Source organism: Paroedura picta, chromosome 15 (genome assembly GCF_049243985.1).
Source record: "Paroedura picta isolate Pp20150507F chromosome 15, Ppicta_v3.0, whole genome shotgun sequence".
NCBI classification, from domain to species: Eukaryota; Metazoa; Chordata; class Lepidosauria; order Squamata; family Gekkonidae; genus Paroedura; species Paroedura picta.
In genome coordinates, this window is record NC_135383.1 from 24,951,233 (window position 1) to 25,021,833 (window position 70,601).

Sequence of the window (70,601 nt, forward strand, 5' to 3'; positions counted from 1 at the left end):
CTTGCTGAAAAGCGACCCTGAGCAGAACACCACGGACCTGGTCCCCCTGGTCATGCAAGCCATGGCCAGAGATTCTTCATCAGACACCCTTCAGAGGAGCTGCTTTGGAAGACTAAGAATATTCTTCCTGCGATAGTGGAAGAAATATTTGAATTGTATATAGTTTTAAATTATTATTATTCATAGTTTTAGATTAGATATATTAGATATATTAGATATATATTAGGTATATAGATATTTTAATTAGTTGACTGGCAGGTGGCGACTAACCCAGTAACGACGCAGACCCCATCTTGGCAACAAATTGGCCGCAGCCGTTTATTAACCTGGGTCCCTCCAACTGGAGGGTTGGCCCGCATGCAGGTAAGGGAGCCCATGCCTTGTCAGCTGGCCGGCTGACCACCACGACCGTGGCGCTCCACCTCCACACCTCACTCCCAACCGGGAGGATGGGATGCCTTCCGCCGCGGGATCCCTGGGAAGCGACCTTCGAGGGCCCCACGGGCGTCCGCCTCCATAGGGCCCCCTCCCCTCGCTTGGCTCCGGGCCCATGGCCTCCCAGCCGGGTAGGCCGCACCCGGTTATGGCCGGTCTCCTTAACGAGACCCCCTACTCCGGGGAGTCCCGTATGCAAACGGGCTCCCCGCCAACAGGCTCCCTACCTTGCATGACCCGCCACTGAACAGGAACCACAGGTCCCTGTTCCCGCCAACCCTCTGCTAAATATTTAACCAAAACATCCCGCACGTCGGACAGCCAGAGGTCGCAATCTCTGTCGGAGAGGTGAACCCCGTCAGTCTGAAAAAGCAGCGGGGAAGGAAAAGTTATGTTGGGGTGCGGGACCTGCACACCCCCCAATGAAAGCACAGCCTTCAGCGCAGCCTTATTCACCTTCTGTTTGGCCCAGTTCACCCGGGCAGGCCGCCTGGCGGACCGCCAAACGAGTTGATCCAACATCTCGGACCATACCAACAAGGTACGCGGCATGCGCTGTCGCAGTATGGTCAGGTCTTCCGTTATGGCAGCGCTCAACTGGCGTCCGGTCATGGCAGGCAAATCATTCTCTCCCAGATGGATCACCAAAACATCCGGAACACCAGACCGAATAACGTCGTCAGCCACGACCCGCAGCAAGGACAACCACTGCAGCCCCCTCCTTCCGGACCAGGTAATCCTGCAGACATCCTCCAGGCCGAGATGCTCTCCCCATCCGGTAGAAGACGCATGCCTGCCAGCCCAGTACAGAATACTGTGCCCCACCACCGTGACCACTGCTGCAGTTGATGGGACACCTGGGAAGAAACCAATAATTAAACAGTAAAACTTATAAGCCTGAGAACGCCACCGTCCCTTCCGCTTAATGACCCTGGGCGGCTCGCCAGCCAAATATGCCTCGGTGGCGGCTCCGATGCGAAAGGAATGGGTCCCGTACATGGAGGGTTGGAGCTCCGCCCTCTGAAGGCAGGTCCGCAGAACGGCTACCAGCTGGTACCGCGACAAGCAAGTCCCGTTCTGATGCACGAATAGGGCTCCCGGTAACGAGGGCCTGATCTTGAGGTATGCGGCCATAGCCCGTCGCAGGCAATCGGCCACCCCCGGAAAAGCTGGAAGGTACACATGGCTCCCCCTGCCCCCTTGGTCGCACTTGGACCAGCGGACCAGGCACTGTACTCCCGAGTCCACCAATTCAATGTCCGCAACAATCAGGCCCGCAGAAGACCGTGCGGAACGGGACTGAGCCACCAACTCCCTGCCCCGCAAGGCTCCATGGAATGCCACAGTAAAAGCCGCCCTGAACAGGGCACGTTCAAAGTCAGAACTGGCCACGGCATGCAAAGGTTCCAGCAGCTGGCACAGGATGGCCCGGGCAATGGGGCGTCTGGGATCAGGCCGAAACCTGGTCTGCCGCCCCCAACCCTTCACCGCCTACCGGGCCAGGAACGCTTTCCCCAGGTCCCAGGAGCCCATGGCCTTCGAGCAAAAGGAAAGTCCGGCTAGCGTGACCCGCATCGTTCGGCTGGAAAGGCCCCGCTCCTTGAGGTGGGCCAGGAATCATAGCAGCAGGCCCTCTCCCATGGGCCAAACGGAGGAACGCCCGGCCAGATGAGCGAAATCCACAAAATTGTAGGCCGCCCACCGGTAGGCCCGCCGTGTGGACTTTGCCAGCGATGACAGAACCCCATCCATGATCAGGCGGTGCCAAGCTGCCACAGGTCTGGCGGGCACGTGAGCCTGGTCGTGAGACCTTCAGTCTTGTACGCGGCCAAGGGCATGCCCAACTCGGCCATGGACGCTTGAAACGCCTGCAGCCTGACCGCACAATCGTCCGTGCCCCCCAAGCCAGCCATCAAAAAGTCATCTAGTTAATGAGCCAGCTCGGCGAACCCTCCCCGGGCCCTGGCCGCCCACTCAAGGAAGGAACTGAACGCCTCGAAGGCTGCGCAGGCAATGGAGTACCCCATTGGCATGGCCTTGTCTACGTACCAGCCCTTGAGGAACCGGAAGCCCAAGAGGCAGAAATCATCCGGGTGGACGGGCAGGAGCCGGAAGGCCGACTGCACGTCACATTTCGCAAGCAGTGCCCCCCTCCCGCACCGGCGAACCCTGGTCACCGCCGCATCAAACGGCGTATACTTTACTGCACACAGCTCAGGCGGAATGAAGTCATTTACTGACCCGCCCCTGGGGTACGACAGGTGCTGGTTGAGGCAGAATTCCCCGGGGGCTTTCTTCGGCACAACACCCAGTGGGGAAATCCTCAAGTTGGGAAGCGGCGGTCCGTCAAAAGGTCCGGCGATGCGGCCGGCAGCCCATTCTTTCGCCAACTTGGCTGCCACCATGTCCGGCAGCTCCCGGGCTGACTGCAGGTTCCCACTTGTGGATGCCACCCGTTCGCTGGTGAACGGGATCCAGAAACCTTCTGAAAATCTGGCTGCCAAATAGGCGGCTGCTGGCCTGTCGTGGTAATGTTCCAGCCATGCCAGAAGCACAGGGAGTTTGACCGGCGTTGGAGCCAGGGTGCGAAGCTGGGCCGCAGCTTCAGCCGTCCTTTCTTCTGGAGGATCGGGTCCCTCGAAAGGGCTGCGAAGTCGAAGGCTGTGCACAAGAAGCCATGGTATGGCCGCCCACGCAGTCCTCGCAGCGATGCTTGAAGCGGCACCTGCGGCGCTTGCAGCCGCCTCTGTTGTAGTCCCAACATACCAGTCCCGACAGCTTACGGACTGGATCAGCGGAACCGCCCTTTCCGCGCTCCTTCTTCTGCCGAGCACTGGGCCCAACCTGCATGAACCAGGCGTCATGCAACCTGAGATCCCAGCACGTGGATGCGTTGTGGGAGGCAAGTTCCCTGAACTCCCTGTCGTAGTCCATAGCGGCCTCCTCGCCACCCACCTCCCAAGCTTCCAGTACGGTGTAAAGGTATTGGGCGAGGTGCCAACCCCTCTCCGGATACACCCCACAAATCAAGGCCTGGAACTCGGCAAACCCCTTAAGCCAGTTGAGCATCGTCCGCTCGCATGGCTGGGATTGCGCCTTGTCCCTGTCCCCCTTTTTGCCGGTATCGGCGCCCTTGCGGCGCCACTTGGCCAACTCAAAAAAATAAACAAAGTAACCGTTGAGGGTCCGCTCCCGCAATTTAACGGGTAGATGGACCCCTGGCGGCGCCTCAACGTCCCTGAACCGCCCTGGGGGCTCCCTCCGCCACCGGCTGATACCAGCCTCGTCCAGCATCCGGACCATATCCCGCCGTCTGCTTTTCAACCAGGGTGGGATTCCCGGGACGTAAGCCCCCTGTATCCAGTACCATCCATCATGGATGGTATTGTCTCCTTCCTCCCACAAGAAGGACTCACCAGAAGGTGGACCGTGCCGCGATGTGCGCCTCCTCTTGTGGGCCCTCCGCTGCGTCTTCTGCCGCCGTTTTCCGGCGAGCCCCGCCCTTGGCGAAGGCTCCCGCAAATCGGCACTCCCCAGCGGGCTCCCGGAAAGTGATGCTTCAGTCCGGACCGGGCTGCGGTGGCGGGACCGCCCAGCCCCATACAGCGCCTTGGCCTCGGTGAATCCCGCCCAGTATCCGGAAGACCGCCTCGAATGGGCCCGGCCGGACGACGAGGAACGGGATGACCGGTCGTGCCGCTCCCCTCGGCGACCAGAACGATGCCGCCGGCGCCGGGGGCCCCCCAGACGCCCCCTGGACGACCCACGAGAGGGGCGTGCAGAGGATCCGCTAGACCCATCCACGTCCCGCTGAAGGAGCTGACCGGAACGACACAGGGGGGACGGGGAACTATAGGTGTCCCTGGCCCGGTCCCGCTGGGCCCCAAGCTGACGCCGGGTACCCCCACTGGAGCTGGACGTGGACGAGTGAGGTGCCCTAGCTCCCCCCGGGCGACGGGGACCACGAACTCCGAGGGCCCCGGGAGGACCGGCCAGGCGACCTCGACCTCCCCCGGGCCCCCTTTCCCCCCCTGGTGGTGGAACCACGGCGCTCATCTGAGGCCGCCCACGAGGCCCCGGACCCCACCCCGCTAGCACCGGGCGAGGCCGGGGCGGAGCGGGCCGGCCTTCTCCCTCCCCGGTTCCGAACGGGCACGCCGGCACCACGGGGTGAAGAAGGGGGTGGGCCGGGCTGCGGCAGCTGCGACGCGGCCGCGCCGCCGGCGAAGCCCCGTAGGCCGCCCCCCTGCGGTCCGCTCCTCAGGCCCTGAAGGGCAGGGCCGGCCCTCGGGCCTAGAAGCCGCAGCCGAGGCCCCGCCCTTCTCAGCGCCCCCGTCCCCAAGGCCCGAACTGACGGACGCCTCACGACCCCCGCGGCCGGCAGCAGCCGATCTTGAGCAGCGAGGCATTCGCCCACCGCCGACTGACTCCTCCGCGGCCCGGCAGCCCGACCCCGGCCACGCGTCCCCCGTAGGTTTTTTTGTTGTTGTTGTTGTTGTTTTTGCCGACCCAGAGTGGCGTGAGGGCTCCGAAGTCCTATCCCCCCCCTCGGCTAATCACCCCAGGGCAGGCAAGCGCCCGAAGCGCCGTGCACCCGCCCGGCCCTACGTTGCCTGTTCATGGCCCGAACAGCAAGCTGTCCGGGCACGTGATCCGAGGGGAAAGAGGGCGGGCTGCTTGCTCACGGCCTTTTAAAGGCCTGCAGCCCCGCCCTTCCCCCAGCGCGCCGCAGCGCGGCCCACTGACGCAGCTGGGTCCGCGCCGCTCCTGGGCACCCCTGCTGCGTCAACGGCGGCCGCGCTCAATCATGGCCACTATATATTAGAATTGTATATAGATATTTTATATTGTAATTAGATATTAGATATTAGATATATTAGATATTAGAATTGTATATAGTTTTAAATAATTATTATTCATAGTTTTAGAAAAATTGTCCCTAGTTTAAAAAATTATTGTTCATAGTTATATAATATTTCTGTTCATAGTTTTAGAAAATTATTGTTAATAGTTTTAGATAATAAAGTTATATGTTTATTATAGTCTCCGGATAATTAATGCAAAGGATGCTTGAAATGATTTCGGATGAGCAGATCTTGGACATAAGTGGTGTGATGTTTGTACAGATACAGGAAAAGAGCCAGAGTCCAGGGTGTAGTCTGCAGGGGGCTTTTTACCTGCTCCCGGTTAACCCATGGGGCTTATGTCGCTGGAAAGGCACAAAAAAGTGCAAATGCCATCCTCAGATTCCTTAGGCTGAAAGGAGGTCATTATATCCCCGCAGCTCTAAAATTGTTTGAAGCTAAGTCAATGGCACAACTGCTATATGGTGCGCAGCTAGGTCCTTATTCCAACTTTGCATTATTGGAATCTGTACAATCCAAATTCCTAAGATCAGCCATCCAAGTCCCGAGATGTGTCTCCAGTGCCGCCTTGCGACTTGAGACTGACCTTATGAAGGTGGAGGCAAGAGTATGGTTAAACATTCTCAATTACTGGCTTAAAATCTCTTTTTTCCCCTGTGGATTAGCTTCCTTGATAATGAAGGATGATTTCCAGTCTTCATGGAAACAATCAGTGAGGGGGAAAATCGCAGCTTTGGGATTTTTTCCAAAATTTCTGGTTCGGATGGCCTATGACCAGGCTAAAGAGGTTATCAAACAGCGAGTAGTGGATATAGAACGCCAACATGATCTAGCGAATACCTCTGCCTTCATTGTTAGTGAAGGCTACAGGTATGTCACAGCTCCCTTGGCTTATTTAAAGAATCTTGAGGTGCCTAGCCACCGGAGGGCCTTCACTTTAGCTCGTTGCAATGCCCTTCCCTCAGCTGTACTTGAAGGGAGATACAAGAAAATCCCCTATGGTGAAAGGAAGTGCCCCTGTGGCTCTGGTCAGATAGAAACATTGGAACATATCCTTTTGTATTGTCAGTTTTATGATGACATACGTTCCATATTTATCACACCATGGCTACATAGAGTCCCAGGGTGCTCAGGACAATTTTATATCTCCCTGCTGCTCACAGACACAAATTGTTCCATCACATATAGTGTCGCCAGGTTTTGTGCTGCAGCCATGAAAAGGCGGTGGAAGTTGACTAAAACTTAACAGACCCTGAGAGCATTTAGAACAAATTCCTATATTTCCATTTAATTCTAATTTATATTTTAGCAGACTCATAGTCTAAGTGTTTAACATAATGCTATTTTAGGAGTAAAACTGTGTTTTAGCCATATTATTTATGTAATTGTGAAATTGTTTTGATTTTGCTGGTCTATGACCGTAATAAAGAATACTACTACTATACTACTACTACCTGCTCCCAGTTCGTATGAATCCCTCCTGTCTTTTTACTTGCTCCCAGTTCGTATGAATCCCTCCTGTCTACACTGAATTGTATTTGCATTTTGATATTGGGCACTTTAACTTTTCCCTCTGCAACATATATGATTGATCAGGAGTGACCCTACCTTTCCCCCGCAACATCCAGAAGTGGATATAAGCCTCGATATTTCAAAAATCGCCATCAGGAAGTGTGCAGGTTTCTGCTTTTTGCAAATTAACTTCCTGCCTCGTGCCTCCAATGCTGTAGCAAATCAGATCTCCCTTATTGGCCAGGGTGTCAGTTCAAAGACTTCCTGGTCCCCGGTTACAAGGCTTCTTTTAAAGTGACTGTGCTCCAGAACAGTGGTCCCCAACCTTTTTATCACCGGGGACCACTCAACGCTTGACAATTTTACTGAGGCCCACTGCCCTAACGTTCTCTGACTCTGGTCGCTATGGTAATGTTTAAACATCCCTTCAAAATAAGATAAAGACACGCCACAACAATGAACATAAGGAACATTTTTTTTCATGGAAATTTTAACTCATGACAATGACAAATCAATGGGAACCCTGAGCTTGTTTCTCTGCAACGATATAGACCCATGTGCACCTGCCGGATCGTGGATGAAGTAAAGGGCTGGTGCTGGGGGGAGAAGGCGTCCTTCGCAGCCCACCTCCAGTTAGTCGACGGACCACATGTTGACGGACCACATATATATATTCTTGTTGTTGTTTTGAAGCAAAATCAGTGGACAGGCCATGAGGTTCCAAATTGGTTGCTGAAAAACAGGTGCTAGCATGGAAGCCAGTATTATAGGCAAAGTATAATACCTAGATGACTAGCCTAGATGACTAAACGCAAAAGACTTCAAGCAAGATACTGGATGCCCGAGCAATGCTCTCAGCTTTATGGCTGGCCAGGATGAGGTGGGATCCATAAGGCAAAGAATCCGGGTTCCTGGAATAAAATGGGGCTCCAAATCAAGGTTAATAGACAGGCCCTAAGACGTGGCCAAGCAGTCTACAGTCCTTTTATGCAGAGCTGGAAATAACCAAGCTGTTAAATAAAATGAAAATGTCAGTTGAGAACAATTTTCGTCCCAATTTTCGCTCGGCTCCAGCCCCTGCCCCTTCTGCTGCCCTCGGCCTCCTGCTGGTCTCCCCTGCCTCTGGAAGCCTCACCCGGCCGGGCGCGGGAACGCCGCCCAGCCATCGCTGATCCCACGGAGACTGGTCCTCCGACGCAATCACTGCCATCCCACGGACCGAATCCCAAACTCCGATCGGGCCGGACGGGCAAGCCGCATCCCGTTCCCTCCCACCGTCACGAGGCGAGGCCTCGAGGAGAGCTCCGGACAGCACACTGTCCTCCGGCTCCTCCAGAGGCAAAGGGGCGAGGTCCTCCTTTGTGGCGCTTAAATACGGCGCCAAGGCCCGCCCCCTGCGTCATCATCAGGATGAGCCAGCTGGCGCATCCCGGCTTCAGCCGGACAGACGCATTTGCGTCTCTTGCCCGCCCCCTCGCTGCAGCAACCACGGCTGCCGCTGACTCGCGGCCGTTCTTAGTTTTAGAAAAATCATCCCTAGTTTAAAAAATTATTGTTCATCGTTATATAATATTACTGTTATTATTGTCAATATTATTGTTAAGAATTATTGTTAATAGTTTTAGAAAAAAATATTCATAGTTTTAGAAAATTATTGTTGATAGTTTTAGATAATAAAGTTATATGTTTATTATTAATTAATGCAAAGTATGCTTGAAATGATTTGGGATGATCAGATCTTGGAAATAAGTGGTGTGATGTTTGTACAAGATACAGGAAAAGAGCCAGAGTCCAGGGTGTAGTCTGCAGGGGGCTTTTTACCTGCTCCCTGTTTGTATGAATCCCTCCTGTCTACACTGAATTGTCTTTGCATTTTGATATTGGGCACTTTAAATATTCCCTCTGCAACATATATAATTGATCAGGAGTGACCCTACCTTTCCCCCGCAATATCCTGAAGTGGATAATCTTCTTCTTCAGTAATATCAGGGCTCTCTCAGCCTTACCCACCTCACAGGGTGTCTGTGGTGGGGAGAGGAAAGGGAAGGAGATTGTAAGCCACTTTGAGCCTCCTTCGGGTAGAGAAAAGCGGCATATAAGAACCAACTCTTCTTCTTCTCCTTCCCCTTCTCCTTCTTGTCTTCAGTGGGGCGAAGTCATCCACATATGGTTAGGTCATGCCTCTGCTCTCCCAGGTAAAAAAAGGTAAAGGTATTCCCTGTACAAGCACCAGGTCGTATCTGACCCTTGGGGTGATGCCCTCTAGCGTTTTCATGGCAGACACAATACGGGGTGGTTTGCCACTGCCTTCCCCAGTCATTAATGTTTACCCCACAGCAAGCTGGGTACTCATTTTACCGACCTCGGAAAGCTGAGTCAACCTTGAGCCGGCTGCTGGGATCGAACTCCCAGCCTCATGGGCAGAGCTTGAGGCTGCATGTCTGCTGCCTTACCACTCTGCGCCACAAGAGGCTCTTGCTCTCTCAGGTAGGGCTATTTTTATTCAAATTATTTTGAGTGGCCTTAATGGGTGGCCAGGGGCTGGCCTTCCAGTTTTTACAATCTCTTCCATACAGATCTTAATTCGTATTTTGCCTTGCAGACCAATGTATTTTTCTTGTTGTTTCTGGGAGGGAAGTAGATGACTTCCCCCACTAAAGAGAAGAAACTTCCAGGTAAGACCAAAGTTTCATTCTACTTCAGTGGGGGAAGTCATCCACAGATGGTTAGCTATGCCCAAGCCATGGTCCCTAGGGTGGGAAAACAAACAGCGCATGGGCAGCATGGGATATTCCGCCACCTGTTGGGGCATTCTGCCAACAGCTGCTTTCTCCAAGGTGGTTCGGTCTATCTTGGAGCGTCTGGCACGGGTCAAAAGGGCCACCAGGTTGCAACTCATATGCCATGTAGATGCATTGTTTCAGCCAGAACAAGATGGGGGATAGACACTGGCCTCCCCAAGTTCTGTGTATTATGGGAAGGAATAGGGCAACGGACCCCCTATGGGATGATGTCCTGTTCAGTTATCCGTGTAGATCCCAGCACACGTCTAATGTATGCCATTCCATCTCCTCCCGGTCCTTCAGTCTGAGACAGAAGGAGGGCCCATACCAGACTCTGGGTGCTGCGGAACACAGTTCCCTTTGGGGATGAAAGAAGAATCCATGAATAGTGTCACAAAATCTTTTCGGAATATGCACAGCTCCCTTCCTGAGGACAGTGCTGCAATTTCTGACACGCCTCGCCAAGGTCACTGCCACTAGGAAGGTCACCTTCCAAAAACAGACACTTTAGTCCATCTGCTCTCAGAGGTTCAAGCGGTGAACGTGGCAGTGCCACACGGAGATTGCGGAGAGTTTCCAGGAGGGGAAATGGTGCTTCACCGGGGAAGCCAACGGCATCAAACTCTAAGGACTCTCTGGATGCATCTGCTTGAGCCCAGAGCCTCATTCAGCACAGCGACCTTTCCCTCCAAGAGGTCCAGTCTCAGAACTCTCTCACATCCATTGAACAAAATGTTTGAAATATTTTACCACTAAAACCCCCCCTCTTCCTCATAAACTGGGGCTTGGCAAGAAGTGTGGGGGTCTTTTTAAGCCTGTCGGACGGGTCCTCAGGCAGGGCGGCTAGCAGCTCAGGAGGTCCTTTTTCCTCCCCCCACCCCACCGGCAAAGTCTTCTGCGAGCCACCCTGCACCATCCCCTGGCCCGCAGAATCCCGCAAAATCCCGCAAAAACGGGGGATTTTACATTTCCTTGGGACTTGTGGTGAAGTCAGGCTTCAAACTTCACCTAGTGGGCCCATCAGGCCCCGATCCGCTTGGACACATGTGGCTCCTGCCAGGTGGAAACCATCCCTGGGTGGGCATGGGGCTGTGGCTTCTGCCTGCAGCGTCCCCAGACTGAGGCCCCCTAATTCTGGAGGGGGAGAGGAGTCCAGGGCCAGCGTCCCTGTCCTTGGAGCTCTCCTGCCAGGCTGGGGACAGGATGGGTGGGATCCTCCTGGGGAAACACGAACAAAGACGTGGACCTGTTGGGAAGGAGGGAACCGGGTGGGCCGCTCCCTTGCTGGGGTGATGGAGCAGCAGGCGTCTGCCACCCACCAAGTTCCACCATCGAGGGTTTTCTGCAGCGGTGTGGAAAGATCTTGATGTACAAGCACAGATTGGGGTTCAAAGCAGAAATTCCTTGGCAACTCAGTGTATTTAATTGGGACTGAGATGGGGGCTGCTTCCCCCTGGCTTTTGGCGGTTGAGGGTCAAGCGGAGCTGGAAGAACCACAGCTGCAATCTCAACCTGCTTAGAGGAGACTTGAATTTTTAAAAAAATTCTGGACCCATTTTGGTGATCCAGAAGTCGCGGATGCAGCAAATTTTCTGGGCTGGGCTGAAGCTGTGTGGTGAATCTCAGTCTGCAGGGATTCTTGGAAGAAATGCCCATTTGAGCACAGTGGAAGCGCATTAGGCCTAAATAAATTCTTTCCTCATGCTGGGGGTTAAAAATACATTTCCCCCTTTTCTTGCTTTGATAATGGTGGGGGCAGGGAAAGAATATCAGAAGAACATTAATAATAAAATTCTTTATTTAATTCATGTCAGTAAGGGTAAAGGGATCCCCTGTGCAAGCACCGAGTCATGTCTGACCCTTGGGGTGACGCCCTCTAGCGTTTTCATGGCAGACTCAATACGGGGTGGTTTGCCAGTGCCTTCCCCAGTCATGACCGTTTACCCCCCAGCAAGCTGGGTACTCATTTTACCGACCTCGGAAGGATGGAAGGCTGAGTCAACCTTGAGCCGGCTGCTGGGATTGAACTCCCAGCCTTATGGGCAAAGCTTTCAGACGGCTGCCTTACCACTCTGCGCCACAAGAGGCTCTTCATGTCAGTAGATTGGGTGAATTACAGCGCGTGTGACGGGGCCAGACCTGCACGTAAGGGGTCCATGCCCCCCTCTGGACTGCAGGTCATTCCTCTTCCAGTGGAGATGGGATCCAGCCTTTGTGTTTGGGGGATTTCAAGGCTGGTTTCGCCCCAGGAAGAAGACTTGCTTCAAGTCAAACAAGGGCGGAAGAAGGGCGGGGGGGGGGTGGCGGGGGGTGCCGTGTTCCTCCATTGGGGTGACTTGTCAGGGGAGCAGCTCTTCCCCTCCTCCCTGGAGAAATGGGGCTTTGTCCTGAGCTCCAGAGCAGCCGTTCTCCACCTTCATGATTGAAGGGTACCCCCAGGGTCATCAAGTCCTACCCCTGCCTCGGGAAGGGGTCTAGGTTGGAAGAAGCAGATAATTGAAGTGCACCCCAAGGTCATCTAGTCCAACCTTGGCTTCAGGAAGGAGCTATCGTACACCCTTGACTGAAGAATGGTACATTCCTTCCATCTGGCATGGTCGTCCTCTTCCACTGAGCATGCAGCTTCGGGAGGGACGCACATGGAGTGGTGAGGGAGGTAGGGGACACCCGCCTAGCCACCAGATCAGCCAAATCAACCCTGGCGATCAATGGGGTGACAGATGTTGCAGCCAGATGGCCCTCAATTCTAATCCAACGCCGGCTTCTGGAAGTGGTCTAGGTTGTAAGCAGCAAAGAGTTGGAGGGGGTCCCCCAGGGTCATATAGGCAAAACCCGGCATCAGAAAGCAGTCTAGATTGGAAGTGGCCAAGAGTTGAAGGGATCCCCCCAGGGTCATCTAATCCAACCCCGGCTACAGGAAGCCATCTGGGATGCAAATAGCAAAGTTGGCTAATTATTTCTCCGAAGCAGGCCTGTGATCTTCGCAGAACCCATGTGGGACTGCACAGAACCCACAAAGAGGAACAACAGTTACAGCTAAGTGCAACCCTGTTTTCTTCTTCCATCTTCTTAGGTCCCACTGAGGTCCCTCCCCCTTCACAAAGCTGGCATCCCCAGGCTCTAGCCCCACATCTTCAGGAATTTCCCAACTCAACATTAGCAACCCTACCCCTGCTCCTAAAAGCCCCCAGAGATTGCCAGCACAGAGGTGGTGATCATAGATGGGGAGGGGCTGAGCCCTTCCAGTCGGCCTTCCTGGGGGCACCTGGTTGTCCCCTGTGTGAAACAGGAGGCTGGAAGGGATGGACCTTTGGACTGACCCAGCATAAAGGCTCTCCTGTTCTCCAAGCCACAAAGGTCAATTCCCCTGGAGAAAGCAGCAGCTTTACACGGTGGCCCTCTATGGCCCTGTGCCCCACTGGGGGTTGCCCGTTCCTGGCCACAGGCAGGGGCTAAGAGGGTACGGTTGCTAGATTTAGGCTGAGAAACTGCTGGAGATTTGGGGATGAAGGCTGGGGAGGACAGGGGCCTCATTGGGGTGCAATTCCATCAAGCCCATCCTCCACAGTTTCCCTTTTCTCCAGGGGGACAGACCAGTATCGACTGGAGATGCGCTGTCGTTCCAGGAGATGCCTAGGTCCCACCTGTAGTCTGGTAACCCCTGGTCCTTCCCCCAATCCCGCCCTCCCCAGACTCCACCCAGACATCTTCAGGAAATCCCCACCCCAGAGAGGGCAAACATGACTTTTGGGAGGGTTGTCACGCCCCACACTTCTTGGTCGTGCAGATAGCTAAGCTGGAGCCTGCCGTGCCAGACATCTTGAAAAGGCTGAAGGAGTCCAACCGAGCCATCAATGTGAAGGCCCTCAAGGTCTTGCGGTACCTTTTGAAGAACCTGGAGGGTCAAGCCATCAGCCACCTCGCCATCCAAGTGGCCAACCAGATAGTCCCGCTTGTTGATGACGTGAGTTTGGCCAGTCGTGCGCGGAAATCATCTCTGCATGTTGGGGGGCGGAATGAGGATTGGAAACTCGCTTTTCTTTGCCTCTGACTCTTCTCTCCCTTTTCTTTTCACTAAGAGAGATTGGAGGGGGGTGTTTCGTCGTGTCAGTCCAAAGTTCAATCCCTGGCATCTCCAGTTAAAAAGGCCCGGGCAGGAGGTGAAAGACCCCTGGAGAGTCACTGCCAGTCTCAGTAGACAATACAAACCTTGCTGGATTAAGGGAAGGGCTGGTGGCTCCACAGATCATCCTCTGCTTGGCATGCAGAACGTCCAAAGTTCAATCCCCGTCATCTCCAGTTCTAGCAATAGGAGGTGTGAAAGACCTTGGACTGAGACCCTGGAGAGCTACTGCCAGGAGATAATTTGGACCTCAATGGACCAAATGTCCAGTTCAGTGGAAGGCACTTTCATTGGCCATCCAATCCCTGCCACGGGACATTGGCCACTGTATGAGATCACTCTACGGTGATTTGGTGGCAGGCCCCTTCCTTAACTGGATGTCTCTCCACCTTTTATCCGGCTGAGCCCAGGCATCGCACAAAGTGAGACTGGAGGCCATCTCCACCTTCAGTTCCCTCATCGACAACATCAGGAATGAGGACAAGGAGAGCATGAAAGAGCTGGCCGTGCAGACCCTGGTGCCACTCCTGGTGCACCTGCATGACGTTAGCCCTCAGGTAGCCCAGGTGAGTTGATCTGCCCCTCGGCAGCCTCTGAAGGTCCCAGGCCATCCCCCTCTGTGGCTTCGAAGTCCTCCCCGCTGCTTTCAACACGGTGTCATCATGTCCTGCCTCGGGCAACCGCCAGGACCCAGGATATATGCCGACCCCCACCCTGCGCCTCCCTTGTCCCCACGCATAATCCCAGGTGCTCCTACGGCTGCAAGAGATCTGGAGTCCTTGGGGGTGGAGCCCGAAGAAGGCGGGGCTTGGGAGGGGAGGGACCTCAGTGGGGTCCAAGTCCTCCTTGTAAGCGGCCCTTTTCTCCAGGGGGACTGATCTCTGTGGCCTGGAGATGAGCTGTAATTCCGGGCTGGGGATCCCCCGGTCCCCTCTGGAGGCTGGCATCCCTAGCTGCTCAGGTTCATTCCCGGAAGGTTTGTGAAGGGGCAGAATCTAGCAGGACCCTCCAGGACCTTGGCTCGTTCCGGAGCAGTTCGGCCAGGGAATAGCAACATGAAGGTGCCAGCCTCCCTCCTCCTCCGATGGAATTAATTAATCTCCACTTTTTAAGTTAATTAAACTAAAACAGCAGACACACCAAACATTTAAGTTTTAAAAGTATTGAAATATGTTGAATCTGCCTATTTTGTTCGGTGAATTTCCTCCAGGCCAGGTTGGATTCTGGAGATGTTTGGTGTAGGGATCACTCGGGCCAGAAATTGGGGTCACTGTGGATGAGCAGGTAGCTGTGAGTTCCTGCATTTGGGGGGGGGGGGTTGGACTAGATGCCCCTGGAGGTCCCTTCCAATTCATGATTCTATGATATCCTCAGGGATAAACAGGTTGAAAGGGGGATTCATAGAGGATATGTCTACCAATGACTGTTAGCCATGTTGGCTGAGGGGAACCTTCACCTTCAGAGGCACTACATCTCTGAATCCCAGAGCCAGGAGTCAACATCAGAGGAAGGCCTCAGCCTCTTTGTCCTGTTGCTGGCCCTCCGGAGGAGCTGGTTGGCCACCATATGAGATGGGAGGGTGGACTAGATGAACCCTCCCTGGTCTGATCCAGCAGGGCTCTTGTCATGTTCCTATTTAGGCCTCCCGAGATGCTCTCAAGAAAGTGGACCGATTTCTCAAATCCATCTTCCAGATGACAATCGGCAAAAAGGATAGCTGGAAATACTCCATCAGTTTGGTGAGTAAGGAGGCCGGACTACATATGGGGCTACAGAGGGGGCCTTGAGGTGGGCGCTTTCTCCCTGCTCAGTCCTACCTTACAGGGCTGTTGTTGTATTCGATGGTTAAAAAGTCAAATGGGATTTTGGTCTCCATCAAACGGAGTATCGTGTCCATGGGAGGTGATGGTACCGCTTTACTCTGCTCTGGTTCGGCCTCACTTGGAGTCCTGTGTTCAGTTTTGGGCACCCCAGTTGAAGAGGGATGTAGACAAACTGGAGCGTGTCCAGAGGAGGGCAACAAAGATGGTGAGGGGTTTGGAGACCAAGACAAATGAAGAAATGTTGGGGGAGCTTGGTCTGTTTAGCCTGGAGAGGAGACGACTGAGAGGGGATTTGATAACCATCTTCGAGCATTTAAAAGGCTGCCATGTAGAGGATGGAGCAGAGTTGTTCTCTCTTGCCCCGGAGGGAAGGACCGGAACCAATGGGATGAAATTAATTCAAAAGAAATTCCGTCTCAACATCCGGAAGAAGTTCCTGACAGTCAGAGCAGTTTGTGGAACTGGAGATTTTTAAACAGAGGCTGGATAGCCATCTGACGGAGAGGCTGATTCTGTGAAGGCTCAAGGGGGTGGAGGTGACAGTGGATGAGCGATAGGGATGTGAGTGTCCTGCATAGTGCAGGGGGTTGGACTAGATGACCCATGAGGTCCCTTCCAACTCTTTGATTGTATGATTCTATTCTGTTTATTTTATTCATTTATTCCTTCAATTTGCATATGGCCCTTCTTGAAACATTTGATGAGACCTTAAAAATGAGCAATTTGTGATTTTTCGCTCCAGGGAAGGAAAAGAGAGCTTCACACGTGTACGCACTCATGCACCCGTTCGTAAGAATGGAATTTGAATGAATTTCAATTCCCCCCCCCCTCTTCTATTCTAGTTGAGGCGCTACAGAAAGCTTGGTGAACACCTTTTCGTAGAACAGGCATTCTTCTACCTTGACAACTCACAACACTGTCTTAGAGAGGCATCGCTCAAGCTGTTAGGCAAGGCATATGGGGTTTATCTTTATTGTTGTTGTCGTTCTTACCATTACTATTATGTCCCACCTCACGGACCCTTCCAGTCCAACACTCTGTGACACACAGTGGCCCAAACCCACCAGGAGGTCCACCAGTAGAGCCAGAGCTCCAGAAGCCCTCCCACTCTTGCCCCCCCCCCCCAAGCATCAAGAGCATGGAGGATCACTTCTATTCAAGTAGAGCCAGTCCACATTCAGGATGCAGTCAAAAGGGGAGAGAGGGGCCAATCCAAAGAGTCCTTCCTTATCACAAATGGCCAGCTTTTCCTGGGAAGAAGAGGGCATGGTCCCTATATGGGAGGCTTGCAGAGACCTGTGTCTCGATGGAAGGCTATGTGGAGAAAGGGAGGGAAGGCCAAGTGAGGAGATGGAAAGGACAAAGGGAGGAAGGAGTGGGGCAGCTCCCAGGTGAAGACAAAGAGAGGCATCCCGTTCAAGAAGATAGCACCTATACGCCCAAAGAGTGATGTGATCCCCCAAAGTCCAGGTTTGCTGACTCATTCCAACCCCCCCCCCCCGAATTCTTGCACAGTAAAGGAGCATTTCTTGGCCCCATCTTTGAGGTTACCGAGCAACCAGGTCTGTTCAGAAGGCAGTATAGGAAGCTCATTGGGTCATCTTGGGCCTGTCAGATGTTCTCAGCCTTGCATACCTCGCAAGGTTGTTGTAAGGATAATATTGAGGGAAAGACATGGTGTGGTGGAACAGGCCCGCTTTTATTTTGTCAGCCCTATTCTGCCTTGCCCACCCCCTTTTCTGGCTGGTTGCCAACTCCAGTTGTGCTGCAAAAGGGTCTTTTTGGGTAACCACCTCCACCTGGTTTTAGCACAGGGCCATGTGTAGGGAGGATCAGGTCTTTCAGCTTCCCTTTCCCTCTGTGTCTCCCACAGCCTAGCACGTGAGCACCGTGGGGATAATTTACTGCAACCTATACACCCCCCCCTCCCAGAGGAGTAGCTGCTTGTCAAGGTCCCTCCCCTGAATCTGAGACTTCCCCTTGCACTGGACTGGTGTTTCCAAGACTGGGAGCTGCACATAGATCAGAGAGCCACTGCCAGCTTCAAATTTATTCAGGATTTATTTAAAGGTTTATAAGCATCTGTAAACCGCTCCTGCGGAACGGTAGGAATAAAAGGGTAAGGGCAATGTGGGAGGAGGAAGGGTGGGCCCTGTCCGGGATAAAAACTCGGAGGGCCCAATCAGGAGCCACGAAGCGGCTCCTGATTGGGCCCTCTGAGTGTCAATCCAGGGCCAAGAGGCTAATGGCCCATTGGCCGCTTGGCCTGGCCTGGCCTGGGCCGGCCGGGGAGTCACCACTCAGAGGAAGAAGCCTTCCCCAACGGTAAGTCCGCCGGCCGGCTTCCCCGCGGACTTGGGAAAGGAGCAGAGATGCCGCTCCTTTCCCGCCCCAGGTCCCTTTATGCTGCGGGGGGGGGGGGGCTGCGGTAGGCGGGGGCCTTCTACTGGGCCCAAGAACAGCCCCGCCGCGTCGCATAAGCAGCAAGGCTACTCCCGGGGTCGGGAGAAGGCCTCGAGTCACGGCCGGGTGTGGCCCCCCCAATCGTCCTCAGCCTCCGCCTCCGCTTCCCGGCCCCCCAAACACACAGCCTCCCACCACTCTCTTCCCCAGCAACCCCCCCTCGCCCCCCCTCTCTGCCTCTTTCTCTCCCTCTCGCATGCTCTGTTTCTGTCTTTCTCCTTTGCTTTCTTTCTCCCTTTCTTCCTGCCTTCTCTCCATCCATTAACCCACCCCTTAGTCTCCTTTCTCCCTCCTATAAGCCCATTTCTCTTCTGCCTTTCTTTCTCCCATTCTTGCTCCCATCGTTTACTCTCCTTTCTCCCTCCCAGGCCTCCCCCAACCACCCACTGCCCGCTAGTGCCTGCTGTATTTTCTCTACAGCGGGCTTAAAATTTAGTATCTTATTAGCACAGTTAAGCAACAAGTCAAAAGAAATTGTGTAAATCACAACCCTTTTGTCCCTCTCCTAAAACATACCCTATCTGGTGTTAAAAACAGAGTCAGCACCTTCCTTCAGAGGTTCCAAGTTTTGCTTGTTTATTCCTCAGCTCACCTGGCAGCCATGTGGTCCAAGATGGCTGCCCATTTCCTCTCAAACCAGTGCAACCCCAGGCCAGTTCCATCACAGTAGGATATAAGCCACTCTGGTCCCCATTAATGGGCTGTAAGTGAATAAGGGTTGTTTTTTATACCCCACATTTGACTACTACAAGGAGTCACAAAGTGGCTGACAATTGCCTTCCCTTCTTCTCCTCCCAACAGACAACCTGTGAGGTAGATGGGCTGAGAGAGCTCTGACAGCTCTGTGAGAACAGCTTCTAACAGGACTGTGATGAGCTCAAGGACCTTAGTGGGTATAATGCTATAGGGTCCACCCTCCAAAGCTTCCGCTTTCTCCGCTGAGTTTATCTCTGTCCCCTGGAGTTCAGTTGTGATTCTGGGAGATCTCCCTGCCCAATCTATAGGCTGGCAACCTTCTCTGGTCCTCTCTGATCGCGGTTGGTATTTGTGTCCCTAGAAATCATCGCTATCGGATCAAGGAGTGAAGACACCCTGAGTGCAATTTCGACTGGTGAGTTGCAGTTCTGTTGCCATGCCCCCTGGACTTCCCACACGGACTAGAGGACCTCTTGGTGGGGGGCACGGCTGAAGCATGGCATCAGGGAGGCCTGCTCTGTGTTGGGAGATTCGTGCAGATTTGTCAGTGGACCTTGGGAATGGGAGGGCTGTTGTAGGCCAAGAACCTCAGCAGGGTGTGTGGTCTCAGCTCCTGGTGGGGAATTCCAGCAGATTTGTGGGTGGACCCTGGGGACGGGAGGGGAGGGATCTCCGTGGGTCATGAGGCCCTAGAGTCCACCGTCCCAAGCAGCCATTGTCTCCTGAAGAACAGATCTTGATTCTGCTTTGGTTCGGGCTCACTTGGAGCCCTGTGTTCATTTTGGGGTATCACAGTTGAAAAGGGATGTAGACAAACTGGAGCGTGTCCAGAGGAGGGCAACAAAGATAGTGAGGGGTTTGGAGACCAAGATGAATGAAGAAAGGCTGGGGGAGCTTGGCCTGTTTAGCCTGGAGAGGAGACGACTGAGAGGGGATCTGTTAACCATCTTGAAGCATTTAAAAGGCTGCCATTTAGAGGATGGAACAGAGTTGTTCTCTCTTGCCCCGGAGGGACGGACCAGAACCAATGGGATGAAATTAATGCAAAAGAAATTCTGTGTAAACATCAGGAAGTTCTTGAAAGTTAGAGCGATTTCTCAGTGAAACAGGCTTCCTCAGGAGGTGATAGGTTCTCCATCTTTGGAGATTTTTAAAGAGAAGCTGGATAGGAATCTGATGGAGAGGCTGATTCTGCGAAGTTCCAAGGGGGTGGCAGGTGACAGTGGATGAGCGATAGGGTTGTGAAAGTCCTGCAGAATGCAGGGGGTTGGACTAGACGACCCAGGAGGTCCCTGCCAACTCTAGTATTCTATGATCTCTGTAGTCTGGATAGAGGCTGTAATACCGGCATATCTCCAGACTTGGCCTGGAGGTTGTTAGCCTTACACAACATGAGAGCCAGTTGTAGGGCTAGAGCTCATGACTGCTTGGGAGGGCAGACTCCTTAGCATTAGCCTCCACTGAGGTCGCTCCCTGCCCCAAACCCCGCCCACTCTCGACTCCACCCCCAAAGTCCCCAGGTATTTCCCAACCTGGGGTTGGCAACCCTTACCATCTGCCTCCCCATCTTCTCTGGCTCACCTGTCCTGTTCCCTCCCCGTCCCCACCCTATCTCCTGTGCCCTTCGCCCTCTCAAAGCCCGGCTTCCCTCTGACTTTTCTCTCCTCTCCTTCTAGTCGTCAACTTGGTGAAAAGCGACCCTGAGCAGAACACCACGGACCTGGTCCCCCTGGTCATGCAAGCCATGGCCAGAGATGCATCATCTGCCACCCTTCAGAGGAGCTGCTTTGGGAGACTCAGACATTTCTTCCGGCGATAGTGGAATTATCGTGTATATTTGTAGAATTATATATAGATATTAGATATTGTAATTAGATATTAGATATATTAGATATATAGATATTGTAATTAGATATTAGATATTAGATATATTAGATATACTAGGTATATTAGGTGTATTAGGTATATAGATATTGTAGTTAGACATTAGAATTGTATATAGTTTTAAATTAGTATTATTCATTGCCTGGCAGTGTGGTAAGCTGCCAATGAAGACGCAACACCTGTACTTGGCGTAACAACGGCCACAACTTTATTAACTGCCCCCTGACTTGGGGGTTGGCTTGGCACGAGGCGAGGAGTGATCCCCGTGCAGCCGTCCGGCTGCTAACCTGGGCACAAGGGGCGCCCTGGGTCCTCCTTCCTCCCAGCCGGAAGGAAGGCTCCCTTGCCCCTTGGATGCCCTCCTGGGGGGAGGCGGTTGATGGTTGTCGGGCGTCCATCGCATACAACCATCCCTACCTCCTGGCCCCGAGCCCCTGACCTTCCCAGCCGGGTAAGGCCGCACTCGGAGTTGGCCGATCTCTTATTGAGACCCCCAACCCCAAACTGCTCCCTGGCCAAACTACTCCACCTCGTGCCCCTATTCCGCCACTGAACGGGGGGAGTTTCCCCCCATTCCCGCCAACCCCCCAGAAACCGACCCGCAAAGTAACAAGGCTGCCTTCAAACCATGCAGCCATAACTCGGTTCCCTAATCGGAGAGGTGAACTCCGTCCCTCCGAAACACGTTAGACGCTGCGTGCGTGATCTCGGCGTGCCGAATCACAGCCCCGCCCAACTCGGCCATCAACTTCCGCGGTTCACGATTAATTTTCTCCTTGGCCCGGTGCACTTTCTCCGGCCGGTGAGCATGTCTCCATGCTCTCCTATCCAGCTATTCCGACCATATCAAGTATGTCTGAGGCCAACGCTGCCGTAGCAGTCTCATGTCATCAAACACCTTGCGGCGAAGCTGCAGGCCGGTCGTTTCAGGCAGGTCATTCTCCCCCAGCTGAATCACCAGTATTGCCGGGGGCCCCGATCCATGCACCTCGCGGGACACTACATCCAGTAGGGCTGGCCACTCCATGCCACGGTGACCAGACCACTTGACTCCAAGTTTCTCCTCCAGTCCCAGCTGGGACCCCCATCTGGACGCTCCGGCATACCGACTCGCCCAAAAGACGATGCTGTGACCCACGATCACGGCCACAGGCTTCAATGGGCTCAGTCCTGCAAACAAGTGACACGTCATGAGACGATCTCACCTTACATAAGTGGCATAGGCCCCTGATTTCCACCGCCCAATGCTCATTATCTCCCCGGGCTCAGCCCCGTCCCTGAACACCTGTGTGACGGCGCCTATCCTAAAAGAGTGCGTGCCATACCACTCTGGGCATAGGCCCGCTTCCCGCAAGCAGAGTTTCAACACTGCTGCGAACTGAAACCTGGACAGGAAAGAGCCATCCCTGTGGATAAGCAGAAGGCCTGTGCAGCCCGGTTGGGTGGACAAGTACCAGCACAGATTCCGCACGGGACATGCTGCCCTGTGATCCGAACTGCGGAGGAAGACCGCGGTGCCTTTGCCCCCTTGGTCCGTTTTTGACCTCCTGAACCACAACTCCACTCCACCTGCTGTGAACCGGACATCTTCAAACCGGAGAGCAGGGGACCCACCTGCCCTCCGCGTTCAAGCTACGATTTCGGAGCATCTAAACGCCCCGTAAAAGGCTAGCGTGAAAGCCGCCCGGAACAATTTCTCCTAAAACACCGAGGAACAGACGGTCCGGAGCTGGGCTAAAATCCGCAGCAGAATGTCCCTCGTTATTGGACGCCTGGCTTCAGATGCTGCCCCCGCGGACCTCCCCCAACCCTTTATGGCCTTTCTGGCTAGAAAGGAAGAGTCAGGGTCCCAAGACCTGGCCCCTCTGTTTTGTTGTGAGCTAGGGGAACCCCCCACTCCTCCGCTAACTCTCAAAAAACCCTCAGGCGTTCGGCGCAGCCACCCGTTCCCCCAAGCAAACAGGAAGTCATCCATTCCAAAAAGGTGCTGAACCGTTCGAAGGCCGCACAAGCCACCAAACATGGGCATGGTTCTGTCAACGTACCACTGGTCGCCGAACTGGATTCCCAGGAGGTCGAAATCATCAGGGTGAATAGGAAGCAGCCGAAACGGCAATTGAATGTCGCTCTTGGCCAGCAGCGCACCAGGCCCGCATCCCCGGATCATGGCCACCGCATTGTCAAAGGATGCGTAGCGTACCCTGCACTCCTCGTCCGGTATGGCGTCGTTGACGGACCCTCCGTACGGATAGGACAAGTGGTGGATAAGCCTGATTTGTCCAGCGGCCTTCTTCGGCACTACCCCCAGTGGTGACACCCGCAGGTTAGGTAGGGGCGGCCTGTCATAGGGGCCTGCCATGCGCCCCGCTAGACATTCCTTCCTCAACTTATGCGCCACAATCTCCGGAAGGTCTTGTGCAGAACAGAGATTCTTGCACGCGGTGGGCATCCGGTCCCCCGTGAAAGGAATCCGGAACCCTTCCGTGAAACCTTTGGCCAAAAACAACGTGTAATGTATTGAGTTAATTAGGCCAACTGCCCCTTTAAGGATTTGCAGACATCTCCCTTGTATTGAGTCTACTTAAGTTGCATGTGTGTTTTATTAGCTGCTGGTTGTTAGGTGCCCCTGTGCATAATAAACGGTTTTTGTAGAACGTGTGTCTCTCTCACTATTTAATAGTGGCGACGAAGGTGGGATTTTGGCCCACAGAGAGAGAGTGAGAGAGAAGGAATGGCAACACAAGGGCACATTGAAGAGTTCGACGTGTCTGACCCAGGGAAGTGGGAAAGCTATGTTGAGCGGTTTTAATTTTATGCCATTGCAAACGGCATCACGGACGCCGACAGGAGGAGGGCCCTTTTCTTCAGTGTGTGCGGGGCTCGGACTGATGAACTGGCGAAGGCTCTGGTGGCCCCAGCCCTATTGACGGCGACCTCAATAGAGAATGTTCTGGCCACGCTGACCGCCCACTTCACCCCCCGGCCCTCGGAAATGGCACGGAGGCACGCTTTCTTCCTGAGGGGGCAGAAGCCGGGCGAAAGCCTTGCCTCGTACGTGGCTGAATTGAGGCAACTGGCCCAGCATTGCAACTTCCGAGACCTCGAAGAGGCCCTGCGAGACAGACTAGTCTGTGGTCTTCGGGATGAGGCGACACAGAGGAAGCTGTTTGCCCGACAGTCACTTACGTTCCAGGCCGCCGTGGACGAGGGACTGGCAGCGGAGGCGGCGGAGGCCAGCACGCGAGCGGTCAGGCAGGCACGATGCCCCAGGGGCCCGACGGGCGAGCCGGAGGAGCCGCCAGGGGAGGAGACTCATCGCCTGCGGCCAGGAGCTGTGCTGGCCCGTAAAGCACCCACAGAAGAGCACAGTGAGAGGGCAGAGAGCCCCCAATGGTGTGGGAGCTGTGGAGGGCCCCATGCCAGGAGCTCATGCAGGTTTGGGGAGGTGCGGTGCCGGGCCTGTAAGAAGTGGGGCATATTGAACGGGTTTGCGGGGCAAAGAGCGGCTCCAACACAACGCAAGCGAAAGGCAAGGCGTGGTCGCAGTCAAGCTCCAGAGCCTGTGAGGTGGCCGTGGACGAAGAGGGAGAGCCCGAATACCTGGTCCAGAATTTGCGGCAGGAGTTGGCTCGGAAAATCACTGTCCAAGTGAAGCTCAACGGCTTGCCCTGTAACATGGAGGTGGACTCCGGTTCCGCTTTTTCAATCATCCCGGAGTCCTTGTTTGAGCGCATCCGACTCAATGGGAGTTTGCAGTTAGAGAAATTTGATCTGCCTCTGAGTGATTTCCAGAGGAATCGGTGCCATACTTTCGGTGGCGGAAAGGAATTATGCCCAGATAGATAGGGAGGCCCTAGCCATGGTCGTGGGGGTGCGGAAATTTCATGATTTTTGTTATGGCCGCCCATTTACCATTTTAACTGACCACAAGCCCCTTCTGGGTTTATTCGCTCCTCATAGGCAAACTCCTCAAATTCTGTCCCCCCGGGTACTCCGTTGGGCTATTTTTTTGAGTGCTTATAATTATGAGTTAGAATATAGACCTGGGGCCAGCATGAGCCATGCCGATGCCTTAAGTAGGCTCCCATTACCAACACCGGCTGAGGACCCTTCCCCGGCACATGGGGTCATGTTGCTGGAGACCTTGCCAGCCCCACCGCTTCATGCGGGAGATATTGCGTCTGCGTCTGCAAAAACCCAGTAGTGGCCAGGGTTTTGAACTGGGCATGGCGGGGGTGGCCAGCACAGGTGCCAGGGGACCAGTTCGGGGCATTTGCATCAAGGCGGGCAGAACTGTCTGTTCACAAAGGGTGTCTTTTGTGGGGGGCAAGAGTGATTATTCCAGAGCAGCTGCGGTCACGAGTGCTGTCAGCACTTCACATCGGACATCCTGGCATGGTGCGGATGAAGGCACTGGCCCGTAGTTATGTCTGGTGGCCAAAAATGGACGCGGACATTGAGGGGTGGGTGCAGAAGTGTGCTGCCTGCCAGGAGTCCCGGCAGCTGGCAGCTCATGCCCCGGTGCATCCATGGGAGACAGCCAGGGGGCCCTGGTCTAGGCTTCATATAGATTTTGCGGGCCCGTATAAGGGGCAAATCTTCTTAATTGTTGTGGATGCCTATTCCAAGTGGCTAGAAGTGTTGCCAGTCCCATCAATGACAGCGCAAGCAGTTATCAAAGAACTGCGCCGCCTGTTTGCATCACATGGCATCCCGGATGTAATAGTTTCGGACAATGCTGCACAATTTAGGGGTGCCGAGTTCGAGACATTTCTGGCAAACGGACTTGTGCGCCATGTGACATCAGCGCCCTGTTTCCTGCTAGCCCAACATGTGACACCCTGCGTGTCCACTGGTCGTAGCCCGGTGGAATTATTGATGCACCACCGCCTGACAACATTGCTGGACAGACTGCACCCAGATTTGGGGGAGCCCAAGGTGCCTGGAGAGAAGTTGGGAGGTCGGAAACCAAGGGTGTTTTTTCCATCTGACAGGGTGTATATCCGGAATTATGCAAATGGGCCTGTGTGGTTGACAGCGGAAGTCCAGGAGGCTACGGGTCCAGTGTCATATAGGGCAGTAACTCCAGATGGGAAGGTCTATAGGCGTCATGTTGATCAAATGAGACGGAGGGTCCCCACAGATAGCCCTGTTCGTATGGAAGAGGCCAATGGGCAGGGAGGTCTGGCATGTGACCAGGGAACCAATCAGGAGCAGATATAGCACTGAGTGTGGGCAGCAAGGAGGCTGAGCCAAACAGCGATGCCTCAGGAGAGCAGGGCATTCCCCCTGATCCCGCAGACAATGAGGGCCCTCTACCAAGACGGTCACAAAGGGTGCGTTTGAGACCGCAGTATTTGAGGGACTATGTTGAATAGGGGGGGAGGGGTGTAATGTATTGAGTTAATTGGGCCAACTGCCCCTTTAAGGCTTTGCAGACGTCTCCCTTGTATTGAGTCTATTTAAGTTGCACATGTGTTTTATTAGCTGCCGGTTGTTAGGTGCCCCTGTGCATAATAAAGGGTTCTTGTAGAACGTGTCTCTCTCTCACTATTTAATACAACGCATCCCCCTTCTTGGGATATTCCCTCAACCAGTCAACCAGGGGCCCCAACTTAATGGGGGTAGACGCCACCCGTGATAACTCAAGCTGACTTGCCAGCCCCTTCTGCTGCCCTCGGCCTCCTGCTGGTCTCCCCTGCCTCTGGAAGCCTCACCTGGCTGTCCAGCCATCGCTGATCCCACGGAGACTGGTCCTCCGACGCAATCACTGCCCTCCCACTGCCCGAATCCCAAGCTCCGATCGGGCCGGACGGGCAAGCCGCGTCCCGTTCCCTCCCACCGTCACGAGGCGAGGCCTTGAGGAGTATCTCCAGACAGCACGCTGTCCTCCGGCTCCTCCAGAGGCAAAGGAGCGAGGTCCTCGCCTCGTGGCGCTTAAATACGGCGCCGATGCCCGCCCCCTGCCTCGTCATCAGGACGCGCATTTGTGTCTCTTGCCCGCCCCCTCGCTGCGGCAACCACGGCTGCCGCTGACTCGCGGCTGTTCTTAGTTTTAGAAAAATCGTCCCTAGTTTAAAAAATTATTGTTCATCGTTATATAATATTACTATTATTATTGTTAATATTATTGTTAAGAATTATTGTTAATAGTTTTAGAAAAAAATATTCATAGTTTTAGAAAATTATTGTTTATAGTTTTAGATAATAAAGTTATATGTTTATTATTAATTAATGCAAAGGATGCTTGAAATTATTTGGGATGAGCAGATCTTGGAAATAAGTGGTGTGATGTTTGTACAGATACAGGAAAAGAGCCAGAGTCCAGGGTGTAGTCTGCAGGGGGCTTTTTACCTGCTCCCAGTTCGTATGAATCCCTCCTGTCTACACTGAGTTGTATTTGCATTTTGATATTGGGCACTTTAAATTTTCCCTCTGCAACATATATAATTGATCAGGAGTAACCCTACCTTTCCCCTGCAATATCCAGAAGTGGATATAAGCCTCGATATTTCAAAAATCGCCATCAGGAAGTGTGCAGATTTCTGCTTTTTGCAAATTAACTTCCTGCCTCGTGCCTCCAATGCTATAGGAAATCAGATCTCCCTTATTGGCCAGGGTGTCAGTTCAAAGACTTCCCGGTCCGGGAGGATGGGCGGAGCCATGGCATTTAGATAGCTCGAATACTTCGAGCTCCTGTTCCACTGAGGGTCAATCGCTGCTGTGATTGACAGAATCGGGTTTTGGGTACGCTAACCTACCTACCATCTACTCAGGAATTTCTTGTGAATCTCTGGGGCCTCTCTGTTCCGCAGGGAAATTAATATTCCCTGGAACGCAAGCTCAGTGTGCACAGGGTCCAGTAAGTGCCGTTCGCCATTTTAAAACTTTCGTCTTTCCTTACAACTCTGCAATCTACAAAGCACTTACTTTAATCTACAAAGCTAATTGGATTCCTCCCTGCAAGACTTTCGACTCATCACAACTCCGGAGTGAAAATAACTGGCAGACATCAGATCGAGCCTACAAACAGTGAGTGGGGGTTTGACCCGGCACCTTCTCCCCTGGAACAAACTCTCGGTGTGGAAAGCTGCTTTCTTTAACTTAAGCAAGCTAGAGTGACAGGAAGATAAGTGAGAGAAGGTAAAGAAAGGGGTTAAGGCAGCCAGAACATCCCCTCGCCACTGTTCATAAACCGGAGATTGAAAAGCAGATACAAGGATCTCGCGAGAGCTGCTTGCCAGAACGAGAACTTAGGCTTGGAAAAGCTTCAACAGGTCATTAAAGCGACATCTCGCTAGAATTCTGTTCCAGTACGAGACATTGCTTTAATATCAAAACAGACTGTTGCTTTTCGTAGGACCTCTACTGGTTATTTGCAAAATTGCCTACAAAATTTCAAGCCTAGAAAATGTCCATGGTAAAGAAATTCGCTTACTTATTAGAGAGACAAACACAAGATTTGAAAGCATTTACAGATGGCTTGCTTAAAAATATGCTCAAGGAGTTCAAGGGTGGCAAGGAAGAAGTCTCTAACAGGAATGATGAATCAATAACAGTGGCTGATGATAGCGCTAAACAAGGTGGAAAATTACCAGCAGAAGAGAAATTTGAAATTATGGAGATGGAAAAGGGGATGTCAGAGCTTTGCAGCCTAGATAAGGACACCCTACCTAAGAAGACATATAGCGATTCCAAAGCAATAATATACAAGAACCAATCAAAAGATATATGGATCTGCAGTGAAAGTAATCGATTGAAAGGAGCTTCTTGGGAAAAAAACTGTACTGATATTGGAGCCCAGGAGGTACAACTGTTTCAAGATTCACCGATGTATACTCCGAGGGAAAGACTACAACTGCACTCTCTAAGCCAAAGGCTAATTGGACAGAACATAAGTCAATGGGAACAACAAGATGTAACAAGCCTCGATACGAGACCCCCTTAAGAAGCTTGGGGAACGGAAATGAAACACAGTGGTTGAAATTCTTTTCCTCCTTCTGCTTTTTTTCGTAGCCATATAGGCAATATAACTAGTTAAGAAGTTAATCTGGGGTCTAAGATCTTCTAAGTAAGCTGAACTTCGTAGTGTCTACCAGCCCAAAATTAAAGCTTAATTAAAAGGAGACACTTAATGGAATGGGTTTATACTACCATGTAAGTGTGGGGTCTTAGATTTCCTATGTTAGCTGAATTTGAATTATTTAACATATCTCTGTAGTGACTCTCAGCTTAAACTTAAAGCATAACTAAAAGGAGGCACCTAACTGAGGAGGTGTAAATGTAACTAATGAAGACTTTATTTTACTAACTAATGAAGACTCTATTTTATTATTTTTTGTATTAATAATGTACAGTTATATAACATAACAACCTTAACAACCTATATATATATATATATATATATATATATATATATATATATATATATATATATATATATATATATATATATATATATATATATATATATATATATATATATATATATATATATATATATATATATATATATTCTTTAAGCATTTATTTTTATTTTTTCCTTTTTTCTTTTCCCTAGTGGAAATGAGGATGGCTCTAAGACCACGTTAAGTATAAATTGTTTATGATTGTTAACATTGTTAAAAACTATGCAAACAAATGTTGAAACGATGGTAACAAAGTAGACTTCTCTTTTTAAATGTGGTGGAAACGTGAAAAAGTTTCTAAGCTTTGGGTAAAAGTCCATAATATTGTAGCCATGTGGAGTCTTATAATCTTCAATGAAGAGAAGAGGCTTCTCAAGAACAATGGGGCCCTTCTCTGATTTACCTAAGAAAATAAGTCAAAAGGGGATTGAAACGGGGGTACCAAGTGCATCAAACGAAGAGCATAATCTTTTTCTTTCTGTATCAATAATGTAGATTACTTGCATTGCATTATCTTTAAATATTACAAAAGGGGATTGAAACGGGGAACTAAATGTATCAAATGAAGAGCATAACCTTTCTTTTTCTGTATCAAAAATGGAGATTGCCTGTATTTCATTATCTTTTATCCTGGAAAATAAATAAATAAATAAAGACTTCCTGGTCCCCGGTTACAAGGCTTCTTTTAAAGTGACTGTGCTCCAGAACAGTGGTCACCAACCTTTTTATCACCGGGGACCACTCAACGCTTGACAATTTTACTGAGGCCCACTGCCCTAATGCTCTCTGACTCTGGTCGCTATGGTAATGTTTAAACATCCCTTCCAAATAACATACAGACACGCCACAACAATGAACATAAGGAACATTTTATTTTCATGGAAATTTTAACTCATGACAATGACAAATCAATGGGAACCCTGAGCTTGTTTCTCTGCAACGAGGTAGTCCCATGTGTGCCTGACGGATTGTGGATGAAGTAAAGGGCCGGGGGGGGGGGGAGGTGGCGTCCTTTGTGTCCCATTTCCAGTTAGTCGATGGACCACATGTGGTCCATGGCCCACAGGTTGGGGATTGCTACTCCAGAAGACCTAACTTCTCTCAGAAGAGATTTGCCTCTTGGATTTATTCCCCCCTCCTCTGCTGTCTCCCCCTTCAAGAAAAGAAAGAGACTCCTGCTGTGCTTGACTCCCCTCCCCACTCTGAGCTTCCCCAATCAAGTCCAGAACACTTTCTGTTTCAAATGGGAGAAATAGAGGAAGACCTGAGTTCAAATCGATTTAAATTCAGCAGGATCCCCAATGGAAAAACAAAGTAAGTGCGGAATCAGCCCAGGATCACCTTAAAGTCTAACCAGACTTGTGCCAGGGGAGGAGCTTCTGTGAGAAATGGCTCCCTTTGTCAGATACGATTAGAAGGTGAGTCCACCTGTCCCTGTATCTTAGAGAGGGGATTGATTTCAGGTACTGAGTGACAATGCAAATGACAATGCAGAGAAAAAAGACCATAGTAGAAACGGTCTGATAGATGTCCCTTCATCTTCCCACAACATTCCCAAAATACCTTTTTCCATTCATGACGCTTGGAAAGGCAGTTGACTTGGCAGCTTCCTTTTTCAGGGTGGAAGACTTGATGTCTCTTTGAAACTTTACCCCCCCCCCCCTTCGCTACTCAAATAATGCAGGATGCAGGATGCATTCAGGAACAGATGCAAGGTGACAGATGTCTTATGGCAGGATAGGCAGGGCAGAGTTTTCGAATCTTTGGGAATAGTAGGGAGCAGTTGGGAACCCCAGGGGGTGAGGTCTGTAAGTTGATGTCTGCAGCTTTTCCAAACAGAGATTAACAAGGTTGCTAACAGTTGAGACAGTCAGAGATTTTCAAAAGGCTCCTTCTCTGTAGATTCATGAATGCAGAGAGAGAGAGACATTACAGTCCCAAAAGGACAAAGGGGCCTGAGGTCTGGGGGTGACAGCATGATTGTTATGCAAATTCAAAGTACTCGAATTCAAGGCTCTAAACTTAAAAGAGAGAGAAGAGAGAAGAAGTGGTAAGTAGATGTGTATTGCTTGTTGCATTAGAAGGGTTGTCAGTAGAGACACCTTTCTCTACAGACTGAAAAAGCTGGTTCAAAAACCTGGAGTCGGATTACAGAGAAAACTTCTGGGCAGGAGTTGGGAACCAAAAAGAAAAACCATTTGCAGTGGCAGTGGAATGCCATATGCCACCCAGAAATCACAAAACAGAAAAATAAAGATTAAACAATTCAAAAATGCTAAACCTCAAAATACAAATACCAAGAGAAAACCCTGGGAAGAATGTCAGAGACACTGACAGAAGCATTATGGAACATCTACTCAGTATGGCATAGAACATACCTGGAAGTTTTACCAAAAACAAACCTAAAAATACAGATTTTGACAGTAGAAGGAAAAGTTCCCTTATTGGCATAAGAGAGGAAGACCAAGAGACATAAGGATAGCCATCCTTAAACCAGTAACATTTCACAATACCAGGTTAGGTCAGGCAGAACTTCTAGTCTGTTGATTTTGGGGATTCAATCAGAAGACAATATCTATAAGAGCTAAGAATGACACAACAATAATGCAAGACAATTACCACGGGCATAACATTGTGGCTCAAACCCCCCAGCCGAGATTCCCCCCAGAGGTGGTGATGAAGCCACAGGAGTAGATCTGTGAAGAGCAAAATCGGGCTCCGAATCAAGGTGGCCAAGCAGTCCTTTTATGCAGAGCTGGAAATAACCAAGCTGTTAAAAAAAATGAAAATGTCAGTTGAGAACAATTTTCATCCCTAGGACTGTTTTCAAAGGCATAAAGATACACAATGAATATTACAGGTAGACAAAAATAGAGGAGACACTCCTGCAAGAAAGAAGATTGTCAGTGTGGGGGCCAGGTCTACCAGACCTGCCCATAAATGTTATCTGTTAGGTAGACATGTGGCGGTATACAAGTAAGATCTGAAAAGCAAGAGTTACACGTTCCTTCAAACATCCTGCAAACAGGTTGCTGTGACGTCAAAGAGAACTAAGAATATTCAGTGACTCAATTACAGAGGCATATTCAAAATACACCACACATTGAGCAAGACTGAAATGAAAATTCTGCACCAGAAAGGGCAGTCTTATTCTACTAATGGAAATAAATAAATCAAAAGACACAGTTCTCAAAACAAAACAGAGATTGCAACATGCATGGCCAAAATGTCCAAGTTGAAAAACATTGCTAGATTACAGTAAGAGAACCTGGAAATCAAAAGTCACCTTCAAAACAATCTTTAAAGGATTAGAACGAAAAAATAAATAAATAAGAAAGAAGAATGTTATCTTATATAAATGCACAAAACAAATAACCTCAAAGGGAATCAAAGGATTTTCTCTCCCCCCCCTCCCCCCATATACCAAGTTACTGTTCCTTTAAGGGTCCGGAGCTAGAAATGTAGCTGCCGCTAACAATTGCCAGGCTGATCACGTGTCCATTACCCTGGAAATTCTAATTAGAGAGTTAAACATGCTAATGTGACCCACTGAATAGGAAGGAGTAATTGAAGAGGCGAAGTCAGAAACTCAAAACACACACACAAACACAAAAAAACATTAGAAGGGAGAATGAAACATTGGTCTTACTTCTCCAGTTTGGTGTAGTGCTTGAGGCTGCATGTCTGCTGCCTTACCACTCTGCGCCACAAGAGGCTCTTGCTCTCTCAGGTAGGGCTATTCTTATTCAAATTATTTTGAGTGGCCTTAATGGGTGGCCATGGGCTGGCCTTCCAGTTTTTACAATCTCCTCCATACAGATCTTAATTCGTATTTTGCCTTGCAGACCAATGTATTTTTGTTGTTGGTTCTGGGAGGGAAGTAGATGACTTCCCCCACTGAAGAGAAGAAACTTCCAGGTAAGACCAAAGTTTCATTCTACTTCAGTGGGGGAAGTCATCCACAGATGGTTAGCTATGCCCAAGCTATGGTCCCTAGGGTGGGAAAACAAACAGCGCATGGGCAGCATGGGATATTCCGCCACCTGTTGGGGCATTCTGCCAACAGCTGCTTTCTCCAAGGTGGTTCGGTCTATCTTGGAGCGTCTAGCACGGGTCAAAAGGGGCCACCAGGTTGCAACTCATATGCCATGTAGATGCATTGTTTCAGCCAGAACAAGATGGGGGATAGACACTGGCCTCCCCAAGTTCTGTGTATTATGGGAAGGAATAGGGCAACGGACCCCCTATGGGATGATGTCCTGTTCAGTTATCCGTGTAGATCCCAGCACACGTCTAATGTCTGCCATTCCATCTCCTCCCGGTCCTTCAGTCTGAGACAGAAGGAGGGCCCATACCAGACTCTGGGTGCTGCGGAACACAGTTCCCTTTGGGGATGAAAGAAGAATCCAGGAATAGTGTCACAAAATCTTTTCGGAATATGCACAGCTCCCTTCCTGAGGACAGTGCTGCAATTTCTGACACGCCTCGCCAAGGTCACTGCCACTAGGAAGGTCACCTTCCAAAAACAGACACTTTAGTCCAGCTGCTCTCAGAGGTTCAAGCGGTGAATGTGGCAGTGCCACACGGAGATTGCGGTGAGTTTCCAGGAGGGGAAATGGTGCTTCACTGGGGAAGCCAACGGCATCAAACTCTAAGGACTCTCTGGATGCATCTGCTTGAGCCCAGAGCCTCATTCCTCACAGCGACCTGTCCCTGCAAGAGGTCCAGTCTCAGCACTCTCTCACATCCATTGAACAAAACCTGAACCACTTCTGTTACCTCTGACTCAAGTGGGTTCAGCTCTGCCCAAATCCCCCTCAGGCCAGGCAGGAAGCAGCAATGGCCTCCGGGCACCTCCTTCTCCTGCCTGCTGCCTCTCCTTTGGGCTGCCTCTTCTTGCCGTCCTGCAGCCCCAGAATTGTCTCCCTCCCCCACCGATGGCCGGGTACCAAGGTTCCCCCAGCAAGAAACGTACCTCAGGTCTGCCACGGCCTCCATGCAGAGGATCATTCTCGGCTCCAGCCCCATTAAGGATCTCAGCATGATGTACTTGGGGAGACAAAGGTTCCAGCAAGAGGACATCAGAGATCCTAGGGCTGAGGCAGGGCTGCTCCTGCCCCCACGCCCCTTCCTCTCCCCCCCCCCAGTCCCCCTCACAGGGACGCTGGGCTCTTAGGCAATCTGAGACCTGGCTCCGCATCCTGGAAGCCGAAAATGTGCAGGGGACGAGAGGGATTTTCCTCTGCCTCTCAACAAGCGCTTCTGAGGCCGACTGAGGGAAGAGCAGGGAGATCTCAGCCTGCCATTAGCACACCGCAGGGGAAAGCCTTAAAAGAGCAGGGCAAAGAAACAGCCGAATTCCACCCCACCCCCATTAAGGGGTCCTGCATTCTCCCACCCCCACCCCTAAATTTCCCCTGAGTCTCAGTCACTCTTATTTTGGCTGCAGCCTCCTCTTTGGGGAAGGGAAGAGTGGTCTTCCTTTCCTGCTCCCGGCCGTGGCAGACGCACCTGATGGCCCGGAGGAAGCAGAGCTCCTGTCGGGGGCCCTGGAGGTGGCCAGAGGGAGGCCGTGAGCCTGGCAAGGGGGGCCGAGGAGGCCCTGCTGCCCGGGAGAGAAGCAGCCATCCCCAGCCAGAGGCCTTCTCTCTGTCTGCATTGGAGCCGGTCCCTCCTGGAAGTCTCCGCGGCCTCCCTGGCCCTCCAGGGCGCCTGGCTTGCCCACGGATCCCCTCCAGCCTGCCCTGCCGGCTTCTGGGCAGTGCCTTGAGGGCCGTCCCGAGGACACGGCATCCTTGGCAGACGGAGGCAAGCTAGAAGCTCCTGTCCCTCCAGGAGGGGCTGGTGGGGCAGCCGTGGGGCTCCGTAACCCAGGGGATTGGGATGGCGGGGACCCCGTTCCCTTTTCTGCAACCCCCCCTGGCAGGGGCAGCGGCCAGCTCAGGCAGGATCCCTGTGCCCTGCCTCCCCAGCTCCCGAGCCTTTCCTGGGAGATCCCTCCATCTGCTCCTGGAGGCAGAGAAATCAGAGAGGAAGGGGAACGCGAAGGGAACAGCCTCGCGAGGGAACGGACATTGCTCTGCGCCTCGTGCCTCAGAGGCTGTACCTTTTCCTTGGCGGCCAGGAAAGCCAATAGAACATCCTCCGCACCCCTTTTGGGGCGCCTCCTGCAGGCAGCTGCAGCTGCGGAGGAAGTCCTCGGTTAATATCTGGAGAGATCCCACTCTCCTTCCCCCTTCCCAGGTGGCTTCTGGGGGTGTCACTGTCCTCAGGAGTTCTTTCGCTTCCACCCGCCTCCCTGCCCTCCGTCCCACGGCAGCCTGGAGCGTCTCCTCACCTGCAGGCTGGGCCTCTGCTGTGGCCAAGGGAGCCACCTTGGCCCTTTTAAAGAGGGCCCTTATCCGTTGGAGGCTAGAAGGGAGAGGAGAGACGGGGATTAACGTGGCAGGCGGCACCCTGTGTCCCCAATCCCACCCACCCTGAGATCCAAGCCTGCTTGAGGGAGTCTCTCCGGGATGGGAGCCGATCCCTCCGTCTGCCGCATCGTGCCTCGGCCTTGATGGAACTCCCCTTCCCAGGAGGCCAGCCAGGCTCCCTGGTCAAGCCAAACCGGGCAGGGGGAGTCCGGGCTGAAGACTGCCAAGGCGGATTGGGGGAGAAAGGCCGCAGAAGCCCTTCAGACTGGTCTGGTGGGCAGGGGGCTGCAGGGCATCGGAGGTCGGGAGAGAACCTCCTCTCTGCTGTCCCCTGGGCCCCAGGTGGTGGGGGGGCTCTTGCCCCCTCTTGCGAGGGAGGGGGAAGGACCGGAGAAGGTCTGGCACACCCTTTCCCTCCCCTGACGCGGAGCTGAGCATTCAGTCCTTGCCACGGGGTGAGGTGGGGACAAAATAGCAAGGGGAACAAAATGCAGACACCCCACTTACATATTGAGATGGTGCGAAGCCATCGGTTTCAAAATATATACAAAATATATACTATATATATATATATATATATATATATATACAAATAAAAGAGCCTCTTGTGGCGCAGAGTGGTAAGGCAGCTGTCTGAAAGCTTTGCCCATAAGGCTGGGAGTTCAATCCCAGCAGCCGGCTCAAGGTTGACTCAGCCTTCCATCCTTCCGAGGTCGGTAAAATGAGTACCCAGCTTGCTGGGGGGTAAACGGTAATGACTGGGGAAGGCACTGGCAAACCACCCCGTATTGAGTCTGCCATGAAAACGCTGGAGGGCGTCACCCCAAGGGTCAGACATGACTCGGTGCTTGCACAGGGGATACCTTTACCTTTACCTTTATACAAATAAACAAATATATACAAATATAAATATATACACACAAATAAATATAAAGATAAAAATAAATAAAAATATAAATATTAATATAAATAAACAAAAACAATAAATAAATAAAACAAATAATATAAAGAAAATTAAATAAATAAAAAATAAATTCGAGAAATAAATTGATAAATTTAAACGTAAAAGAAATAAAACAATAAACAAAAACTTCTCTCTCTCTCTCTCTCTCTCTCTCTCTCTCTCTCTCCAACCTCCTCCGCTCTCCTTCAACAACCCACAAAGGGCCCCCCCGGGGAGCGGCAGCCCAAGGCACCAGCAGGGGTGATGTCACAAAGGAGACCCTGACCCCGCCTGTCCCCCGGGTCACAGTGGCCGAGCTGCTGGTTTCCTGGGGTCCCCCCCCCCAAGCACTGGATGAGTCACTCCCTGGGGTGGAGTTTGTTTTCCCAGTGGGGCAGCCGGAGCAAGGATCCCCACCCCGCACAGATTCTGTGCTGTCCACGTATGGACCCAAATTTACGATGGTCATAACCATTTCCCACCAGGGAAGCAGCTACACAGGACTCAGAGATGCCAGGGAAGGAGGGTGGAGGAATGAAAACAATTTCTTGCTGTAGAAAAGCTCCTGTTTTTATTCGAGGAGTGAAGACACCCTGAGTGCAATTTCGACTGGTGAGTTGCAGTTCTGTTGCCATGCCCCCTGGACTTCCCACACGGACTAGAGGACCTCTTGGTGGGGGGCACGGCTGAAGCATGGCATCAGGGAGGCCTGCTCTGGGTTGGGAGATTCGTGCAGATTTGTCAGTGGACCTTGGGAATGGGAGGGCTGTTGTAGGCCAAGAACCTCAGCAGGGTGTGTGGCCTCAGCTCCTGGTGGGGAATTCCAGCAGATTTGTGGGTGGAGCCTGGGGACGGGAGGGGAGGGATCTCCGTGGGTCATGAGGCCCTAGAGTCCACCGTCCCAAGCAGCCATTGTCTCCTGAAGAACAGATCTTGATTCTGCTTTGGTTCGGCCTCACTTGGAACCCTGTGTTCATTTTGGGGGCCATTTCGCACAGAGCTCAAAGTTGCTATTTGGTTGCTGTTAGCGAAATCGCTACTTCAACTAGCGAAATGTAACTAGCTGTGCCCGTAACGCACAGCTGCGGTTTTTGCGGAATTTAGCACTTTCACTTCTCGTCACTTTCGTAACCCACAGGCTTCCGGTTCTCCCTCTTTTCGCTACAAAGGAGGTCCCTTTTTAGCGCTTCTGGCCTCCCGTGCCCGTCAATCAAACTGCGGGCACACCTTTGACCTCGACCCTAAAGCTGGACTTGTCGGGGTTCCCTTTTTTTAAAAAAAACCCTGGAAAACCCGTAGCAACGCGTTATCGTCAAATCATTGGCGCCCTTGGAACGTGTTTTCTATTGTTTTCTATGAACCAGAGGTTGATGCATTGATATGTTTGATAGGTTAATCCCCGCCCACAGTACACGCCCACAGGTTACCTGCTTATATGCACCTGGGCAGACACGCGGTCAGCCTCTCTTTGTTTGCGTAGCCTACTGCCTGCATCACAGGATAACGTTGAAATGGAGAGGATTATTGTTCAATTGTTGGCTCAGATGATTGCGGTGGTCCAGCGTATCCGCACCACTGTGCAGCATAGGAGGGCTGCTTCAGAGGAATACCGAGAACGTATTGCCAGAGCAATGACCAGCAGCACAAGACGTTCTCTACGGGCAACCATGGCGGCAAAGAGGCACTGGCAAGCTCTGGCAGAGGTCCGGTTCCCCCCCCGTTTCTGGGCGGACGAAAGATCCTCTGACTGGTGGGAAAATTTTGTGTGGGCTCGCTGGGATGATGACCACTGGATTGCCAACTTTAGAATGTCTAGGGGGACATTTTTTGAACTCGTGGAGGCTCTACGTGGACGCATGGAGAGGCAAGTCACTGGCATGCGGCGCCCCGTGCCAGTGGAAAAAAGGGTGGCGGTCGCATTGTGGTACTTGGCCACCCCTCAGTACTTCCGGACAGTAGCCCAGCAATTCGGACTCGGAGTCACTACGGTTGGCGATATCCTTAAGGAGTTCTGCCTCGCCATGGAGGCGGAATTGTTCAGCAAAGTCGTGTGCCTCGGAGAACGGCTTGGAGCGGTGAGTGTCATTCGATCCCCTTTGCCCTTTAAATTTTTTTTCTTGTTTGACAGGTCAGCAACGAAGACGCGATACACCCCACGCTGACATGCCATGGCTTATATTCTTTTATTTCCCTTATTCCAGAGTATGGACGGGTTTGCCAGGCTTGGATTCCCGCATTGTTTTGCGGCCATCGATGGAAGCCACATCCCTATCCGTGCCCCCGGGGGAAGCATAAAGGAGTACGGTAACAGGAAGGACTTTTGTTCTGTTCTCCTGCAAGGAACTGTGGACTTCTCCGGCCAGTTTATCGATGCCGAGGTGGGGTGGAGTGGCAGGAGGCATGATGCCCTTGTTTTCAGGGAATCGAACCTCAGGAAAGCCATGGACGAAGGGGTCTTTGTTCCAGGAAACCCCACCGCCACCATTGAGGGCGTGCGTGTGCCAGCGTTGGTGCTCGGTGACGGAGCCTACCCATTACGACGCTGGCTCATGACTCCCTACAAGCGGCCAAGGACAGACGTGCAGAGCCACTACAACCTCAGTCACTCCCGGGCAAGGAATGTAGTGGAGCGTGCCTTTGGACGTCTGAAGTCCCGGTTCCGTTGCCTGATGTCCCGACTCCATGTGCATATAGACAATGTGACTCCGCTGATCATCGCGTGTGTCATTTTGCACAACATATGCGAGGACAAGGGACATAACATCCCCTTCCCTGTGGATGAACCTGATCCTGTAGTCCTTGAGGACACTCAAGACATCCCTGAAGCAAGGAGAAAAAGGATCTATGCTGAGGGGTGCAAGGTTCGGGACGCCATAGCCACCCACATCTACAGAAACAGGAGGCGTGTTTAATTGTTTTTCCCACTCTGTTGTTGAATAAAGTTTTGTGTTCTTTGTTTAACCTTGTCTTGTGCGGTTTGTGTACTTTGCCAGCAAAAAAACGGGGATTCTCTGGTCCAAAAGCACTTTGACAGCCCTAAATGCTAACTCCCCACTGAAATTGACACACACAATACGGAAGCGCTGAACGGGGAAAGTTCGGGGAGGCGGGTAGCCAGGAAGTATTGGCGACCCCTGTCAAACCGGAAGATCAATCCACTTATGTTCCAAGGAATAATTTTATTGGTGGGCAGCTTTGATACATTTAAAATAGGGGTGGTCGATCGGAGCAACGTACGTTCGTTCCCTAACCGTCATTCCGAAGATGCCGAAGCCACGGAAGGGCTCCTTCTGGCAGCGCGCCGAGGCTGAGGCACTTCTGGAGCTGGTGCTCCAATCGAAAAGTGTTGGCCGCCTTATGGCCAGCACCCACTGCCACACCAAGGGTGCTTACCTGGTGTTGGCATCAAAGCTGAGGGAGAGGGGCTATGTCCGGACCTGGGAGCAGGTCCGGACAAAATTTAAGCGAGTGAAGCTGGACTTCCTCAACAGTCTGGAACAGTGGGGGGGGGGGGGTCCCGCAGCCAAGCGGGAGGACGGTCTTCCACGACCAGATGGTGAAAATATGGGAGAAGGCTGGGAAGCCCCCCCTGGAAATGAGGAGGCATATGGGTGAGTGCTGCCCTCGTTGTGTTTTGCCCTTAAACATGCATGGCATGACTAGCTGCCTCTTTCCCCTACTGTCCCCAATGAAATTCGAGAAAGTATTTAGATGCTGTCAACCCCCTCTGACTTAGCCCGCCAGTACTGTGTAGAACCACTTTGGTTATGCGCTTTGACTCTAACTGTGGTGTGTCTACCAGCTGTGTTTCATCTCTGGTTTGTGTGCTTTTAATTATGATTTCTTTTTTTCTTTGCCCAGCCACACAATCACCATCCAAGATGGCAAAAGCACCTGAGCGTGAGGAGGGGGAGGAAGAGGGACCTTCCACCTCAGGACAGGCTGCAGGTGAGAGTTTTATGTCTGTGCGGGAGACCCATGTGTGTGTACCCCCATGGAGCAATATGGGAGCCTGCTGTGATGCTTCCATTTGAAGTGTTATTAAATTCTTTGTTTGATTTCTATAGCAGAAACTATGGAGGCAAGGATGCGTGCCATGGAGGCCAGGGTGACTGCCTTAGAGGCTGAAGTGGCAGACCTGAAAGGGGAGTTAGAGCAGCAAAGGCAGCAGAGGGAGGCGGAAGAACGTAGGTTATGTTCCCCACTGCCCAACTCTTCTCACACTGTGGCTAAGGCCACCAAAAAGTGTATGCATGTAAACTAAAAAAATTGGAAAATATGTGTGGCACTAATGTGTACTTTTTCTCCCTCCCCACACAGTTAAGAAGAAGGAGGACGAAGACCTCTTCCGCCGCAAAGTTAGGGGGACCATGGGACGGTTGTGCAGGAGAGTGAGGGAGATGGAAGGGGCTGGGGAGGGGAGCGGTGGGACCTAAGTTTTGTTTTCTTTTTGTGTTTTGGGGTGGGGGGGGTTGGGGGGGTTCCCAGTTACTTTGCCCATTTTTCTATCCCTGTTAAATATTTGAATTTGTTAAAACACAGTTGGCTTTCTTGGAGGGTGGGGGTGGTGGTGGGGGGGTCCAAGTTACATTCCCTTGTTTTTTTCCCCTGTTGAACTGTTTCTGAAAATAAAATGTTATTTTAAATTTCCTGAAAAAGACTCCTGTGTGACTCCTTGCACACCTTTCACCCCAAACTCCTAAAACACCTTTAACCTTTAAAACACCCTCCAACCTCCAACCCACACAACGGTGCCAGAATAGGCACAATCACTAGAGAGGGTACACAGAGACAGAGTCAAAAACATAAACTTTATTGAACAGACAACAGCAAACACAGATAACCAGACAAACTGGCCCAAACTAGGAGGGGGAGAACTTGTCCGCGGGTTTAACGACTCTCTTCCCCAGAACAGTCCTCCTTCTCGTTTGGGTCGCGGCATTCTGAGAGGGGGTGGGTGGGGTGGGTGCTGGAGGTGGTGGGGGGGTGTGGGTGGGGGGGGGACGTGCACTGTAATCTGAGGAGGGGTGGCCGCCTCCATAACCGCGACCGCCCTCTCCATCAGCCTCCTTATCATTCGAACCTCCTCCACGCTTTCGCGTAGTGAGTTGTTCGAGTCTCTAAGGATGGCACGGAATTTTTTGCCCTCCTGGGCCACGAGGGAGAGCATCGCCTGGTCTGCAGCAGCGGCACGCCTGGACTCCTCCTGGCAGTGCTCCAGGATCCTTTCTCCCACACTAGTCAGGACGGAGACGCGCCGCAGCCTGCCGCGTTCCCTGGCCAGCCTCTCCTCAGCCGGGAGAGCACCCCTGGGTGGTGAGCCAGCTGGCTCGTCGTCTTCTGAAAGGACCTCTGTTGGCAAAAAAAGAGAAACAGAACTGTTAGTAACAACGAGACAGTCAAAACCCACCCTGGTGCACATGGTGGCCTTTCTTGGTTACATATTGTTAAACCAAGACTCAGAACAATGCCAGGGGAGCACATGGTTATTGTTTGTTTGCCCATGGTGGCCTTTCTTGGTTACATATTGTTAAACCAAGACTCAGAACAATGCCAGGGGAGCACAAAAATGAAAAGGAAGCACACAGTTATTGCACACAGACATTGCCCTGCAGCCATGGCTCGAAAGGAACAGTTCATGCACGCTCACCATCTTGTATCTGTATACGCCTGCGCACGGCAGGAGGTCCAGCCACCCCACGCTCCTCCTCCTCCTGTGTCCCGGGTATGAAATCTGAAAAAAGGGAAAAAAGAACATGATTTAGGACCAAAGTGTGGCAAAGCAAGCTTCAAACCCTAAAGCAGCAACGTTGAGGGACTATCTTCTGTCTCTTGGCAGTGCTGCTGCCCTGCACAAACAGAAAAGCACAAAGCAGTTAACCCCCCCCCCCTTATTGCAACTGATACTTACCAACATTTGTGGACGCCCCAGAATCACTGTCCTCTGCTACTGCTGCAGGGGACTCGAGGACCACCGTCCCAGGCATCTGTGTCTCTGTGGAAAAGAGCAGAAAATAGTGAAAAAGGAGCAAGCATACAACCTGAACCACACAGCAAGCTCCCAAAGTAGTGGCTAGAGCGCTGCAGAAGGCCTATGGCTGAGGCATGCTGCAAAACTGTTTGGGTTGTTGGTTAAACACAACCGTTTTAAAAAGCCACCCAAAGCAATCCACAAACATCCTATCATATTATGCGTTGCAACGAACACACGAGAAAACGATTCCCAAACGTCAGAACACACATTTGCTCAATATAAAATATAAAAAAAATAAAATATAAAAGAAAAAGAAAATTACTTACCGGAGGCAAGGGGCGTTTGCTCAGGAACCTCCTCTGGAGGATCGCCGGGATCCTCCTCAGCGGGTGGTTCGTCGACCGGGGCAGCCGGCTTCCGAACCACCTTAAGGCTCCTCCCGACGCGCTTCGGCCTGCCGGCTCCTTCCCCGTCTCCGTACAGCTGGCGCTGCTCCTCGAAGTAGGGGCAGGTCACCTTTTCGTTGCCGGAACCCTTGTTATGGTTCACGGCTCTCATGTACTCCGCCCGCATCGTTTTGGTTTTCGACCGGCATTCAAGGCCAGTCCTGTTGTGGCCCAGGGCACGCATCTTTATGGCCACTTGCTCGAAGACCTCCCTATTCCTGTGAGAGGACTGGAAGGCGTCCTGGATTTTCTCTTCCGAGAAAATCGCGATCAGGTCCCTGATCTCAGCGTCCCTCCAAGTTGGGCCACGGCCGGTTGCAGGGACGGACGAGGCTTGCGAAGAGGATTCCATGGTGCTTTCGCTAGTAGCTGAGCAAAATGGTGGTGCGAGGTGCAGGGTGCAACGGATCATATACCTTCCCGCACACAAAGACAAAGGGACTAGCCGGCTCCTGATTGGTAGAGGGCAGTAGGGGACACGCGCATTGGCCACATTAGGTCACATGTCACGTTCAAAACTCCTCGCGCGGGAACAGGATCTGCTCCTAATGGCCAGATTACCGCCTTTTGTTTGACTTCTCGCATGCGCTGATTCGTCCACACGCGGGAAGAGCAGTTTGAACATGCAGCGGGAGCCATTTTAGTGAGATGTCCGCCATTACAAAAACGCATGCCGGTGTAAAACCAAGAGCAATTGCAGCGGTACGCGACAGTTCCCCAATAATATTCACCAACCAAAGCATAAATCAATGACATGTAACTGGCGAACGTTCGTTGGCACGCTCAGCGGAAGGTTTTTTAAAATGAACGGCGGACGGCGACTCCGCTTGCCGGAGGTCTAGCCGCCGATGGAAGGGGTTGTCCGCACCCAAGCACAACCACGCACCCAGAACCACACAAAGACCCACTACACATAAACCGCCCCTCATGAAATCACCTCGAATCATATCTATTGAACCCCAGTAATCTAAACAGGAGACTGCGAGCGGCGAACGTTCGTTGGCACGCTCAGAGGAAAGTTTTTAAAAATGATCCCCGTACGTTGACTCCACTAGTACTGGCCTAAGGTAGACGGGGTTTTAAGCTTTGGGCAAATGTTTGGAACGTGACGGTGTGTGCCACTGTGCTTTTGAAAAACTATTGTGGTGTCCGGGCAGAATTTCAGAAAGTGATCGTGCTTGAAAGCCAGTCGCTGTCTCGTTGCCTCGTAGATCCCCGCTCGCTCGGAGAAAAAAAATGGCGGACAGTTCGCCGGAAGTTAGGAGGAAAGGCTCGGGAGGAGGGACTTTGAAGAAACCGCAACAATGGTAACGCACAAGTCTGTGGCGCTACTGATGCAGATTGGTTGCAGGAGTGTATCGCTATCCGGAGGGTGAATCCACTTTTCTGGATTCCCCTAGAAGCGCTACAACGAAGCGCTTTTTGCGGGTCGGTTGCAGGACTGTTGCAGATTGTGTACGACGTCGTGGGTTATGGCAAATTTGTAGCGTTTCCAATTGGCAACCATCCTGCTACTTTGAAGCCGTGCGAAATGGCCCTGGGGTTTCACAGTTGAAAAGGGATGTAGACAAACTGGAGCGTGTCCAGAGGAGGGCAACAAAGATAGTGAGGGGTTTGGAGACCAAGATGAATGAAGAAAGGCTGGGGGAGCTTGGTCTGTTTAGCCTGGAGAGGAGACAACTGAGAGGGGATCTGATAACCATCTTGAAGCATTTAAAAGGCTGCCATTTAGAGGATGGAACAGAGTTGTTCTCTCTTGCCCCGGAGGGACGGACCAGAACCAATGGGATGAAATTAATGCAAAAGAAATTCTGTCTAAACATCAGGAAGAAGTTCCTGACAGTTAGAGCGGTTTCTCAGTGGGCTTCCTCAGGAGGTCATAGGTTCTCCATTTTTGGAGATTTTTAAAGAGAAGCTGGATAGATATCTGATGGAGAGGCTGATTCTGCGAAGGTCCAAGGGGGTGGCAGGTGACAGTGGATGAGCGATAGGGTTGTGAAAGTCCTGCAGAACGCAGGGGGTTGGACTAGATGACCCAGGAGATCCCTGCTCTAGTATTCTATGATCTCTGTAGTCTGTATAGAGGCTGTAATACCGGCAGATCTCCAGACTTGGCCTGGAGGTTGTTAGCCTTACACAACATGAGAGCCAGTTGTAGGGCTAGCGCTCATGACTGCTTGAGAGGGCAGACTCCTTAGCATTAGCCTCCACTGAGGTCGCTCCCTGCCCCAAACCCCGCCCACTCTCAACTCCACCCCCAAAGTCCCCAGGTATTTCCCAACCTGGAGTTGGCAACCCTTACCATCTGCCTCCCCATCTTCTCTGGCTCACCTGTCCTGTTCCCTCCCCATCCCCGCCCTCTCTCCTGTACCCTTTGCCCTCTCAAAGCCCGGCCTCCCTCTGACTTTTCTCTCCTCTCCTTCTAGTCGTCAACTTGGTGAAAAGCGACCCTGAGCCGAATACCACGGACCTGGTCCCCCTGGTGATGCAAGCCATGGCCAGAGATGCATCATCTGACATCCTTCAGAGGAGCTGCTGTGGAAGACTCAGAAAATTCTTCCTGCCATAGTGGAATCATCGTGGATATTAGTAGAATTGTATATAGACATTAGATATTGTGATTAGATATTAGATATTAGATATATTAGATATATAGATATTGTAATTAGATATTAGAATTGTATATAGTTTTTAATAATTATTATTCATAGTTTTAGAAAAATTGTCCCTAGTTTAAAAATTATTGTTCATAGTTATATAACATTACTGTTCATAGTTTTAGAAAATTATTGTTAATAGTTTTAGAAAAAAATATTCATAGTTTTAGAAAATTATTGTTGATAGTTTTAGATAATAAAATTATATGTTTATTATTAATTAATGCAAAGGATGCTTGAAATGATTTGGGATGGGCAGATCTTGGACATAAGTGGTGTGATGTTTGTACAGATACAGGAAAAGAGCCAGAGTCCAGGGTGTAGTCTGCAGGGGGCTTTTTACCTGCTCCCAGTTCGTATGAATCCCTCCTGTCTACACTGAATTGTATTTGCATTTTGATACTGGACACTTTAAATTTTCCCTCTGCAACATATATGATTGATCAGGAGTGACCCTACCTTTCCCCCGCAATATCCAGAAGTGGATATAAGCCTCGATATTTCAAAAATCGCCATCAGGAAGTGTGCAGATTTCTGCTTTTTGCAAATTAACTTCCTGCCTCGTGCCTCCCATGCTGTAGGGAATCAGATCTCCCTTATTGGCCAGGATGTCAGTTCAAAGACTTCCTGGTCCCCGGTTACAAGGCTTCTTTTAAAGTGACTGTGCTCCAGAACAGTGGTCCCCAACCTTTTTATCACCGGGGACCACTCAACGCTTGACAATTTTACTGAGGCCCACTGCCCTAACGCTCTCTGACTCTGGTCGCTATGGTAATGTTTAAACATCCCTTCCAAATAACATACAGACACACCACAACAATGAACATAAGGTGGAGATGTGAAAAAGTTTATAAGTTTTGGGCAAAAATACATACTATTATGCAGAAAATGTGGGGTCTTAGATTCCCTATGAAAGCTGAAGCTATGTTATTAAGTGTTCCTCCTCAGTGCCTCCCAACCCACACACAGAGCTTCTTCTTCTACGTGACGACGGCAGCAAGACTAGAATTGGCCAAGAAATGGAAAACGCAAGAACTACCCTCGACAGAAGACTGGCTGAATAAACTAGCTGACTTTGCCAAGATGGCTAAACTGACACTGATAATTAATGGAAAAACAGAAGAGGCCTTTCAAGAACAATGGGGCCCTTACCTGAACTATCTAAAAAAATAACACAAAGGGGATTGAAACAGGGAACCAAATGTATTAAATGAAGAGCATAGTCCTCTTTTTTCTGTATTGACAACATAGATTGCATATATCTTACTGTCTTTAATTTTGGAAAATAAAAATAAAAACTTTATAAAAAAAAAAACAATGAACATAAGGAACATTTTATTTTCATGGAAATTTTAACTCATGACAATGACAAATCAATGGGAACCCTGAGCTTGTTTCTCTGCAACGAGATAATCCCATGTGCGGCTGCTGGATCGTGGATGAAGGGCCGGGGGGGGGGGGGAGAAGGCGTCCTTCGCGGCCCACCTCCAGTTAGTCGACGGACCATATGTGGTCCGCAGCCCACAGGTTGGGGATCACTACTCCAGAAGACCTAACTTCTCTCAGCAGAGATTTGCCTCTTGGATTTATTCTCCCCTCCTCTGCTGTCTCCCCCTTCAAGAAAAGAGACTCCTGCTGTGCTTGACTCCCCTCCCCACTCTGAGCTTCCCCAATCAAGTCCAGAACACTTTCTGTTTCAAATCCGAGGAATAGAGGAAGACCCGAGTTCAAATCGATTTAAATTCAACAGGATCCCCAATGGAAAAAACAAAGTAAGTGCGGAATCAGCCCAGGATCACCTTAAAGACTAACCAGACTTGTGGCAGGGGAGGACCTTTTGTGAGAAATGGCTCCCTTTGTCCACGTGTCCCTGTATCTTAGAGAGGGAATTGGCAAGAAGTGTGAGGGTCTTTTTAAGCCTGCCGGATGGGTCCTCAGGCAGGGCGGCTAGCAGCTGCACGCAGCTGCATGCAGCTGCTGATTGGCAGTTTGGAGCTGGACTGACAAGCGCAGGGCCCAATCGGGAGGCAGGATTGGGCCCGCCGCTTGTCAGTCCAGGGGAGGGGGCCAATGGGCACCCTTCCTCATCCCGGAGTGGGCCCGCCCTCAGGGCCCTTAGTCTATTATTTTATCCGCTCCGCAGGAGCGGTTAAAGATATATATTATGATAGAAATACACAGTTCTGTTCTTAAGAACTAGAGGACAGATTGTGGGCAGGGGACACATTTTGGGCGGAAAAGTACAGTGAAGGGTCCCAGGTTGAATCCTGAGCATCTTTGACAAAAGGATCTCTTTTCTTGCAGAGTTATAAGGGGAAGCGTGCAGCCTGCACTTTCAAGGGATGAAATCTGCAGCAGAGACAGAACCAGGGCTTTTTTTTGGTTCCAGATAGATACCCCCTGCCCACTTTCCAGGGTACCCCTGGATACCCGCAGAGGTTGTAGTCTTGTATACTGCTAATAAATATTGTGTTGCTGCTGTAAGTGATCACACAACCCAAAGTTTCTTAGAGCCCAGCAAGAACAAAAGGTAGTGGCTCAACCCAGCCATGTTTGAGATTGTGCAGCTTGTTCTCAAAAAAGTCCCGATTTCAGATGTTCTGTCATGTAATCATTTGAGTCATGGTAGAGCTGAATGAAGCAATATCCAGCAGCCAAACTCTGCACCGATATAAAGGCATTTAGCTTGATCTGGGCATTAAAAGACACAGCAAGCTCTGTCGGCCTGAGCCAAGGGTAGGTCGGCCCTCAGAGCTATCGCAGCCTCGGGATCAGAACTCGCATCTTTTCTTTCTCTATTCCCCACAGAGAACTCCCAGGCCTCCTCCTCAAGCTCACCTCCGGCAACTGCTTCTCACCGTGGCCCCAGAGCGCCCTCCTGAGGCAGTCCACGCAAGAGCCCCTGTTTGTAGGGTTTGCCGACTGCTGCCTGCAGATCGTGGGGCCCCCTGAGAAGGAGAAGGAAGCTGAGACAGGCAGAGAGAGGAGGGGAGGCCCTTGTGGGGTGTCCGAGCACAGAAGGGCTCCCCTTGTTGCCAGCTGCTGGATTCGCAGTCCTGTCCTTTCTGAGAAGAATCCACTGCTGGGTTTGGGGACGGGAGTGTTTCTATACCAGAACCCGTTTTTCTTTTGTGCTTCAAAATCCACCTGTCAGGTTTTGCCGTCTTGGAAATGGTGTCCAAGAAGTGCTAGATTTGTCACAGGTGGAAAACGCCGCTTTGTGATTCAAGTAGGATCCTCACTCTCTGTGTCAAACCCTGACTTTACATTTCCTTGGGACTTGTGGTGAAATCAGGCTTCACACTCCACCTAGTGGGCCCCCTCAGGCCCCGATCCGCTTGGAGACACGTGGCTCCTGCCAGGTGGAAAGCATCCCTGGGTGGGCATGGGGCTGTGGCTTCTGCCTGCAGCGTCCCCAGACTGAGGCCCCCTAATTCAGGAGGGGGAGAGGAGTCCAGGGACAGCGTCCCTGTCCTTGGAGCTCTCCTGCCAGGCTGGGGACAGGATGGGTGGGATCCTCCTGGGGAAACACGAACAAAGACGTGGACCTGTTGAGAAGGAGGGAACCGGGTGGGCCGCTCCCTTGCTGGGGTGATGGAGCAGCAGGCGTCTGCCACCGACCAAGTTCCACCATCGAGGGTTTTCCGCAGCGGTGTGGAAAGATCTTGATGTACAAGCACAGATTGGGGTTCAAAGCAGAAATTCCTTGGCAACTCAATGTATTTAATTGGGACTGAGATGGGGGCTGCTTTCCCCTGGCTTTTGGCGGTTGAGGGTCAAGCGGAGCTGGAAGAACCACAGCTGCAATCTCAACCTGCTTAGAGGAGACTTGATTTTTTAAAAAGATTTCTGGACCCATTTTGGTGCTTTGGGGGGATCCAGAAGTCGCGGATGCAGCAAATTTTCTGGGCTGGGCTGAAGTTGTGGTGAATCTCAGTCTGCAGGGATTCTTGGAAGAAATGCCCATTTGAGCACTAAATAAATTCTTTCCTCATGCTGGGGGTTAAAAATACATTTACCCCTCTTCTTGCTTTGATAATGGTGGGGGCAGGGAAAGAATATCAGAAGAACATTAATAATAAAATTCTTTATTTAATTCATGTCAGTAGATCGGGTGAATTACAGCGCGTGTGACGGGGCCAGACCTGCACGTAAGGGGTCCATGCCCCCCTCTGGACTGCAGGTCATTCCTCTTCCAGTGGAGATGGGATCCAGCCTTTGTGTTTGGTGGATTGCAAGGCTGGTCTTGCCCCAGGAAGAAGACTGGCTTCAAGTCAAACAAGGGCGGAAGAAGGGCGGGGGGTGGCGGGGGGTGCCGTGTTCCCCCATTGGGGTGACTTGTCAGGGGAGCAGCTCTCCCCCTCCTCCCGGTTGAGCCAATCAGGACACAGGATTTGAAAAATACCAGGAATATGCTAACTGCGTATCTCCTCCGATGTCCCCCGTTGTATATCCCTCATGTGGTGTTGAATCAGGCACATTACAGAAGATGACGAAGAAGAGTGGGGTGTTTATACCCTGCTTTTCACAACCCGAAGGAGTAGTGACTGAGGGGAAGCACGCAACCTCTGCATCCCAGAACCAGGAGGCAACCTCAGCCTTTATTCCCTGTTGCTGGACCTGCAAAGGACCTGGTTGGCCCCTGCTGGAGACTGGATGGGCCCTCCCTGGTCTGGCCCAGCAGGGCTCTCCTGAGGCTCTTAAGCTCTCCTGATCAGCCTGGGAAAGTCCGTTGGTGGCCCTATTTGAATAGCTCCGCCCCCTGTGACATCACCAACCGCCATAGTCCTTCCCTTCTACAGCATTAGCGCTTTGACGACCTCCATATCGGCAGAGCTCCCTTGTTGGCTTCCTTGGTCGCTTCCTGTTGTCCGTTGAGCAGCTCCGCTTGGAATCGGTGACCCCAGAGGGTGCCCCCCTTCTCGCATCCTGAGCAAAATGGTCAATGGGTAAGAGAGGGGTTCACTGCAAACCCAAACGTAAAAGGGTGTCCGGATGCCCACCTTCCCCTTGGCCACAAGCAGGGAATGAGCCGGATTCAGGTGGGAAACTCCTGGAGATCTGGGGATGGAGGCTGGGTAGGACAGGGACCTCAGTAGGGGACAAGGACACAGTGTCCTCCCTCCAAAGCATCCCTTTCCTTCGGGGGAATTAACCTCTCTAGACTGGAGATGAGCTGGAGTTCCGCTGATAAGAGCCCTGTTGGGTCAGACCAGGGAGGGTCCATCAGGTCCAGCCTCCTGTCTCAACTGTGGCCAGCCAGTTCCTCTGGAGGGCCAACAACAGGGCAGAGAGGCCAAGGCCTTCATAAGAATACCAGAAGAGCCCTGCTGGGTCAGACCAGGGAGGGTCCCTCCAGTCCAGCCTCCTGTCTCAACTGTGGCCATCCGGTTTCTCTGGAGGGCCAGCAACAGGGCAGAGAGGCCAAGGCCTTCATAAGAATACCAGAAGAGCCCTGCTGGGTCAGACCAGGGAGCGTCCCTTCAGGTCAGCCTCCTGTCTCAACTGTGGCCAGCCGGTTCCTCTGGAGGGCCAGCAACAGGGCAGAGAGGCCAAGGCCTTCATAGGAATACCAGAGGAGCCCTGCTGGGTCAGACCAGGGAGGGTCCCTCCAGTCCAGCCTCCTGTCTCAACTGTGGCCAGCCGGTTCCTCTGGAGGGCCAGCAACAGGGCAGAGAGGCCAAGGCCTTCATAAGAATACCAGAAGAGCCCTGCTGGGTCAGACCAGGGAGGGTCCCTCCAGTCCAGCCTCCTGTCTCAACTGTGGCCAGCCGGTTCCTCTGGAGGGCCAGCAACAGGGCAGAGAGGCCAAGGCCTTCATAAGAATACCAGAAGAGCCCTGTTGGGTCAGACCAGGGAGGGTCCCTCCAGTCCAGCCTCCTGTCTCAACTGTGGCCAGCCGGTTCCTCTGGAGGGCCAGCAACAGGGCAGAGAGGCCAAGGCCTTCATAGGAATACCAGAGGAGCCCTGCTGGGTCAGACCAGGGAGGGTCCCTCCAGTCCAGCCTCCTGTCTCAACTGTGGCCAGCCGGTTCCTCTGGAGGGCCAGCAACAGGGCAGAGAGGCCAAGGCCTTCATAAGAATACCAGAAGAGCCCTGTTGGGTTAGACCAGGGAGGGTCCCTCCAGTCCAGCCTCCTGTCTCAAATGTGGCCAGCCGGTTCCTCTGGAGGGCCAGCAACAGGGCAGAGAGGCCAAGGCCTTCATAGGAATACCAGAAGAGCCCTGCTGGGTCAGACCAGGGAGGGTCCATCAGGTCCAGCCTCCTGTCTCAACTGTGGCCAGCCAGTTCCTCTGGAGGGCCAGCAACAGGGCAGAGAGGCCAAGGCCTTCATAGGAATACCAGAGGAGCCCTGCTGGGTCAGACCAGGGAGGGTCCCTCCAGTCCAGCCTCCTGTCTCAACTGTGGCCAGCCGGTTCCTCTGGAGGGCCACCAACAGGGCAGAGAGGCCAAGGCCTTCATAAGAATACCAGAAGAGCCCTGTTGGGTCAGACCAGGGAGGGTCCCTCCAGTCCAACCTCCTGTCTCAAATGTGGCCAGCCACTTCCTCTGGAGGGCCAGCAACAGGGCAGAGAGGCCAAGGCCTTCATAAGAATACCAGAAGAGCCCTGCTGGGTCAGACCAGGGTGGGTCCTTCTAATCCACCCTCCCGCCTCACACAAGTTCAATCCCCAGCATCTCCAGTTCAAAAGGGCCAGATCCTAGGTGTTGTCAAGGACCTCTGTGTGAGATCCTGGGGAGGTGCTGCTAGTCCGAGGAGACAAGACGGACTTTGAGGATTTGACATAAGGTGTCTTTCTTTGCATGTTTTTGGCTCAGAGTAAAAGCATCTGTTTGGCAAGCAGGAGAGCCCAGGTTCAATCCCACTGTCTGTCCGTCTGTGTAGAGAAGACTGACAGGGATGCAAACAGGGTCGTCACGCAGCTTCGCGTGTTCAGGGGGGGGAAAGAGGACAGAGAATTTCTTCTCCCACCCCCAAAGACTTGAACTGGAGGGCTTCCCATGATGCTGATGGGCAGGAGGTTCAGGAGGGCAAAAGAAAAAAGCTCTGCCACTGAACCAAGGCCCCTTTTCTATGATCAGAGAAGAAGCTGGGAAGTTTGTACCGTGCTCTTTATTACCCGGAGGAGCCTCAAAGCGGCTTCCCATCGCCCTCCCTTTCCTCTCCCCACAACAGACACCCTGGGGGGGTGGGAGGCTGAGAGAGCCCTGAGATTACTGAAGAATAAGGAGAGTTGGTTCTTATATGCCGCTTTTCTCTCCCCAATGGAGGCTCAAAGTGGCTTCCAATCGCCCTCCCTTTCCTCTCCCCACAACAGACACCCTGGGGGGGTGGGAAGCTGAGAGAGCCCTGAGATTACTGAAGAATAAGGAGAGTTGGTTCTTATGTGCTGCTTTTCTCTCCCCAATGGAGGCTCAAAGTGGCTTCCAATCGCCCTTCCTTTCCTCTCCCCACAACAGACACCCTGAGGGGGGGGGGAGGCTGAGAGAGCCCTGAGATTACTCTCCCCACCACAGAAGCCTTGTGACGGAGGTGAGGCTGGGAGAGCTCTGGGAGAACTGGGCCTGGCCCAAGATCACCTAGCTGGCTGCATGTGGAAGAGGAGTCGGGAATCAAACCCCGTTTTCCAGATTAGAGCCCGCGACACCACTATCACCTATAAAGGGGCAACCTTTTGCTTGCAGGAAGCTTCCGTGGCTGGTTTGATTGCGCAAAAGAAATGTTTAGGCCTCTATTAAAGAATTCCACCCCATCCTGCATCCAATGTGCCCAGCTGTCCGTGGAGGTGTCACTTCTGAGGCCACTTCTGAGAAAGTACAATACACGTTTCACCCCCTGGGAATTTCCACTGCAGGCGCTGGGTGAGAACGCAGGCAGGGGGTCAGAGCGGAAATCGGGGAAGGCAACTCTGTCTGGGCTCCGGGGTTGCCAACTTCCTTACTGGCCTCTGCTCCTGGGCCACTAATAAAAGCTTGATCCGCCAAATCAACCCCCTTATCAAACTCTTTCAAAGCATTGCTTGCCGTTTTATGCAGAGCCATTTGTCGTTAAAGGCACGGGAGACAGGGAGAGCTTCAGGGGCAGAGGTCCCCCACATGGCTCCCCTGGGCACCACAGTACGACCCACCAGCACTTTTCCTGGAGCCCAAGAACATTGAGTAGGTGGGTGGAGCAGGCTGGGCCTTTGGCTTCTGGCTGGCCATGGGAGATTTGATTGGCAGGGCCATTCTTAAAAAATGTTGCCTTGGCAGTAGCTGCTACAACAGAGCATGGATCTTATCAGCGCAAAGGATGGTCAGGCACAGCGGCCACATTGCGGCAACCCTTCTGTGGCTGACATGCAGGACATTCAGGAGGTATTAAAGGGAATTCTGCATTGCAAAGAGAGGGATTGAAATGCGGATTTTGCTGCCAGAGGACCTAGTGATGGCTACAGGAAACATCAGCTTGAAAGGTTAGACAGATTTATGAAGGAAAAGTCTGTCAATGGGCACTAGCCATTGGGGCAGTCAGCCTCTGCATCTCTGAGCCAGGAGGCTACATCAGGGGAAGGGGAAGGCCTCGGCCTCTATACCCTGTGGCTGGCCCTGCAGGGGAACTGGCTGGCCCCTGTGTGAGACGGGAGGCTGGACTGGAGGGACCCTCCCTGGTCTGACCCAGCAAGGCTCTTCTGATACTCTTATGAAGGTTTTGGCCTCCCTGCCCCGTTGTTTGGCTCTCCAGGGGAACTGGCTGGCCCCTGTATGAGACGGGAGGCTGGACTGGAGGGACCCTCCCTGGTCTGACCCAGCAAGGCTCTTCTGATACTCTTATGAAGGTTTTGGCCTCCCTGCCCCGTTATTAGGCTCTCCAGGGGAAACTGGCTGGGCCCTGTATGAGACGGGAGGCTGGACTGGAGGAACCCTCCCTGGTCTGACCCAGCAAGGCTCTTCTGATACTCTTATGAAGGTTTTGGCCTCTCTGCCCAGTTGTTTGGCTCTCCAGGGGAACTGGCTGGCCCCTGTGTGAGACGGGAGGCTGGACTGGAGGGACCTTCCCTGGTCTGATCCAGCAGGGCTGATACTCTTATGAAGGTTTTGGCCTCTCTGCCCTGTGGCTGGCCCTGCAGAGGAACTGGCTGGCCCCTGTTTGAGATGGGAGGCTGGACTGGATGGACCTTCCCTGGTCTGATCCAGCAGGGCTGATACTCTTATGAAGGTTTTGGCCTCTCTGCCCTGTGGCTGGCCCTGCAAAGGAACTGGCTGGCCCCTGTGTGAGGTGGGAGGCTGGACTAGATGGACCCTCACTCGTCTGACTCAGCTCTGATGTTGTTATGTGACTGTGCGCACTATACTGTTTCAGAATTCCCAAGGTGCCCACTAGTTCAAAAAGACTGGGGACCTTTGAATTTGGAGACCCCTAGAATCATAGTATCATAGAATAACAGAGTTGGAAGGGCCTCCTAGGTCATCTAGTCCAATCCCCTGCACTATGCAGGACACTCACAAATTTCCTGCTCATCCACTGTCACCCGCCACCCCCTTGAGCCTTCACAGAATCACCCTCTCCATCAGATGGCTAACTAGCATCTGTTTAAGAATCTCCAAAGATGGAGAACCCACCATCTCCCGAGGAAGCCTGTTCCACTGAGAAACCGCTCTGACTGTCAGGAACTTCTCCCGGATATTTAGACGGAATATCTTTTGAATTAATTTCATCCCATTGGTTCTGGTTTGTCCCTTTGGGGCAAGAGAGAAGAACCCTGCTCCATCCTACATGGCAGCCTTTTAATTATCAGATCCCCTCTCAGCTCTTTGATATCCTTTGGGAAAGGCAGTGGCCAGAACTGTAGACAATGTTCTGGAAGAGGCCTCACCAGATCTGTAAAGGGCCGTTACAACTTTGGCTGTTTTATTCTCATTCCCTTTCCTAATTAGAGTTTCCCGTCTTCACGGCTGCAGCACCCTGGGCCGACGCTCTTAATGAGTTGTCCACTAAGACCTCAAGATCATTTTGCCGCTCAGCCTCTGCAAGTTTGGACCCCGTTAGCCTGGACTGGAAGTTAGGATCTTTGGTTCGAATTTGCCTCACTTATGGATGCTGAACATTATTTCCCACATTGTCACCCACCCACCCACCCACCCAGTGGGTGGAGGTCTCACCCTCATGGAGCGCTTCACAGTCAGCCTTGCTTTTCACCATCCTTAAACCATCTGAGGCCATCTGCAACCTTGGCCACTAGGCTACTCTCCCCCAGTCCCAGCTCATTACATAGTAGTAACCCCAATACCTTCCCTTGTGGGACTTCCCTGCTTGCTTCCGTCCATGGTGGGAGCTCTTCATTGATGATAGCTCTTTGCTTCCTGTCATTACCCCAGTTTCTAATCCATAAGGGTGCCCAAACTGTGGCTCTCTATGGACTACAGTTACCATGAGCCCCTGCCAGCATGCACCGTTAAGAAACCCCAGGGCTTCACAAACATGGGTTGAGAAAACCTGGTGTGGAGCTTTGTTTCAGGATGGGTCAAGTCGAAGGGGTCACAATACGGGGGGTCGTGAATGTATACAAACTCCAAGGGGGAGAAGAGGACGTTTCTCAAACTTTTCTGACTCCATGACAGGAAAGAATCTCCGTTGCCTCCAACAAGCCCCTCCTACGCCTGGGGGGCGAAGAAGAAGCAGGCCCAAGATGGCAGCCAAGTGCCAGAACGCCAACGGGCTGGTTTACTGAAAGTGGCCAGCTCAGGATCTTGGCCAACACATGCAGGTAAGCTGGATGCCTCTTGCACCGGAGTCATTGTCAGGATGCCATTTAGCAAGGAAAGACAAACAGCTGGGAACCTCGATGAGGGCTGGGAAGTATCTGAACTGGGAAATTCCTGGAGATTTGGGGTTAGAGCTTGGGGAGAGGAGGGGCTTCTGCGGGGCATAAGGTCACTGGGCCCGTAACCCGAAGCAGCCATTCACTCCTGGGAAAGTGAGAGATATCCAGGCCCCACCCGGAGGTTAGCCACCCAGGACACCAGGGGACGGGAAGGCGGCACAGTGGGCATCTACTCGCCTGACCATCTTGCAGAGGGGCCAGGGAGTCTTAGTCATGCATGAGGACACCTAGGCCCATTCCGCACACACAGAATAATGCACTTTCAATGTGCTTTGGCAGCTGGATTTTTCAGTGCAGAACAGGAAAATCTACTTCTAACGTGCACTCAAAGCACATTATCTAAGATATGCAGAATGGCCCTGGTCCTGGGTTCAGTTCCTAGCCTCTCCAGGGTGTAAACTGCACGTAGCTTTTATTCCAGACCCATGTTGATTCTGTCCCCGCTATCTACACAGAATCCAATTTCCATTTGAATTTGGGGCGATTTAAATTTTCCTTCTGCAGCAAGACGGATTGATCCGGACTGACTTTTATTGTGCAATATCTTAGAGTGCCTTTAACGCTCAATATTTTTCAAATCGGGATTGGGAAAGAAAGCTCCGTGGTAGAGAACCGCTGATAGGCCACACCTAGTCATGTGACAAGCTTGCCTTAAAGGAGAAGCCCCTAATTTCTCTCAACTTCTCGTTCTTGGATTTTTTCTCCCTCTCTCCCTCCCTCCCTCTGCCTTTTTCGATCCTCTCCCACCTCTCCAAGAAAGGGTTCAGTTCCTAGCCTCTCCAGTGGAAAAGTGTTTGTTCTCTTTAGTTTGGAGACATGACAACTGAGGGGTGACATGAGAGAGGTTTGCAGAAGAGTGCCTGCAATAAGGAAGGCAGAGAAAGGATGGAAGAAAGATAATGCAGTAAAAGCAAGGCGATATATATGCATGAGCATTGCAATAGTTAGTTCCATGGACAATCCCCTTCCTGAATTATTTGTTCTACTCCAGTTCAAACTGTTTTCTAAAATTTCCAGCCTGAACATTTAAGGTTTGCACCTTCCCTCAAGTGAGAGGCTTGTCAACTAAAGTCTCAGAGACCATCCAGTTCAGCCCTCTACCTTCTCAGGGACTTTAAAATCACTCACTCCTGACAGGTGCTCATCTAATGTCCTCCTAAAAACCTCCGACAAAGGAGACTCCACCACCTTCCAAGGCAGCATAGCCTATCTAGGGGTAGCCCTCACTGTTGGGAAACGCTTCCTAATATTTCAGTGGAACTTCCTTTCCCATTATTTGAATCCATGGCTCCTAGTCCTCGTTTCTAAAACTGAAGTAAACAAGCTGGTTCCCTCTTCAACAGGTCTTCCTCTTGCATACTTAAACACAGTTACTCTATCACCCCTTGTCCTCCTCTAGAAGGATTTGGCCTCTCTGGCTTGTTGCTGCCCCTCCAGAGGAACTGGCTGGCCCCTGTGTGAGACAGGAGGCTGGGCTAGAGGGACCAGCACGGCTCTTCTGGTGTTCTTAGGAAGGCCTTCATCTCTCTGCCCTGTTCCTGCCCCTCCAGATGTACTGGTAGGTCCCTGTGTGAGACAGGAGGCTGGGCGAGATGGGCCCGTGGCCTGGTCCAGCAGGGCTCTTCTGAGGTTCTTATTCTATGTAGTTCCCAAGTTAACTCTTTACAGCATAGTGAAAGTGTCAAATAGGATCTGGAAGACTCAGGTTTGTGCCAAGGAAATTTGCGGTGTGGCTCTGGACCAAGCACTCTCTTAACCTGACCAACCTCACAGGGTTGTTTTGAGGGCAAAATGAAGGAGTAGAGTATGACAGGAGCCACTTTGGGTCCCCAGTGAAAGAAAAGATGGGATAAAAATAAAGTTAAATAGATAAAGCAAGTTTCTGATGGCCTTTTGGTGACCAATCTTAATTCTCTGGAGTTGGAGTGGGTTTTTCTCGAAAGCAGCTGAGACATCATGAGCTCAGTCAAGTGACGGTCCTTAAGAACGTTGTCCTTCCTCTGCAGATTCCCCAACTTCGGCATCAGACACAACTTTTAGTTCAGCGGCCTCTGAGGCAGAAGTAAAAGAAGCTCTAAATGTCATGCAGAAGTTTCTTCAGGAAGCTCATCAGGTATCAGCATTCTGCCTTCCTTACAAATAGAAGCTTCCTCAGGTTGCCAGCTCTGGGTTGGGGAATTCCTGGAGATTGAGGGATGGATGGCGGGGAGGGGAGGGGAGAAACCTCAGCAGGGTAAGACACCTCAGACGACTCCCTCCGTCCAAGCAGCCATTCCCTCCAAGAGAACTGATCTGTCTTGTTGGGAAACCAGAGGCAACTCCAGGAGACTCCAGGAGAACTCACTCAAGGGTCCTTGGGGCACAGTCCCAATTCTGTAGGGTTGCCAGCTCCAGATTGGGAAATACCTGGCGATTTGGGGGTGGGGCCTGAGGAGGTAGGGGTTGGGGGAGGGAGCCAACCCTCCAAAGCAGCTGTTTTCTCCATGGGAACGAATCTCCGTCATCTGGCGATCAAGGGGAATAACAGGAGATCTCGGGCCCTCCCTTCAAGGGCTCTCTTCAGGATCCCTTCTTCCTCTTTCCCCCTCACCTTCACCTTTCTGACCTTTTGTTGGCTGGATTAGGAGGCGTCTTTCAGGGAGCGGTTCCTGGACTGCATTGATATGATCACCTTCACCATCAACGAGAGAGGAGAGCAGTTCAAGGAGGAGATCTATAACGCTTCCTTGATTAGGGACGCTCTGCAGGTGAGTGGGGGCGGGGCCAAGCGGAAGCTGAAGGAACCCTGCCAAGGGCCTAGATGGGCCGCTTGGCTTGCAGGCTCCGCCATTCACGCCCTAGTCAGGAGGCCTTGCTTCCCGTGGGGCAGGGTAGAGGAAGAACCTTCCCCTGCCCCTCAGGCAGCGTGCAGAAGGCTGCCAATGGGCACTGGTCATGGTGGCTGTTTGTATGTCCTTTGGACTGGCCGCAGCTTCCCAGAGTCTCAGGCAGGGTGCTTTCACGTCCCCTTCTGATTGGCCCTTTCAGCAAGAGATGCCGTGGGATCAAACCTGGGACCTCCTGCATGCAAAGTGGAGGCTCTGCCATGGAGCTACGGCCCCTCCCCTCCTCCTCATCCCGTTTCCCACCATGTTTCCTTGCTGCAAATCTCATGGCTGACAACCCTGCGAGTTATTTTCTTACATGTTCCATTATCAAGACTTCATAACTCGGCATTTGGGAGAGGAGCTTGGGGAAGAGAGGGGAGGGACCTCAAGGGGGTTGTTAGTTGTTAGTTGCGAAGTCGTGTCCGACCCCATGGACAATGTTCCTCCAGGCCTTCCTGTCCCCCACCATTCCCCGGAGTCCATTTAAGTTTGCACCGACTGCTTCAGTGACTCCATCCAGCCACCTCCTTCTCTGTCGTCCCCGACTTCTTTTGCCCTAAAGGGCTCCCAGCATTAGGCTCTTCTCCAGGGAGTCCTTCCTTCTCATGAGCTTGCCAGAGTATCTGAGTTTCATCTTCAGGATCTGGCCTTCTCAAGAGCAGTCAACTCAACAGGGTACAAAGCCCTAAAAAAGCTCCGAAGCAGCCATTTTCTCCAGGGAACTGATCTCTGTCACCAGTGACCATTCTGAGAGATCCCCAGGATACACCTAGACCTTGGCAACCCTCTATTTGCCTTTCCCCCCCACTCCCCATTCATCATTCTCTGGTTAAGGATGCTTCCTGCGTTGTGCAGGAGGGTGGACTAGATGACCCTTGAGGGCCCTTCCAATTCTATGACTCTATGATTCCCCTGATTCGGCGCTTTTCTCATCACCTCTTGCTTTGCTTTCCCAGTTCCTTCTTCCCTTGGCGTTCTCCTCTTGCTCCGACGAACGTGAAATGACCTTAGCCAGAATGACCCGGCTGATCGGCTGCATCCCAAACCGCGCCATTGGCAAGGTGAGCAGCCTCTCGTGTCGCGGAGGTGCCGGCCCGGCTTCTGCCAGGCATTCAGCGGATGGGGTGGGTGCACAGGGGCCGGTTGGGGAGCCCAGGTGGGTGTGTTTCTGTTTGCATTTGCGTTTTGTGTGTATGGGTGTCCCCCTGGAGCTGGGCCCAATCCTGCCAGTCCTGAGAAGCCAAAAAATACAAAATGGGATGCACAGGGGTTAATGGTTATACAAAAAAACACAATCCACTGTGTAAAGACAACACAATAAGAACTAAGACAAAATGAAGGAAAGCTGAAGAAGAAGAAGAAGAAGAAGAAGAAGAAGAAGAAGAAGAAGAAGAAGAAGAAGAAGAAGAAGAAGAAGAAGAAGAAGAAAGAAGAAGAAGAAAGAAGAAGAAGAAGAAGAAGAAGAAGAATTGTTGGTGCTGGATAAAGGTTTTCTAAGAGCCTCTTGTGGCGCAGAGTGGTAAGGCAGCCGTGTGAAAGCTTTGTCCATGAGGCTGGGAGTTCAATCCCAGCAGCCGGCTCAAGGTCGACTCAGTCACTGAAGAGTCCCAGGCAGGGTATGAATGAAATCACGGTCATAAATAAAAACAAGCCCATGGAAGCTACTTTGGTCTCTGAGCCGTCTCGCTTCCTTTGCCAGGGAATGAAGGACCTCAAGCTCGGGCAGCTGGCAGGATGTTTCACCCTCTGCTGCAGCGACTTCTGCGATGAGGTGGCCCTCTGGGCGGCCGACGGACTCCACCACGTGTACACGCTGGTCATGCAGCTCAAATGTAAGAGAAATCCCTGCCCTTCCTTGGTGGGACCAGCACTGGTCTGAAGATTATGACCAAAGAATCATAGAATAGTAGAGTTGGAAGGGACCTCCTGAGTCATCTAGTCCAACCCCCTGCACTATGCAGGACACTCACAACCCTATCGCTCACCCATTGTTACCTGCTGCCCCCTTGAGCCTTCACGGAATCCGCCTCTCCATCAGATAGCTATCCAGCCTCTGCTTTAAAATATCCAAAGATTGAGAACCCAACACCTCCCGAGGTAGCCTGTTCCACTGAGAAACAGCTCTGTCAGGAACTTCTGGATGTTTAGATGGAATCTCTTTTGAATTAATTTCATCCCATTGGTTCTGGTCCATCCCTCCGGGGCAATAGAGAACAAATCTGCTCCATCCTCTACATGGCAGCCTTTTAAATACTTGAAGATGGCTATCAGATCCCCTCTCAGCCGTCTCCTCTCCAGGCCAAACAGACCAAGCTCCCTCGACCTTTCCTCCTACGTCTTGATCTCCAAACCCCTCACCATCTTTGTTGCCCTCCTCTGGACATGCTCCAGTTTGTCTAGATCCCTCTTCAACTGGGGGGCCCAAAACTGAACACAGGACTTCAAGGAAGGCCGAACCAGAACAAGAACAGAGTACAGCAATACAATCTCCTCCCGTCATCTGGACATGATACTCCATTTGACCAGTTCCTGAGGGATCAGGAGAGTGTTCAGGGCGCCTCTAGAAAGATTGTTCTTGAGGAATCGGCCCATTTTCCTCAGTTAGAAATGCCCCGTCTCCTTTACAGCATGGCAGGGCCGTGCCTGATGCCCCCTTCCCTCTCCAAACCCTCCTCGCGCCCTTCCAAATCTCAGCCCCAGGCTACAACAACTCAGGTCCAGTAAGCTCAGGGTGCCTGGCTCCGAGGAGATCAAGCTGTCTTCAGCGACGGCCAGGCCTTCCTTGGTGCTGTCCCCAGCCTGGGGGAACGCTCCACCAAATGTGATCAGAGCCCTGCTTGCCCTGTCCTGCCAGCCCGCTGGTCAAGTCCAGGATTAACATCAGGAATCGCTGACCCCTCTGTCTGACTCTGCCCAGCTAAAAACCCAGTTGAGGGTGGTCCCCTATGAACGCACAAGCACCCCGCCCCTATTAGGGGCCCCAAGTGGGATGAACATAATAGAGAAAAGCTGTGTCTGAAACGGGACAATTTCAAATGCAAGAAACAGACTTGCTTGATTTTCTTAATTTTACTTTGCTTGCAGCCACCCACAGAAATGATCGTTTCTGCCAAACCTCTTTCATCAGTTGTGGCCACAATAAACAAGAGTTAGTGCGAATGAATAAGTACAAAAAAGGACGTGCAGTTTTCGTTGGTGGGAAGTAAATGAATTTTTAAAGAATTTTTAGAAGAAGAAGAGTTGGTTCTTCTATGCCGCTTTTCTCTACCTGAAGGAGTCTCAAAGCGGATTCCAACTGCCTTCCCTTTCCTCTCCCCACAACAGACACCCTGTGAGGGAGGGGAGGCTGGGAGAGCCCAGATATTACTGAAGAAGAAGAAGAAGAAGAGTTGGTTCTTAGATGCCGCTTTTTCTCTCGAGTCTCGAAGCAGCTTACAATTGCCTTCCCTTTGCTCTCCCTACAACAGAAACCCTCTGAGGGAGGTGGTGCTGAGAGAGCTCTGAGAGAACTGCTCAGTCAGAACAACACTTTCAGGGCTGTGACTGGCCCAAGGTCACCCAGCTGGCTGCATGTGGGGGAGTGGGGAATCGAACCCAGCTTGCCGGATTAGAATTACAGAGTACTATGTTCTCTTATCATGGACTTTTATTTATTGTGGCCACAACTGATGAAAGCTGTTTGGCAGAAATGACCATTTTGTGTGTCGCTGCTAGCAGAATAAATTAAGAAAAAGGCAGCAAGCAAGTCTGTGCCCTGCATCTAAAACGGTCCCGTTTCAGACACAGGTTTCTTCTCTTGTGTCGGTCGTTTCCGACTGGGCCTCCCACACTGTTCTTGTTGCCCCAAGTATTCTGGACAATTTTAAGGTGTGATGTTTAATCTTGGCTTTTAATGTTCTAACATTTAATTATTAAATTAATGCAAGTTTATTTCATTCTATATTTTTGCACTAATCATTTTGCATCACTGCAATGCAACCTAAGTTCCTGAAGATAGGGCAGAATATGAATTCCAAAATAAATAATGGAAGGGACACTTTCCAAACGTTGCCATCCCAACACCGACCTCTGGGTATGTGGGGGTGAGGGGAGAGAGAAAGAGACCCCGATGGTCCTAAGAGAGTCCTCGGTGCTGTGTCCCCTCTTTTAGGCAGGAACCTGACTGTGGACAGTCCGAAGTACCAGGCTCTGATGAAGGAGTGGGAAGAAGAAGAGACCTTCTGGCTGGCCTGGTTCTCCGACGGGAGCTACGCCACCATGGTGACCGCATTCTTGTTAAATCCTGAAGTTTGCACATTTGGGGTTCAGGGATGCTGCAGCACTGTCCCTCAGAGCACAGAAGCACCTTAGCAGCAGGGGATCCCTGGTAGGGCTGCCAAGATCTCCTGGCCCATGAGAAAGGGGGGGCTGAGAGAACCCTGACAGAAATGCTCTGAGATATAACAGGACTGTGACTAGCCCAAGGTCATCCAGCTGGCTGCAAGGGGAGGAATGGCGAATCACGTTGAGGAGACAGAGATCCGGTTGGAGTTGGATGGCAACTTCTGTGTCTTTAAGAAAAGCGAGGCCAGCCCTGTGCTCCTAACAAAGAGACCCCGGAGACACAGGGCCTCCCAAGATGACTGTGGGCATCCTTGTGAGAAGGAGCCCCCTAGCGGCAAGGAGGGCCACCGATCAAGGTACAGAAGTGCAGCCTTGAGAAATGCCTTTACAGATGGCACATGGCGCTGGCACACCGATCCTGTGACTCTGTGAAGAAGCTTTGGAAGGATCGTGATTTGCCAGTGGTTGAATGTGATGCAAGTAGCCATAGTGAGATTTGGGTCTTAGCAAAACACCAAGTTACAGCAGCCATTTTGGCTTGGCTCCGCCTCCAGAGGCAGCCATATTGGGGTGAGGCTCACCGCCTTCAGTCAAGATTTAAAGGTGCCTGGAAGCTCCAAGAGGTTAGGCGATGCCGGACTGCACTTGGAACTGAATATTTCTGGAAATGGGAAGCAGAGGTGGCTGGCCTTTGCCTTCCTCTGCAGAGCCTTCCTTGGTGGTCTCCCTTCTAAGTTCCTACCCTCATCAACTTCCAACCTATGGCAACTCCAGCAAAGGGGTTTCAAGGCAAGGGAGAAGCAGAGGTGGTTGGCCATCGCCTTCCTCTGCAGAGCCTTCCTTGATGGTCTCCCCCCTGCTTAGCTTCCGACTTATGGAGATGTCAGCAAGGGGCTTCCTAGGCAAGGGAGAAGCAGAGGTGGCTGGGCTTTGCCTTCCTCTGCAGAGCCTTCCTTGGTGATCTACCTTCCAAGTAGTGACCCTGCTGAGCTTCCTAGATCTGATGAGATTGGACCACACCATGCTGCCTTCCCTTCCAGCACCTGCTTTCCCTCCCAGTTCCACTTTGGTATAGAGGTTAAGGGCAGTGAGCTCTAATCTGGAAATCAGGCTGAGTTCCCCACGTCTCCTCCACATGCACAGCCAGCTGGGCAATGTTGGGCCAGCCACAGTTCTCATGGAGCTGTTCTCGCAGAGCAATTACCACAGAGGACTCTCAGCCTCACCTACTTCATGGGGTGTCTGTTGTGGGGAGAAGAAGGGAATCAGGGGCCAGGCAGTCCCTCTGGAGGGCCAACAACAGGGCATGGAGGCCAAGGACTCCATAAGAACATCAAAAGATCAGACCAGTGAAGGTCCATCTACTCCAGCTTCTTCTCTCAGGGGCCAGCAACAGAGCATAGAGGCCAAGGTTTTAAGAGCATCTCAGTACCTTGGACAATCCTGGCTCCCACTGGGGGGGGGATACCTCCCCACCAATGCCTGTTTCTCCTGAAATCTTTATTCATTCATGTATTCATTTGGAAAAGAGCCAGACCCGTCTCCTCTCCAAGCCCGGCTCTTCTGTGAATCCACCCCGCAAACCTCCTGGAATTTCCCAGTCCAGAGCATGCAACCTTACCTGTAGGTGTGGAGATTCCTTCTAGTGAATCCCTGGATGCAAGGCAATATACATTACCCCCCTCCCATGCGCACACTGGCTGAAGCCCCCTCCTGCTCTGTGGTTGAACCTCTTGTTGGCTTCCTTTTCATCTCCTGCTTTTCAGGTTTTCAAGAAACTGCTCCGTCCCGAGGAGCAGATGGATTTCATTCTGATGGCCATCAGAGGCATGAGGCACGACACTATCCACAACACCAAGTGTGCCGTCCGCATACTAAGAACCATGCTGAGGAGCCCCATGCCCGATTTGGTGAAGGTAAGAGGCGGGGGGTGGGGGGATGTCCATTTGATTTTTGTTTCTGTCCTGTTTTGCCTTTCTTTCCCCCAAAAATCATCTTCTGCCAAAGTAGGTCTTGCAAAATTCCTTTAAGTCTGGTTTGGTGAAGAACATGTAAGAAGAGCCTTGCTGGAACAGACCAGTGCGTGTCCCTCTAGTCCAGCATCCTGACTCTCACAGTGGCCAACCAGCAACAGGGCTCAGAGGCCAAGGACTTCCTCTGATAAGAGAAGAGCTCTGCTGGATCGGGCCATTAGTCGATCAGTTCCAAGATCCTGGCTCTCACAGGGGCCAACCAGTTCTTCTGGAGAGCCAACAACGGGGCAGAGAGGTCAAGGCCTTCATAAGAACCTCAGAAGAGCCCCACTGGATCAGACCAGGGGTCCATCTAGTCCAGCCTCGTGTCTCACACAGTGCCCAGCTGGTTCCTCTGGAGGCACAACAAGAGGATGTAGATGCTGAGGCCTTCCCCTGATGTTGCCTCTTTAAGATTCAGAGGTTTAGTGCCTGTTAACGTGGAGGTGCCACTCAGTCACCACGGCTAGTTGCCATGGATACTTATCCTCCATGAACCAATCAAACCCTCCCTTAAAGCTGCCTATTGCTGAGGCCATCACTCCGTCCTCCGGCAGCAAATTCCACATTTTACTCACTCTCTGTGTAAAAGTCCTCTTTCCTTTTGTCCGTCCTGAACCTCAGCTTCGCTGGATGCCCTGGAGGTCTAATCTTATGTGTCGTTATATAAAGCTCTCTCGTGTCCCCTCCCCTTAGTTGTCTGTTTCCTAAACGGAAAAGTCCCAAATCTCTTCAGCCTTCCCTCCTAGGGAACGGGTCCCAAGCCCCTCCTCATCCTCTTGGTTGCCCTCCCCTACAATTTTGGCTGTTCTGCAGTGCACTGTTTGCGATCCGGTGACCAGAACTTGCACATACTTTCCCCTTCCCCCAGGAAGCCTAGGATCTGTATATTATTCACCTCCTTTATTTGTATCCAGCTTTTCTCTATAATGAGGAAGTCCTTCTGTCTTCTGTTTTATCCTCACAACCACCACCTTGTGAGATAAGTGTTGGCAGAATTTAAATATGCAAAGGAGCCGATAACTGTCTGCTTAAGGAATAAATAGCTTTGTTCAAAGAGAGAGGGGAGAGAGAGAGAGAGAGAGTCCTAGTGGTCCGACTAACTGTTCTTAAGTGGGCTCAAAGGAGCAGGAAGTCTCCAGCTGTGCTGATCAGGAAACCAGAGAACATGATTTGAAAATGCCACAAAGCTTCCTGCATTCTGCAGGGAATTGGCCTAGACGACCCTGGAGGTCTCTTCCAACTCTATGGTTCATCTTCGTGGGCTCTGTGCAGTCCCACACGGGTTCTGCGAAGATCGCAGGACTGCTTCGGAGAAATAACCAGCCAACATAAAGCTTCGCGGATCGGATCATTGTCCATGGGGTCGCGATGGGTCGGACACGACTTCGCACCTAACAACAACAACAATTCCCTGGATGTTGATGCCACAAGGGACGCTGCAGTGGGGAAGGCAGTGTTGCAATCAATACTGCATGCATAGCCCACCCCATCTCCACGGTGAGTGATCTTGCTAGTCTCCCACGTGGGACTGCACAGAACCCACAAAGTGCAAACAGGGTTGCACTTAACTGTAACTGTTGTTCATCGAGTGGTCTTCTGTGCAGTCACACAACCCTCCCTCCATCCCCACTGGGCCGCTACGTATTGATTGTTTAAGCAGCAAAGGGGAAGGACTGAGGGGAGAGTGCTGGCTCCTCCCACATCACATGACTTTGGGCAGGAAAGTCACTCTGTGAGGGGAGGGGCTGGCACTCTTGGGAGCTTTTTAAGCTTTAAGATGGCTAGTTAATTCTCCGTGGCAGAACCCATGTGTGACTGCACAGAACACCACTTGATGAACAACAGTTACAGGTAAGTGCAACCCCGTTTTCTTTGATTCCTGATTGAAATATGCTAACTTCACATCTTCCCAGTGCCCCATGCAGGGTAGTCTTTATATATGCTGTTGAATCATGCACATGGCAGATCTTGCCTGTTCTAACTGGAAGAGAGGGTGCGCAGGCGTCTCTATCGAAATGTTCTTGGCACGCAGGGCAAACTACTGTCCTTTCTCCTAGGCAACAAAGGGCATCCAGCTCACCTACAAACATCTTGAGAACATAGCGGATGTCCAGGCCCGTCACGAAGTCTTCCGCTATATCTGCCTGCTGGGAGACGCTTTCCCTGAAGAGACGGTGAATGCCCTCCTTGGCTGCTCCCTTCAATGTGACAGGTGAGAACAGAGAGAGCCCCACGGGATCTCAGGGCGGGCTAGGGAGAGTTGATAGTGACACCGACCCTCCAGGTGGGACCCGGAGATTTCCCAGAACTACAACTGATTCAAATACGAAGAGACATTGCATGGTGTAATGGTTAAAGAGTGGTAACCTCTCATCTGGAGAACTGAGTATGATTCTCCACTCCTCTTACACTTTCAGCCAGCTGGGTGACTTTGGCTAGTCACAGTTCTCTTAGGGCTTTCATAGAATCATAGAATTGGGCCATACAGGCCATCTAGTCCAACCCCTGCTCAACGCAGGGTCAGCCCAAAGCATCCTAAAACATCAGCCCAAAGCATCCTAAAAAGTGTGTATCCAGCCTTTGCTTGAAGACTGCCAGTGAGGGGGAGCTCATCACCTCCTTAGGCAGCCTATTCCTCTGTCCTTGCAGAGCAGCTCTCTCTGTGCTCTCTAATTCCCACCAATCTCATGGGGTGTCTGTTGTGGAGAGAGTAAGGGAAAGGTGTTTGTCCGCCACTTTGAGACTCCTTCAGGAGTCAAAAGCGTGGTATAAAACCAACTTTTCTTCTTCTAGCCTGTCTAGCCTGGGCTAACTGGGTCAGGGCACATAACAGGGGTTATTATGGATTTATGGAACAGTCAGGTGAGGGGACAGCTCTAGAGGGGATTCTCCACTCAGGAGAGGGGGGTCCAGCAGGCAGGCTGGCATCCCACCCACCAAGACTTCCTGCGGCTTTGAACTTCCAGCACCTCAGCAGCCATGTGGCGCGCCTTGACCAGCTCCTCGGACACAGCCCGAAAGATCCTGGCCTCCTTGCAGGCCATCCTGTTGGAGCAGCCTGCTAATTCTGAAGATCCAGCAACGAAGGCCACGTTGAACCCTTTGGCTGTAAGTATTCCCTTCTCCCCAACTGCCTTTGTCTGCTCTTCATTCACCTTCCATGTTTTCTCTGGCTTCTTGCAATCTCTCCCCTACCCACTGCGGTACAATCTTTTCCGAAAGAATTGCCTTCATTGAACTGTTGGCTTTCATAGCCAGAGTCAGCTGGTTGTTGTGGGTTTTCCAGCCTGCAGTCTTCAGAGGCAGGACATGGCAAGATGAGAATCTCTTTATACCACAGTGTGGATCCATCTTGCCATGTTCTACCTCAGAGGATGCCAGCCACAGTGACTGGCAAAATGCCAGGGACTAAAACTACCAGATCACATGGGCTACACAGCCTGGAAAACTCACAACCAGCAATTGCCATAAACTTTGTTTGGGGCATGCATCGGAGGGGTCATCATTTTCCTTCCTCAGTCTCCCCTCTGCTCCCAATGAACATTTAAAAAAACTACATCAACTGACATGTTCCTACCATGCTATAGCATTCTGATGACCTAGCAACTAGTTCCTCTGAATTCCCAGCTTTGGTGTCTTAAAATACTAAGTATGTGGTTTGATTGCAGGGATATGCCTTTCTCCTTATGTTGACACAATGAAAAAGGCAATAGGCTTTAAGAAATGAAAACTGGGGATTTAGAGGAACTATTAAATGGTTACAACACTGTACCAATACGTCAACTGTGATAGACTGATATAAAGGTTGGGAAAGCCCTATTGTGGTGGGGTTGAGGCAAGGGGAATCTATCCTGTGGGGCGGGGGTCGTCAGCACCCGGTCTGCGGCACGCTACCGGGCCTCTAAGAGGCAGGCGCGGCCACCGGCACTCCGGCAGCTCCACACATGCACATTTTCACCACCAGGGGGCGCTAATGCACATGCGCAGCTGCTGGCTCTTCCCCACCCCCAGAGCCGATCCTCAACCCTACAAAGGTTGGGGACCGCTGCTTTGGGGGATCTGTTGCCATTGCAAAGACCTCTCAACCCACAGTGGCAATGAAAACTATGTGGGGGATGATAGATTGTGTGGAACTGGCCCTAGTTTCTGTAGCACCCAGGAGAGCTCCCAGAGAGGGTGCATTTTGTGTCCCTGGAAACATGAGCTCTTTGGAGTCCGAGCCCCTAAGTGAAGCACAACGTGGTCGTAATATGGGGCAGAGGACTGCAGCACTTCAGACCCCCAGTAAGATTGTACAAACATAAGAGAAGCCACGCTGGATCAGGCCAATGGCCTATCTAGCCAAACTCCCTGGGTCTCACTGTGGCCAAACTTCAGGGGCCATCAGGAGGTCCACCAGCATGGCCAGAACTCCAGAAGTCCTCCCACTCTTGCCCCCCAAGCACCAGAATAAACAGCATCCCTTCCCTATGCATAAGAACATAAGAGAAGCCATGTTGGATTAGGCCAGTGGCCCCTCCAGTCCAGCACTCTGTGTCATGCAGTGGCTAAAATCCAGGTGCCATCAGGAGGACCACCGGCAGGGCCAGAACTCCAGAAGCCCTCTCATGTTTGTCCCCCAAACACCATGAAGATAAACCATCCCTGCCCCAGACATCAGAACATCAGAGAAGCCATGTAGGATCAGGCCAATGGCCCATCCTGTCCAACACCCATGGGCCAAAACCCACGGGCCCCCAGGAAGTCCATCGGCAGGTCCAGAACTCCAGAAACCCTTCTAGTCAGTATTTTATATTTGGAACTGCAGAGTCAGTGATAAGTTTGTAATGGCGCATGCATTTGCCATGGAGAAAATGGGAAGCTTTTTCTGTAAGGATTTTAGTTTAAATCAGCCTTTTCCAACCTTTTGATGAAAGAGGAGCCCCTGAAATGGTTTTTCACGGTTCGAGCCACCCTGGGGAACCCTTGAGAGCCAGTTTGGTGTAGTGGTTAGAAGTGCGGACTTCTAATCTGGCATGCCGGGTTCAAATCTGCACTCCCCCACATGCAGGCAGCGGGGTGACCTTGGGCTCACCACAGCACTGAGAAAGCTGTTCTGACCGAG

General features: G+C 51.8%; 2 protein-coding genes across 2 annotated transcripts in view; one reads left to right on the plus strand and one right to left on the minus strand.

Annotated features, from left to right (window-relative positions):
* The window catches only part of LOC143824707 (uncharacterized), an 8,589-nt gene extending 1,847 nt beyond the window's left edge, over positions 1–6,742 (plus strand). The window contains exon 2 of the mRNA XM_077312218.1: positions 1–6,742. This exon is cut by the window's left edge and continues 7 nt beyond it. Within this exon, the coding sequence (XP_077168333.1) occupies positions 3,815–4,249 (435 nt within the window). The 5' untranslated portion in view covers positions 1–3,814 and the 3' untranslated portion in view covers positions 4,250–6,742.
* Positions 6,743–40,928: 34,186 nt separating this feature from the next.
* LOC143824661 (uncharacterized) lies at positions 40,929–42,574 on the minus strand. The gene is made up of 3 exons (XM_077312128.1): positions 42,263–42,574; positions 42,002–42,085; positions 40,929–41,703 (listed from the first exon to the last, which is right to left on the minus strand). Exons 1-3 carry the CDS (start codon positions 42,336–42,338, stop codon positions 41,069–41,071), a joined length of 795 nt encoding a protein of 264 aa, XP_077168243.1. The 5' UTR covers positions 42,339–42,574; the 3' UTR covers positions 40,929–41,068.
* Between the last annotated feature and the right edge of the window lie 28,027 nt (positions 42,575–70,601).

What these genes read in the sequence shown, in the direction of transcription:
- LOC143824661 (XM_077312128.1), bottom strand. Translation starts at nt 42,338, where the DNA reads ATGCCTGGGACGGTGGTCCTCGAGTCCCCTGCAGCAGTAGCAGAGGAC. An exon ending in TGGGGCGTCCACAAATGTTG is followed by an intron (nt 42,086 to 42,262) that starts GTAAGTATCAGT and finishes CCCTTTTTTCAG; the next exon opens with ATTTCATACCCGGGACACAG. An exon ending in GCGTATACAGATACAAGATG is followed by an intron (nt 41,704 to 42,001) that starts GTGAGCGTGCAT and finishes TTTTGCCAACAG; the next exon opens with AGGTCCTTTCAGAAGACGAC.